The sequence below is a fragment of the Bidens hawaiensis genome, unplaced genomic scaffold (assembly GCF_021521415.1).
Source record: "Bidens hawaiensis isolate Kalapana, Puna unplaced genomic scaffold, B.hawaiensis_p1.1 tig00042453_1, whole genome shotgun sequence".
NCBI lineage: Eukaryota > Viridiplantae > Streptophyta > Magnoliopsida > Asterales > Asteraceae > Bidens > Bidens hawaiensis.
Genome location: NW_027505786.1, coordinates 2242 through 73880, shown reverse-complemented (window position 1 = coordinate 73880; position 71639 = coordinate 2242). Strand labels below are relative to the sequence as shown.

General features: G+C 34.7%; 5 protein-coding genes, 2 non-coding genes and 1 pseudogene across 9 annotated transcripts; 3 read left to right on the top strand and 5 right to left on the bottom strand.

Annotated features, from left to right (window-relative positions):
• The first annotated feature begins 462 nt into the window (after nt 1-462).
• Nucleotides 463-8570, top strand: LOC143615316 (nuclear poly(A) polymerase 4-like). Of its 2 annotated transcripts, none has more exons than XM_077088473.1 (9): nt 463-536; nt 1476-1583; nt 2360-2422; nt 2544-2705; nt 3260-3373; nt 3455-3517; nt 4486-4815; nt 6208-6372; nt 7389-8570. In XM_077088473.1, exons 2-9 carry the CDS (start codon nt 1530-1532, stop codon nt 8169-8171), a joined length of 1734 nt encoding a protein of 577 aa, XP_076944588.1. In that variant the 5' UTR covers nt 463-536; nt 1476-1529; the 3' UTR covers nt 8172-8570. The 2 variants fall into 2 exon arrangements, with proteins under 2 accessions (XP_076944588.1, XP_076944589.1); XM_077088474.1 differs by lacking the exon at nt 463-536 and having other exon boundaries at nt 1212-1583; nt 7389-8027; nt 8254-8568.
• Nucleotides 8571-13322: 4752 nt separating this feature from the next.
• On the top strand, nt 13323-19556 carry LOC143615309 (hexokinase-1-like). Its single transcript, XM_077088466.1, has 9 exons — nt 13323-13591; nt 14663-14810; nt 15373-15561; nt 16768-16842; nt 17377-17532; nt 18252-18350; nt 18413-18543; nt 19058-19139; nt 19224-19556. The coding sequence occupies exons 1-9, from the start codon at nt 13323-13325 to the stop codon at nt 19554-19556; spliced, it is 1482 nt and encodes a 493-aa protein (XP_076944581.1).
• Nucleotides 19557-35961: 16405 nt separating this feature from the next.
• Nucleotides 35962-42818, top strand: LOC143615315 (lysM domain receptor-like kinase 3). Of its 2 annotated transcripts, XM_077088471.1 has the most exons (11): nt 35962-36602; nt 36713-36790; nt 37706-38005; nt 39034-39179; nt 39263-39352; nt 39463-39568; nt 40714-40865; nt 40952-41049; nt 41149-41296; nt 41627-41734; nt 42460-42818. In XM_077088471.1, the coding sequence occupies exons 1-11, from the start codon at nt 35984-35986 to the stop codon at nt 42622-42624; spliced, it is 2010 nt and encodes a 669-aa protein (XP_076944586.1). In that variant the 5' UTR covers nt 35962-35983; the 3' UTR covers nt 42625-42818. The 2 variants fall into 2 exon arrangements, with proteins under 2 accessions (XP_076944586.1, XP_076944587.1); XM_077088472.1 differs by lacking the exon at nt 42460-42818 and having other exon boundaries at nt 41226-41296; nt 41627-41737.
• Nucleotides 42819-48388: 5570 nt separating this feature from the next.
• LOC143615314 (protein PAF1 homolog) lies at nt 48389-54817 on the bottom strand. Its single transcript, XM_077088470.1, has 12 exons — nt 53958-54817; nt 53751-53819; nt 52501-52608; nt 52188-52371; nt 51565-51638; nt 51348-51467; nt 50585-50690; nt 50282-50368; nt 49821-49889; nt 49661-49732; nt 49403-49543; nt 48389-48714 (listed from the first exon to the last, which is right to left on the bottom strand). The coding sequence occupies exons 1-12, from the start codon at nt 54803-54805 to the stop codon at nt 48556-48558; spliced, it is 2037 nt and encodes a 678-aa protein (XP_076944585.1). The 5' UTR covers nt 54806-54817; the 3' UTR covers nt 48389-48555.
• A 3120-nt stretch (nt 54818-57937) lies between these two features.
• Nucleotides 57938-58199, bottom strand: LOC143615323 (18S ribosomal RNA; annotated as a pseudogene).
• Nucleotides 58200-61923: 3724 nt separating this feature from the next.
• LOC143615320 (small nucleolar RNA snoR26) lies at nt 61924-62011 on the bottom strand. The gene has a single exon (XR_013150450.1). It is a non-coding gene; the product is annotated as a small nucleolar RNA snoR26 (small nucleolar RNA).
• Nucleotides 62012-62049: 38 nt separating this feature from the next.
• On the bottom strand, nt 62050-62150 carry LOC143615321 (small nucleolar RNA snoR27). Its single transcript, XR_013150451.1, has one exon. It is a non-coding gene; the product is annotated as a small nucleolar RNA snoR27 (small nucleolar RNA).
• Nucleotides 62151-64121: 1971 nt separating this feature from the next.
• Nucleotides 64122-67253, bottom strand: LOC143615319 (polyadenylate-binding protein 2-like). The gene is made up of 7 exons (XM_077088475.1): nt 67037-67253; nt 66000-66312; nt 65650-65897; nt 65290-65568; nt 64972-65207; nt 64795-64890; nt 64122-64369 (listed from the first exon to the last, which is right to left on the bottom strand). The coding sequence occupies exons 1-7, from the start codon at nt 67251-67253 to the stop codon at nt 64223-64225; spliced, it is 1536 nt and encodes a 511-aa protein (XP_076944590.1). The 3' UTR covers nt 64122-64222.
• Between the last annotated feature and the right edge of the window lie 4386 nt (nt 67254-71639).

Below are 71639 nucleotides of genomic sequence, written 5' to 3'. Positions count from 1 at the left end.
AAATAAAGACAAAGCCACACGCAAGTGCGAGACAGACAACGCGTTCTTCCCCCTTTTCCCAAATCAACCCACCCCCAAATCCATACACACTAATTAATTTAGGGTTTATTATTATTATTATTATTATTATATCTCATCAATTCAAATCAAACCCTAATTTTCCATCTAATTGTCGGTTTGTTCGAATCCAACAGCGACCAATTCCAGAGATTCACTTGTCAATTGCTCTCTCGATTGGTGGTTGATTTGGAATTGTTAGTAAGTAAGTAATGGTGGGTTCGGAGGCTTTACCTTCACCGAGGCAACACGGCGTTACCAAGCCCTTGTCTCTTGCCGGACCGTCCGACGCTGATTTACTCAGAACTAAGAACTTGAATAAGGCACCTAGCCTTTGTTTGATTTCAAGTTTATTTTATATTATTTTATTTTATTATTAATTTTTTTTTTTTGAAATACAGTTTTTGGTGGATGCTGGATTATTTGAAAGCCAAGAAGAAGCCGCTAAGAGGGAGAAAGTTCTTGCTCAAATTAAGCAGGTTCTTCTAATTATTGTTATTATTATTATTCATGATTTAGGATTTGCATTCAGTTATAATCTTGTTACTTGTTAAGCACACCACACGCCTTTAGGTTTTGGTAGTTGGTAGATTGTATTAAGAAAGACTCAGGGTTGTTAACAGAGACATCAAGTCTCTTGATTATCTAGAATCAATTTGTTGATTAAGTGCACCCCATAGATGTTTAAAACGACACAGCACAAACGAAGGACTTTCTCTAAATTAAGCAGATCTTTCTCGTAATGGACCATATTTTGTATTTTGGTTAATCCTCTAATCATATCATGCTAACACTCTAAAGATAATAATTAGAGTTTGATCTCATACCAGCTTCTGATTACGGGTTGCTAATGCTTGTAGTAAGCCTAGCTTCTTTTTGTATTTTGAGTTAGACATCTAGGGCAGTAGAAGCCAGTGCTATTTAAGTTTTAGAATGCTTGTATTTAATAAACATAAATACTATGAGTTGATAGTTAATCTTCTTACAAATAACATCACAGTAAGTACCATTGGGATTCACTTTAATACTTGTCAGTTAACATTTTGATAATCATCAATGAGCTCTTATTTACAAGAGTTATATTTAACACATAAATCAGTGGCATTTGTTGTACAACAGTTCACGCTAAGTATAGATCATTGAATACAGTTGGGCTAAATTTAACAACCTACACCATTAATGGGAATGATGAGATGAATCCAAGACTTTAGCTTGAGTTAATATTTTCACTGTATGGTAAATATTTACAAACTTGCCTTTTGGGCATGTTTAGTGCTGTCTAGGTTCTTGCTTTTGTATGTTTCCTTACTGGTTTCGTGGTCATTGGCTTTTCACATATGTTTTCTAATGGTTCATTCAAGGCAACACGATGACGATGTTGATATGAGTATGTTTGGCAATTTGACTTGGTGACATAGATTGTAGTTGGATGGGTGAAGGAAATTACTCGCCTACGAGGGTACTCGGATGAAATGGTGGAGGTTGCAAATGCAGTCATATTTACTTTTGGTTCTTATCGGCTTGGGGTAAGAAAGTATTTGCATGTAAAATATTAAAGTTGTGATCAAAATGAACCGCTTTATACATTTACAATTCTTCTGGTGTTTACTTGTTGCACCAAGGATACTAAATTGTTATATTTAACAACTACATTTTAAATAATTTACTTAAAAAAAGTGGTTGAGTTTTTTTTGTCAAACATCTTAACCAAACCCACTCATTCAACCAACTTTTCTCCACATACTTTTTTTCTTTTTCTATTTACATTTAATAATTAAAAGGAATGTTAAAAAAAGAATGATTTACGACAAGTGATTAAAAGGTAGCTGTTAGCAATAGGTGTAAGGGCTATTGTTAGCCTCTCCCATAAGAAAATAGCTTAAAAGGAAACGGGCTGATTGGTTGAAGGTCACAAGTGTACTTTTAGTGCATAAAACAAGTCATATTATGATAAATTATACTAATAGCAAAATAATATATCTTTTTGCTATCATAAGTAGCACAATATTTCTTTATTAAACTGTTTTGGACAGAGTATTTAATGTCAGTTAACCTGATCCGGCCTTTACCCCAATTATTGTATTGACATCATGACATGGACGGATGGACCTATTTTGATATATTATCCAACCTGTCCAATTTGAGTACTAAAATCTGATAATATATAGGACTATTTTTTTTTTTTTTTTTCTAAATTCAAGCACAATCAGTCATATCTTCATTTTTTTTCTTGTATTGCAATGTTTCAATACAAGGCTTGTTATTTATTATATATGGCTTTGTTCTCCAACTTTGATGATAGGTTAATGGTCCCGGGGCAGACATTGACACCTTATGTGTTGGGCCATCTTATGTGAATCGAGATGTGAGTCTAAAAGAGTTTTTTTTATTATTATTGAGAATTGCATTGAACTTTGATATGATCACAAAAGGCAATTGTTTCACACCCTATTCTGATTTCCTTACTTTTTGACACAATATTTCAGGAAGATTTCTTCTTTGGTTTGCATGAGATATTAGCAAAGAAAGAGGAAGTTACTGAACTTCAACCAGTTCCAAGTGCTCATGTTCCGGTTATGAAATTGAAGTTTGAGGGGATATCTATTGATCTTCTTTATGCTAGTATTTCTCCTTCAGTCGTCCCTGATGTAAGTTGCTTTAGTTATGTAAAACCAGGTTGGGATTCAATTCTAACACATTTATTTATATTCGGGTTGACTTGGGTTTGGTTTAAAAAGTGTGCCACAGGCTGTGGCGCGCCTACGTTGATACGTTGTCTGCATAGCATTTTAGCTGTACACATAGGTTTTTTAATTCTATATAGAGGTTATTTATATCTAAATTTTGGAAATGATGATAAAATCTAATATAACTGTAAAATATAGTATACAATTATCTTGTCTTGCATAGGCTTTGGGGACCTTTTCGCTTTGGTGTGCCTTGCAGTTTTTTAAAGCCAAGGATTTGGGCTGTATTTTTATTACAGATGGTTGGTCTTGATAACTTAGCTAAAAATAGAACAGATGAGAAAAGTATATTTCAAAATCTGTAACTTCTAATATTTTTTGCTCAAAATAGTTGGAGTAACATTTTAACAGTACAGTTTTCTAGGCATATTTAGACTTTAGCTATTTATACAGATTGAGTAAAAAGGAACAAAAATGGCGGTACAAATAAAAAATTGATCAATTTATTTTAACAGGATTTGGACATTTCTGATGTATCCGTGCTGTATAAGGTTGATGAGCCAACGGTTCGTAGTCTTAATGGCTGTAGGGTTGCTGACCAAATTCTTAAACATGTTCCAAATGTTGAGGTGACTGTTGATGATTGTTGTTTGTCATTGCTTCAAAGGTTTCTACTTACATTCGTTGTTTTTTTCCCTTATGAAATTTAGCATTTCCGTACAACACTTCGGTGCTTAAAGTTGTGGGCTAAAAGGCGTGGCGTTTATTCAAATGTAAGTGGTTTTGCCAACACATGTTTTTAGATTTGAACAATTGAACTGTTGAATTGTGATAGTTGTGTTGTCCTATATGCCTTAGACTTAGAGCTGGCGATTTTGACCCATTTGTTTATATAGTGGCAATTTTGACCCATTTGTTTATATAGTGGCAATTTTCATGATTAAGTCCTTCAACTTTATAAAAAGGACCATATTGTTAACAAAAGTACAGGAACTCAATCATGCAAAAGTAATGTCCTGAGATTTGTGTACCAATTCTCCAAAAGTCCATAGTTTTTTTTTCTTTTCAAAATTTGCCTGCTAAAGATGTTGGCCCATTTCATATACATAATATCTAATCATACCTAGCATGTTATTTATAAAATATAAAAAAATGTCTTTGCGGGTCGGTGTCTCTCTACACCACCTTTTTTAACTGAATCTGTTTTGACTTGTCATGCAACCTGCCTGATTCACCCACTTTGCCATCATTTTCTATGTTTAATGAGGCAATTCATTTTTTAATTGTTTCACTTTTCGTTTCTTTTAAGTGCTTATAACATTGGTCTTCTGCTCATCTATGAAAAACTTCAAAAATTGGACAATTGCGGCTTAACCCGGCTTGTTGGAATACTTAAAACTGTTGTTAATTTGAACTCGTTTCGCCCCACATCTTGCCATCTCCACTATTTTTGTTCAGGCAAATTCATTTCACGTGGACCATTATTGTCTTAATTGTTTTAGCTGACTGGTTTAATTTTTGTGGTATTTCATCCAAAGTCTAGTTATAATCTTTTATTATTTTTTTGAAACACCGTTATCTAAGTAGTATTGTCTCTATTATCATAATCAAACGCATCATGTTAAAAGAAGTTTAGAAAATATGGTAAAAATTTGTGTTTTAAGTTAACCCTACCCGTTCATCTCCTTATTTACAAGTGACCCACTGTTTTTTTACTCACATTTTGTTTTAACTGTGGCAGGTGACTGGTTTTCTTGGTGGTGTGAACTGGGCCCTACTTGTTGCACGGGTATGTCAGTTTTATCCAAATGCTGTTCCTAGTATGTTGGTTTCTCGGTTTTTTAGGGTATATACACAGTGGCGATGGCCAAATCCGGTCATGCTTTGTGCTATACAAGAGGACAAGCTTGGATGTACCGTGTGGGACCCACGTAAGAATCCCAAGGACAAAACTCATCACATGCCGATCATAACACCTGCCTACCCATGCATGAATTCCAGTTATAATGTTTCCATTAGCACACTTCGTGTTATGACCGAGCAGTTTCAATTTGGTAATCGGATATGTGAGGTAAGATGGTGTTCGTGTTGTGTATGAGGTGGCAAGATGGGTGGGTTGGTGAAGGGTAAAATAGTAAACTTTTAGTCTTGGTCAGAATGGTCCGGGTGACTCACAAACACGTTATGGTCTTTTTTCTTTTTTAGGGTTTTGTAAAAGTATTTTTCTAACATGTGTCGTAGCTCCTATTTGCAAATATTAAAAGAAACATAATTAAACGTGAATTTCTGTTTGTGGTTGGTAGTAACTGATGGTTATTTAGTTTGTATATTAATCCAATATGTTACAAATTCAAGATAGCTACTTTTCCTTCCAAGTTTTCTGCCATTTCACCTATTATATTAGTTTTTAATGTTGGCACCAATTGAATACGCACAAACGATGAACAGAAAACAGCGAATAAAACTCTGAATATGTGGAACACGACGACACTATTTTATCAGAATAATAAACTTGCAAAGACTATACATTCAATAGAATTAGGGCTGCAAACAAACCAAACGAACACGAACAAGGCCTTGTTCATGTTCGTTTGTTAAGAAAATAATGTGATCACGAACCTTCTCGAACGAGATTTAATGTTCGTGTTCGTTCATTAAGGAAATGAATGTGTTTACGAACGGTTCATGAACACAATTAAAAATGGCGGAGCCTAGAGATTGAGATTGATGTATTCATCAATGTGAATAATGAGAAAGGAAATGAAAACAATTCGAGAATATGGTTTCCTATTTTATGTTAGGGGTAATAAATTAAAGAATACAAATGTTTAGATAAAACGAATAAATGTACAAAAAACTTCTATGAAAAACATATACAAACGAGCATGAACAAACATTCATGAACACATTACCGAACGTACATGAACACAATTGAATGAACATGGGCTCTGTTCATGTTCGTTTGTTTAACCGATCGAACGAAATTTCTTGTTCATATTCATTCATTTATTAAATGAACGGACATAAACGAGCTTCCCATCGAACGGTGATGAACGGTTCGCTGACCCTTTTGGTTCGTTTACAGCCAATATAGTTTTTAAAAGATTGGGTTTTGCGATTCAAAAAGGGGTAGCGGCGCAGCTTGTTGCCCGCTTGTCTTCTGTTTCGATGTAATCCAATAAACAATTAATATGGCAATTATTGTTTTTAGATTTTTATTTACAGCCCTAAATGGTATAACCCTAGCCATCTATATATACTAAAACCTCAACTTGCTCACCAAGAGACATTAATACTAACTAGTAATTATAAGTTGTAAACTGCTTAATAAGTGATTTTCTATCCTTTCAGCTTGTTTTTGTCGGTAACCTGTTTATCCAAAAGCGGGGTTATATTGCCACCTCTACTGTTTTCTTTCCTATGGGTGGCATACAAGTGTATAATTTATATTGTCATTTTCCAGGAAATAGAACTTAATAAAGCCCAGTGGCCCATGCTTTTTGAGCCGTACATGTTCTTCGAAAGCTACAAAAACTATTTGCAAGTTGACATAATCGCTGCAGACTCGGATGATTTACGTGCTTGGAAAGGCTGGGTTGAGTCTCGTTTGAGGCAGTTGACCTTGATGGTAATGTTTGATTCTTCAAATAGTTATCCCTTGAACTATGCAGTTAATTGGGGAAAATATCGGATATTGGTCAAGGATCCATATTTGAGATATCTGTTATCGCGGTGGGATATCGGTAATTTTAGTATCATGCAGAATTTATATGTATAGCATTTTAACACTTTAACGATTCAGTATATTCTCCGACCATTAACAAATTAACCTTTTGCAACTTACAAAACACTAACAATTGTAGCAAGTAGGAGCTGATTAAGACTTATAAGTATTGACGTTAAACACTAAAAGTTGACAATTAAGACTTAAAATACTGATCGGTCAATCTCGGCGATATTATCGGTACCGACATTTTGACCGATATTCTGCTAGAAGTTCGATAACGCACCGATATTGACTGCTTAGCCCTTGCAATTGAAGATAAGAAAAAAGAAAAAAAGTCATGGCTTCTTTGGTTTCGTACTTTCATATATCATAAGCTGTACCTGTTTATAAGTATTTTATAAATTTTATAAATTAATATATTAAGCTTCTAGGTGGGTGGCTAAAATGGTTTGAGTTGAAACTGGTAAATGTTTATGCTATGGGTTAGGTTAGCTCATGTTGTGTTGACTGGTCAACATTTTTGTACCTCTTTGGAGGTGTTTTAAACAGTTAATATATTAAATACGATTACAAAGACCGTAATGTGTTCGGTTGACTGGTCACTTGGTCAGCACTTTTGTACCTCTTTGAAAGTGTTTTAAGCAGTTGACATATTTAATATGACTACAAAGACTGTCATCGAAGCAACTGGTTAAAATGGGTTAGTGTTGAAATTTGTAATTTTATTGTGGCTTGTTGGGTTTATCGGTCAAGACTTATGTACCTTTTCTGAATTAAACAAGTAAAGAATTTATTAAATATGATTATACCAGTAATATATTAGATATGGTTTTGAAGTGGGATTTGGTAGTGTGAAAGAAATATCAATATTCAATCATTCTTTTTGCTTTTTTTATTTTATTATTTTGAGTATGCAGATCGAGCGAGACACATTAGGGAAACTACAATGCCATCCTTACCCTCACGAGTATATTGATCCTTCAAAACAATGTTCACACAGTGCATTTTTTATGGGCTTACAAAGAAAACAAGGTGAAGTAATTCAAGAAAATCAACAATTCGACATTCGCGGTACCGTTGATGAATTCAGACACTCGGTTAACATGTACATGTTTTGGAAGCCCGGGATGGAGATATACGTTTCTCACGTTCGTCGAAAGCAAATCCCACAATACGTGTTTCCAGAAGGTTATAAACAGGCCCGGGTCCCCCGGGGCGGGAACCATCAGCCAGTTTGCGGGTCAGGTTCTGCTGAGAAGAAGAGTGTGAAGAGAAAGGGTGAAGGCCATGTGGAGAGAGGTAGTCCTCAAAGAAGGCAATCGGTTAGCCCAAGCCCGATAACAAGCCCGTTTATGAGCCCGCAGAGCCGTGACTCGGTTTCTTCTGAGCCTGATCATGAGCTCGCTCATGGGCTTATTGGATGTAATTCTGGGTCTAGTATAGTTATAAATGAGGAAGTCGGGGCTGAAAAGATGAGTCTTGGAAGCAATGGTCAGGAGTCAAGTGAAGAAGATTCTCAGTCGGCTGTTGATAATATGTCCGTGGATAAAATCCAGGTGTTTGAAACTGAGGTTTTGGTTTTCAAATTATTATTTTCTCAAGAACGTATTATCTTTTTCAATTATTATTGCAGCTTTTGTGACGTCAAAGAAGATGATATGGGCTTTTTTTGGTTTCTGTTATTAAGCATTTTTATTTAATTTAAATCACGCTATTTTAACTTGGTTTAATATATATATAAGAGACCTAATATGTTCTTTTGGTTGATTTTGTGTTATGAAGCCAATGGTGAACTCGGGATGCTACTAAATTTAATAGGCGCAGCTGAACTAGAGCAGAACACAATTCTGAGGCAAGTTTTGACATTGTGAAATGACATAAACGCCCCTAAGTTTCAATATGTTTGGACTTTAAAACCAAAACTTTATAGGCAACCTAAGTTTTAATTTGGTTTTGATATGTTCAGACTTCAAAACTGAAATTTTGAAATTACATAAATGACAATAATGGCCCTTACGTTGATGCCTCTCTCTGATCTGGGGTTGTAAACTGACAAATTCTCCAAAATCTACTAAACGTGATTCGAGTAGATTCGAGGGCATTTTTGTCAATTTACAGCTATATTGAAACTACTTTGTAGGCAAACTAGGTTTCCTTATGGTTTTGTTTTAATTTGTTTATACTTAAACTTGTAAAAGTTGTAAAATAACATAAGTGCCCTTAACCAAATTCTTTTGCGACATCACGATTGTAAAATGACAGTAATGCCCCTTACATTAAAGCTTTTGTCTGAATTGGCAAAAGGTTTAAAATTGGGGCCGTATTGTCATTATATACTTTTCTAGCAGTTTTTTTTTATAGGAATTGGCAAATGAAACTAAACTGATTTTGTCACCTGTATCTTGTATACTGTTCTGCTGCGGACTGTTGTATGGTTGTTTCTTTAACAGGTTAGGTGTGGCATCAACTGCTTGAGAGAAAGATTAAAGAGCATTTCTGACTTGGTAAGGTATTATTTTACCAACCATGTCTGTCTCTTGTGCTGCTTGCAAGCTTTTTAGGATATTCAACATCTCTATTTCGGTTTTTTGGTGGTGAGGTGGGGGCGTGGTTACGTGTCTTCCTCTGATGTACATGTTTTTTTTTTTCCTTTTTCCTTTTTCCTTTTTTATTTTTTTCTTTTTGTTTTTTATTTGTGATAGTAACGAGATCGGGGTGTCACTGATCTTTTAGATAAAACCGTTCGCGTTGTTCTTGATGGAGATTGGGGAGTCATGTTTTGTGGATGCCAATTTAGAGGCTTAACATTTGTAGTCTTTTGTAATGTTGGTTTGAAAGATTATAGACATTGGTTGCATTAAAAAATGACAGTTTTTTTCCTGCTGTGTGATTTTGTTTGAATGTTTGGCGGTGAAACTATAGGTGGCTAAATGAGCGGGTTGGGTAATAATGTTTGGTCAAACTAAGGTTATTTTGGTGTGGGTTGTGTTGACACGTTTTAGAAGTATCTGTTGTAAGTAAAATGTTTATAGATATTGCGACGCTCCAGTACTTTAAGTGGGCATTTGTTATGTCTGGAATAATGTTTGTCGTGTTTGTTGTGTTTGTGCAATGCTGTGATTTGTGGAGAGATCAACCATGATTTGAATAAACTAATTCATAAGTACCGGTTTAAAGTAGCACATGATCGACTAGGCAGAACTCTACGTAACTGTGATCTGAAATCGGACAAGAGTAAAATGTCATTTTCTTAGCGTGAATTAATGTGACGAGTTGTTAGGCATAGACGTGCACAAAAAAACCGGTTCCGGAACCTAACTGGTGGAACCGAACCGGAACCGGTTCCAGTTCCAACCCGGTTGGAACAATACCCGGTTTGGGTATTTTTGTACCCGAAAATCGTACCCGGTTCTCCTATTTGTATGTCAGTACCAGTTCCAACCCGGTTCCTACCCGGTTCTTAATTGGAACCGGTTCGGTTCGTACCCGGAAAAACCGGTTCCGACGGGTTTTTTTGAAGGGTCAAACAAAAGTCAAACTAGCCGTTGGAACCGGTTCCAACGGTAATATAGCCGTTGGAACCGGTTTTTTAGACACCAATTAGCTGTTGGAACCGGTTCCAACGGTAATATAGCCGTTGGAACCGGTTTTTGAGACAATAGATCCGGTTCCAACGGTAATATAGCCGTTGGAACCGGTTTTTGATGCCCAAACCTATATATAACTTGTTTCCATTAAAAACTAACTATTACAAACCTATATATAACTTGTTTCCTATATTTAAAAACTAACTATTACAAACATTATTAAAACATAAACGATACTAAACATAACAACTAAAACATAAAAAACAAAGTCCGTCGTTTTAATCCGGGAATACTTATTTTTGGGTTGTAGAGCCGGACGACTCTCCCACTTCCGTTTTTTTAGCTTCCAATCTTCTTTTCTCTCGACAATACTTATTCGTATGTTTTCGTAATGTCGAGTTGGACCCTGCTTTAAGAAACTTCGAGCAATATTTGCAATGTGCCAACTCATGTGAGTCGGTCATGAGATACAAATCGTAATGAACCCAAACATCGGGGCATCTTGTTGTTTCGATCACCATAACAACGTCATCATTGGTTGCCATTTGTTGTCGGTTTAAGGTTAATTGTGGTTTGGAGTGTGTTTTATAGTTTTGGAAGTGGTTTAACAAGTAAACAAACAAACCTCGCTATTTATAGTAAGAAAATAACCTATTTATAGTTAAAAAACCGGTTCCAACGGTCAAAAACGGCTATATAGCCGTTGGAACCGGTTCCTAACCGCTCTAATATTTAAATTTCAAAAAAAACCGGTGGAACCGGTTTTTACGTAAAAACCGGTTCCGGTTCATACCCTACCCGGTTCTTAAAAGTTCGCATATCTGGGCATCAGTTCGGGTCGGGAACCGAACCGGTTCTTGATTGGAACCGGTGCCATTTTACAACCCGGTGTGAAAAAACCGGTTTGGAACCGGTTCGGGTTTTCCATTTGAACCCGATTTGTGCACCTCTAGTTAGGCACGTTAATTAAATCTTTTGTTATTAAAGTTCAAAAGCTCCGTTGGTGGTATATGTTCAATGCATGTTTGGGTTTTTTTCTTTTGGTGGAATTAGGAATTTTTTATGTTAAAATTAAGTTCCTTTGGGATGATATGATATAAATTTTGCATATGATAAAACGAAGATTTGGGTGTAAATAGCACAAGAGGAATGAGTTTGGATAAACTATTCCCCTAGTGAGCCAATGAGCCATGGCACGGGACGTTTAATCTTTAAGGATATGCTGAATTGAAAATCGATGAGTTTAAGTAACTAACTTGTGATGACGTAAATCCCTATGGAATCGTTCTTTGCACGTTTGCAAGCCTAACACGACCTATGAAACATATTTCTTTGTCTTCTGAATCGTTCTATCTAATTTCAGCCCGTGGCATTTACGATATATTATCAATAGAATATATTTGATTTAATGAGATAATTTTTTGTATTCATTGTATAACGTAGGCTATTAGACAATAATCGAGCCAAACTTAAACGAGGTCCAAACACAACAATTTTTTAAGTAATACATTCTGTTAACACACACACACACACACATATATATCAATCAATCAATCAAACATACCCAGTATTTCCCACCACAAATAGCCTAGGCTATCATAAGTAGGGTCTGGAGAGGGTGAGATGTAGGCACACCTTACCTCTATCCCTAAAGATAGAGATGTTGCTTCCGGCGAGACCCCAAACTCAAAAGTAAATATATATATATATATATATATATATATATATATATACAATCAACTACAGTACTATGATATTAGTCTGTTTAATTCAACATTTCACTATAGGTAAACTAAAAACACAACACACGGTAGAAATTAGTAAATAATAATAAGTAGAAAATAATAATTCTAAAAGTGTAATTAATAGTAAGAACGATAGTAATACTAACAACAACCACAACACCCACCACAACAGCAATAGCAATAGCAAAAGGGATAGTAATAATAATAGCCCGTCATTCTAAAGGTCTTTAACCTTAATTCTACGTCTCCAAGAACTCCTATCCTCAACCATGTCCTCAGAGAGATGCAACTCTAGCAAATCACGCCTTATCCTCTCATCCCAAGTCAATTTGGGTCTACCTCTACCCCTCCTCCCCTCTATAATAAGGCTTTCTACTGATCTAACGGGAGCCGTTGTCTGTCTCCTTTTTACATGTCCAAACCATCTCAATTTGTCTTCCCTTATCTTATCTGATATAGTAGCCACCCCCAGTCTTTCCCGAAAAGCGTCGTTTCTTATTCGGTCTAACATTGTGTGTCCACACATCCACCTTAGCATCCTCATCTCTGCTACCTCCAACTTGCGCATGTGTGTCTTCTTGATGGCCCAACAATCTGTTCCGTATAGCATCGCAGGTCTAATCGCAACCCTATAAAATTTTCCCTTTAATTTAGTAGGGAGCCTCTTGTCGCACAATACCCCTGTGGCAGCTTTCCATTTACACCATCCTGCTTGGACACGATGGGCTACATCACTATCTATGGCCCCGTCACTTTGCACAAACGATCCCAAGTATTTGAACTTGGTTGACTACGGAACCTCCTGGCCTTCAATTGCAATTTGGACATCTTCATCATCGTTTACCCCACCAAAGTCACAGTAAAGATACTCCGTCTTTGACCGACTAATCTTCAAACCTTTACTCTCTAGAGCAGAACGCCACTCCTCTAGCCTCATATTCAGATCTTGTTTACTCTCTGCGATCAACACGATATCGTCGGCGAAAAGCATGCACCAAGGAACAGTATCCTGAATCAACTTTGACAACTCATCTAGGACTACTGCAAAAAGGAATGGGCTCAATGCTGATCCCTGGTGAAGGCCTACCTCTACTGGGAAAAAGTCCGTATCCCCAACAGGTGCACACACGCTTGTTTCAGACTTGGCATACACATCCCTAATTATCTTTATATATTTTCCACGAACACCTCTACTCTCTAGGCAATCCCAAAGGAGTTGACGTGGCACACTGTCGTACGCCTTTTCTAGGTCAATAAACACATATATATATAGTATTGATTTGAATATATGTAATGTATAAGAGGATGGAAGTAACGGTTGAATAGGGAGAACCAACAGACTGCCACGTGTCATTCACACACAGGCATATGAATCGGAATGAAATGAGCTCACCTGTTTTCTCTCCCTCAATCTAAGGCTTATCCATCAATCAATTACAATAACAACCTGATTCTCATTCTTCCTTCCAATTATTATTATTACTACTCTCATTTCCTTTCACTTTCCACCTTATTTGCCATGGGAAAAGTGAGTGTTGGAGCGGCCGTGATCGGTGGCGCTGCAGTATGCGCTGCCGCAGCCTTCATCGTGCGCTGCCGGATGCAGAATTCGAGTCCGTGTAAGAAGTCGTCTGTTCTGAAGGAACTGAAGGAGAAATGCGCCACTCCGTTGTCGAAACTGGGGCAGGTGGCGGATGCCATGACTGTTGAGATGCATGCTGGATTGGCATCTGAAGGTGGTAGCAAATTGAAGATGCTTATCACTTATGTTGATAATCTCCCCACTCGGTACTTGATTTTACGCTTAGTGTTACGTTTGATAGGCTTTTTGGTTGTGTTTTGGTGATTTAAATGATGCAGGATCATGAAATGTGTGATTGAATGCTGCTGGATTCGATAAATGTTACGTTTTTTCGATGTCGATAGATTTTTTTTTGGTGTGATTTTGCTGATATTAGGTTACATTTTGGTGATTTAAATGGTGCAGGATCATGAATTATTATGCATTGATTTGTGATAGCATTTTGGTGTGATTTTGCTGAAATCAGGTTTAGATTTGGCGATTGCGATTCAAGGATCATGAATTATGCCCTGATTTGTGATTATTTTTGGAGATTCAAATGCAGCAGGATCATGAATTATGCCTAATTTGTGATTATTGTCCATCATGTCTTGTTTCTTTGTCTTGCCAGATCTGAGATCTTTCATTTGCTTCATTATTTTCAATCATTCTTCTACTTGATGCACTAATATTATTATCCTGTTATGTGCAAGATCATCATCATCATCATCATCGTACTCAGTATATCCCACCAATGCTATGCTATGGTGGGATATACTGAGTACGATGATGATGTGCAAGATCATGAATTATGCCATAATGTTTGATTGATTATTACTCTAGATTAATCGTGCTACATTTTGTCTTTGTCAATCCCACTGTTTTTTGGTGCGATTTTTGATGACATTAGGTCACATTTTGGTGATTCAAATGACATGATCATAAATTATGTCATGATTTGTGATTGTTTTCCCAACTCGAAACCCGTCGGGGTTGACCCACACATATTTTTTTTCTCTGGTTCTGTATATAGTTAACACATTAATTATGATTAAAAAAAAAACTATTACACAGTATAGTCATCATCTAAAATTTGAATAAGATGGTTTTGCAGGTTGTATGCATTAAGAATTTTCAACCAAAATTTATCCATTTACTTGCTAGATAATCCTGATTCATTATGTTAATTGCTCAATAATCAGTGCAAAATATATCTTGCATAGTTGTATTTTCTTTCTATAATTAAGTCTATTTGGCTTTGTTTAAATTTGAATAATTTTTTTTTTCATTTTAATTAGTGAGGAGGAAGGAGTGTATTATGCATTGGATCTTGGAGGAACAAATTTTAGGGTTTTGCGGTTGCAATTGGCTGGAAAATCTGGTATCGCATATCAAGAGTGTGCCGAGGCTTCAATCCCGCCTCAATTGATGGTTGGAACTCCCGACGTAAGCTTTCCTTTTTTATTAAACCAATCGTGTTCACAAGTTGGCAGGGCACTATACAGACCCAGATATTTTACATGAAGTTGTAAATGACACAAACCTGAAAATCGTGTCACACACATGAACCACATGACACGTGTATTAGCATGTTGAGATGAAAAAGGCTCGTTTAACCCCAAAAGAAAATGTTTGTTTGCTTTTTACAAATTATTACTACGAAAATCTAAACTTACATACTAAGTTTAGTTTTTTGAAGCATTTATGTTTAAACCATGCCAATTTATTTTTAAACCAATTTTGGTATAAGTATAGCCAAATAGTTTAAGTTATTATACAAAACAAATTTTTGAAAGTAAATAATAACACAAACGGGTTAAGAGGCCAACCCTGCACCTGCTAGGCTAACACGAACACGACCCGTTTAATTAAACGTGTTGGCTGGTTCAACCCGGAACTAACCCAAACCTGCGAATATCGTGTAAGAAATTTACACCCTAGTCAAAATTGTCACATATATACTTTCCACGTAAGTGGTTTTTGATATCTGAAATTTAATTTTGTCCAGGCACTTTTTGACTTCATTGCTGGAGAACTTGCTAAATTTATTGCTAGTGAAAGTGAGAGTGACAAGTTTCGTCTTCCTCCAGGCAGACAAAGGGAATTAGGTTTCACCTTCTCATTTCCCGTCATGCAATTATCTATTGATTCGGGGACTCTTATTCGCTGGACAAAAGGCTTCTCCATTGATCAAATGGTAATTACTAATCACTTTTTGCTTATGGTGGGCCCACTGGGTTGGACAATGAATGTGTCAAAAAGGGTTTGGGCCAAAAGCATAAGTTTTTTTGGTAAAGACTGGGTCGGGTTGGGTTGGTCCAACATAGTTTTCACATTAAGTTTTTACACACAGTGTTAATTTAATAGTGTTCATATTTTTCTATCAGAGTTTTCTTTTTCGGGTTTTAGTAAAATTCTAAATACATAGCTGCTAGCTTTTTTACATTTTTTGGTTGGTTGAGTTGAGTCAAAAAGGGTTTGGGATAATATAAGTAATTAGTGGTATGGACGGGTCAGGTTGACCCAAAATACTTTATGCCTTGTTTATTAGATATCAACCTTTTTTTTTTTTTTTTTTGAAAACACCAATATTATAAAAACCCAAAAAACGGGCAACTTGCAAGATACAAGAGACTCACACCAATATATTAGATTTAGTACTATCAAATTTTCAAACTTTAGTTGTTGCAGTCCACAAAATTAACTAATCTTCTGCTTTCTTTCCCTGTATTTTCATTTTTATTTAGTAAAGTTTTCATCGCTATGCATTTCTAGTCTTTATAAAGCTCTGAAAATATTATGAGTACAAGCAAGCATTGTTTTCAATTTTTCTAAAACTTTACGCCTTTAGGATGTTGTGTCGAATCAATTAATGTAATTTTCACGCGTGCAACTAAACATATAAATTTGAAACTTGGGTTATCTAAGTGAAACATTTTAACATGATATCTAATATGTGTGTGTGTTGTATAATATAGTTTGATATATTCGAGTGTAAAAAAGATATAAACAAATGAAAGGTACATTTTTTTTTCAAATTCATCAAAACTTTTTGCAAACTAAGAATACAATATCTTTTTTTTTACTTCGTTAACAGTATAACGCGACAAACTGAAGTTTGTAGTTTTTGATATTATTACATCCCATAGATCATATTCATAGATGGCTCACCAGAATAAAAAAGCAAATCTTGTGCAAAATTTATGCGTGTGGATTAATATTCTTACATATCAATAATGTCAAATATCGTAATGAACAATTTACGACCAAATCCTTATATACGTGCATGCAACAATATCATCTAAAGTCTAATCTGATTACTTTATTTAACTGAATAAATAGACCGCCCGGAATGCGGTAGTAATAGAGTTTAACCTTTTGTTTAAAAAAAATTAATTGCTAGGTCGGTAAAGATGTCGTTGCAGAGTTGACAAAAGCAATGGACAGGCAAGGTGTTGACATGCGTGTTTCTGCGCTGGTAAGTTCATCTGTGTTACAAATTTTGCAATTTTATTAATCTTGCAAGTTTTGGAGTTGTAATTTGAATTTTTTTCAATATTCATAGTATTGTATTAGAAAAAGCTTTACTCAGTTTCCATGCAATACAAACGGTATAAAATATAAAAATACCATTTGAATAATACTCAAAATAGCAATATTGTTGAAGAAAAACAACTTTCCATTTAGCAATGTAATTAAAATTATTGTTGAATCTACGCTTGAAAAAGAACCGGACAAACACGAATGAAGCATGTTCATGTTCGTTCATTTAACTAAATGAACAAAAAAATAATTCAAGTTCATTTGTTTATTAAATAAACGAACTTCCCGTCTGATGGTTCACTGAACGTTCGGTTCGTTTACATGCCTATTTAAGTCTATATACTACATTGGCATGGAAAATTTTACAAATCATTCTTTGTCATTTGAAAAAATTAAGTGTCATGAGAAATTGATTTATTTACTTGATTATATTTAAAATAATAATTATAATGTGTGGCATTGCGTTAAGGTAAACGATACAGTTGGAACATTGGCTGGAGGGAAATATGACGACAAAGATGTTGCAGTAGCAGTAATCCTGGGTACCGGAAGCAATGCAGCTTACGTGGAACGGGCTCAAGCTATACCAAAATGGCATGGTCCGCATCCTAAGTCAGGAGAGATGGTGAGCAATAATTTTGGAGGTTAATATCAATACATAATCCTCATCATATAGTTTCATATATTTTGGATAAATAGGTAATTAACTTTTGTCTAATTTCTATTGGAGGTAAGGAACTTTTAGAATAAACAATCAATAAAACATGTTAAAACTATTGAAAAGGTGTTCAAAATGCTAATTTTTTAATCTTGGGTAACCGGCATTTTTGTTCTTCTAGTTTAAGGTAACCGGGCATTTTTATTACCAATAAACTTCAGTTTGACCTGAGCAAGTGGCCTTAAAGTAGGGTTGTTCAAAAAACTCATGGCTTGCTTATAAATGAGCCAAGCCCAAGCCAAGGTTGGTTCACTCGTTAGGCTCATTTAGCTAGCTCGTTGGTTCATTTAAGTTAAAGCCCAAATTCTAATATATATAAATTATAACCCATATTTCAATATATTATATATAAATTAAAATTTCTGTAGTTTACTAGTTTTGCATTATGTGTATGTTAAAATATTATTGTTTTTCCTTTTATATATATCAATATGCGTAAAAATAGAAAGGTTAATATTTTAAAAAGTTAAATGAGCTGGCTCGAGCTTTTTATGAGCCGAGCTCAACATCTCATCTCGTTAACATAAACAACCCAAGCCTAACCCCAACCTGGCTGTGCTCGTTTGACCCGAACTCATTTTCGATTCACATGGAATATTAATAGACACACTTCATTTGTTGTATAGGTCATCAACATGGAGTGGGGTAACTTCAAGTCATCACATCTTCCTTTAACAGAGTATGACAACACACTGGATGCTGACAGTCTGAACCCTGGGGAACAGGTAATTTTTTACGCATGCATAGTTTAATAACACTTTGAAATTAATCTTAATTTATTTGGCAGATATTTGAAAAAATGATATCTGGCATGTATCTTGGAGAAATTGTTCGTAGAATTCTATATAGGATGGCTAGTGAAGCTGCCCTTTTCGGTGACACGGTTCCCCCCAAACTAAAAACTCAATTCGTATTGAGGTATTTGCGGTTTTTCGTATTTGGTTATCATAGAGGTGGCAGTTTTGATTCATTTGCTTATGAATAGATGGAAACTCGGGTTATGCTTAATCTTTATCTTTATCTGGTAAAATGGGCAAAATAGAAAAATAGTTTGAAACGGATCAAGACCGACTCAACCTGTTTTGACATGTTAGTCTATTACCAACAGTTGCGCAAGAGGCTGTTTCCCATGGGTTCAAGCCATCAGAAACAACCTCTTGCACAAAGTGTAGGGTAAGACTGCGTACATCAGATCAGGACTCCTCGAACCCTTCGCAAATGCAGAGCTAAGTTAAGCACCGGGTACACCCTTATTTAGTCCATTGCCCAATTCCACCATCTTTGGCATCTCTACTATTAATATAAACTTAATTTTTTTTCGTTGGAAATTTATATTAAAACTCAACCATAACATATGTTAACTTTTCTTGTTGACATTATACTTTGAACTCTAAGAAGAAAATGGCCGTTGTTTGTCGTGTGTAATTCATAGGACACATATAATGTCTGCAATGCATCATGACTCGTCTGCTGATCTCAAGGTTGTTGGGGACAAACTGAAAGAGATATTAGAGGTACATTTTCTTACAAAATGACATGTTTTAACTACTCAACAACTCTATTCATCATAAGATGTTAAAGTGTCACTTAATTTGCAGATACCCAATACATCTCTCGCTACAAGAAAGACAGTGGTCGAGATATGCAATATCATCGTCACACGAGGAGCCCGCCTCGCTGCAGCAGGAATTTTGGGCATTCTGAAGAAAATCGGAAGAGATAGCCTTAGAGACGGTGAGATCCCAAAGACCGTTATCGCCATGGACGGTGGATTATATGAACACTACACTGAATACCGAAACTGCCTTGAGAGCGCATTGAACGAACTGATCGGTGATAAGCTCGCAAAGCACGTTAAACTTATACTCTCTAATGATGGATCCGGAATAGGCGCTGCTCTTCTTGCCGCGTGTAACTCCCAGTACAACTAGGGTGTATGGAACTCGAAGAAGGTAATCAGAATCTGCTTATGAGTTTATTCACATACAATGTAGTGATCGGACACTGTTGAAGTTTCATTCGGACATTTTAGGCTAGGTAAGATCTGATTTTGCGAATGGTTTGATTTATGTTGAAGATGTATGAATTCTTTTAGGACTTGAAAGTGGCGTTTTGCTACGAGTTTTGGATTCTTCCATTTTGGAGCACATTAAAATTTGAAATAGATTATTTGTGGCATTCATCTCTGTGACTGCATTGTTCAAACTTTGACTGCATTAAGAGTTTAATGCACTTTAGAAGTGTGGTGTATCAAAGGAGAACACCCCGTATTGATACCAGTCGTGACTCGAAATGGATTGGCTACAATCTATTTTACGATCTATTCCAACGAGGTCTCTTGACCTTTAACCTTTTTTTAAGGCTTTTGATCATCAAAACTTGTATGGAAATTTTCGGAATTCTGGACATTTTTGATAAAAAGTTTGGTAGGCCGTTAAATTCTTCAGCGTGTCATCATGAGTTATGATGCTTCTTGATCTCATAGGCAAACTACTACAAAGCGTACCGAGCTTTTAACTCGCTTCACATGTTGACCAATAGGTTTGTCCAAATAGCCTGTGGCTCGAAAGCTCGCTTGAAATTGTCTCGGATTGTAAGCAAGCCGAGCTTTAGCCAGGGTCGGCTAACTCGTTTGACTTGTTTAAATTAACCTAAACCTTAAACATTGTACATCCAAAGTAAAAGACATTAAATATAATAAGTCCAACTTTCCAACTTTATCCAACTCACATCAAGAACCTTTTTTTTTAAGTTTTAACAATCTAATCCAGCCAAACCTAGTAGAGCCAATTACTTTTCTTAAAACCAAGCCGCCGAGCCGAGCCAACAAACACTACTAGAAAAGCCGAAAGCGGCACTTCCAAATAAGTCATTCTATGCATCTTCTTTAGTGACTTGAATTATGAGGTGGAAGAATCAATATCACTTGGTCCACGACTTAGAACTAAATGTGCACCCTAACCACATGATATCTTCATTATGTATCGTTTTGTCTAATTATGCCAAGCCAACTCAAAATTTTCTCGTATCACTCCTCCATGGTCATGTTGTTAGGATTGGTGATGTGATGTCTTTGGCGACATGGAGAACAAGTGGCCCCATATTAACTCTAGTTTTATTTTTATTTATACCCTGTGAGCTAACAAGAAAAACCCAGGTAGTCCATAGACGTAGGCAGTGATGAATCTTGAACAAATAATCTGTATGGGCTAGACTTACTTAATACATATATTTTTTTCCAGAAAAATTGCACTATTGAGCGAAAAAGCTAGGCGGGCAGAGGCTCGGCTTGGCCGATGCTAAGAACCACCAGCGACTAAGAAGAATATCATGTAGTTTTTTAGAATAATAATGGGTTGTCATTCCGAAAAAGTGAATGAAAAAGGGTCTTATTGGTCCGTTCCACAACTCCTATGTGATCGGCCTTATTACCAGCCTGTCTACTTAGAAGTGAAAAAAATAAAGGAGTCTTATAATGTAAAATGGGAAGTGACTTTATTTTATTGTTACAACTACCACATGAGACCAGTACATTCAGTGACGGATTCAGGATTTTTTTCCAGTCGGTTTACTATTTTTAGATGTTCCAATTTCATATGACCGACCATAAAAATTTCTTGGTCGGTTCAAGTCGGACAGGGGCGACTAAACCATTTTAGAGGCCTAAAGTGAATGAAAATCCCTTGCAATTTACAATATATGTATTTTTTTATTTAAAATCCTAACACATGCGCGATTAGTTAATAGGATTTATAACTGTAGTCCTTAATCATTGAAATAAATAATTAGGCATATAGAAATTCTTAATTCAGCCAAATCCATATTATAGATTTACAAAACAATTAAAAGTTGAGTCTGAGAACATCATCTTCATCCTAATCAAAGAAGAATAAAGATTGGTGAAAACAAACAAGAAGTTAATTATAAAATAGGTAAAGAAGAACCCACCAACATATAAGACTATGTGTAGTGGAGGACCACAAAATGGGGAGATTTTCGACACTAAGTAGATGAACAATTTTTATTTTAGGGGTGTAGTGATGTTGTACCCCAACTTCGCCCAAAAAAACCACCCATTTTAATTTTTTTTATTATTATTTTCCAACATCCTATGCCCCCCACCTACATATCGGCGGGCCGGGGGTGGTGGGTGTTGTAGCCGAAATTCGTCAAAAAAACCCACTCAAAGTCGCCCACTACGTATAGCCTAAAGGAGTATATCAAAGACTGTAGGATGAAACCGAGGGAAGTAGAGAACTTAAAATATAAAAATTTGGACCTTGAGCTTGATGAAATTTATGAGTAAAGAAGATTTGGGAGTTAGAACCAAAAATAAACGGGGATTATGATTGGCCAGTTGGGAGTTTGAACCAAAAGTTAATGTTTGAGCCTTGGCATTTTGTATGTGATAGGACTGCCTTTTAAAAGCTACTGGAATGAGTTGAAAAAAGAGTTACAGAATAGATTCAAACTAGGAACATCTGATTATAAAACAAGGGCTTAACCACTAGAACACCTCTTCATTTTGCATATGAGTTCACACTATAAATATTTATGGGTTCACTTCAATTTTTTTATAGCCATTCTACTAATATTTCGAAACTCAATGGGTTCCCGTAAACCCGCACCGCTCCATGTAGATCCGCCCCTAAATACATTCGAGTTAGACTCATCAAAGTTTTCCAAAGGAAAGCTCAAACACATACGTTTTGTTATATAATTTATAGTAAAGTTAACTTTTCTAGAAAATGGCAAGATATGATGTATTTATAGATCATCCTTGACATTATTAATATGTTTTTGTTTCTTATAGAAGTTTACTTGTAGTAAAAACCCTTTAACGTTTCATTACTAGAAGTTAGGGATGAGCTCGGTATAGAAGATCCTAAAAAGCTAGTAACGGTACCGAAAATACTTAGTACAGTAACGAAGGTAAAAATTCAGGAAATTACTAGTACCAGTATCAATTCTGAAATCTCACAAAGTCGATACAGGTATCCGATACCATTTGTTCATTCCTGTTAGAAGTTAGATGATCAAGTTGCACCTTATATCGAAGGTGGTGAAATGGGCAGGCTCCAAACTAACAATTTAATGCAATTCTTTTGATTCAACCAATTTGATAATTAACTCATTCAAGCCTAACCCTTGTTTTACACGCAATGATAAAAAAATCCTGAACTCTTATGATCATTGATTTGGAAACCCAAGAACTCGATACTGTACTGATACAGGAAACAAGTGAAACCATATGCCAATTTAGGTTTATTTTGGTTCGGTACCGATCAATACCAGCACCATTGAAATTAGTGAAAAAAAAACGAAACCTAGGTGTACAATATACTAAAAACATACCTGCGTCATTTTATTTAATCATTTCCGTATGATAATATTTCGGGAAAATTTCCAAAATAGCCCTTTTTAGAGAGAATATTCCCAAAATAGCCATTTTTTCCTCAAAATTATTTAAGATTTGGACTGCTAAGACGCATTGGGAAAAGATAAAAATAATGAGGGAGCAGTCCAAATTTGGAAGGAAAGTCGGGTAGGAGACGTGATTTGGGGATATAATGAAGGTAAAGTCCAAATTTTTTTGTAATCTTGGAGTAAAAGTTCATATTTTTTCAAAAAAAAATTTTCAGAAAGCCATCTTGGGAGACTGTTTTTTTATGTTTCCTACCTTTCCCGTCCATATTTTCAAATTCTTGGAAAAAGAGATTTTGACATCTCGTCTTGAGAGACGCATTTAGGATGAATTTGTTTTTAACAGACGAGATTCTTACTTTCCTTCCTTTCACGTCCAAATTATATAATTCTTCTCCTTCTTCATGTGTCTGATCATCCGACTGTATATTTCTTCATTCTTCATATGTCCGATCATCTTTTTAGTATGTCCGATCAAATCATTAAATCCTCCGATCAACATAATTTGGAGTGGCAAGTGGGATGACGCACTTGCTGGCTTCCACTTTGGAGTAACTGCGTCAATATATTAAAAACATAAAAAACAAGTAACCGCGTCATTTTATTTAATCATTTCCCTATAATAATTAAGTCAGATAAGATCATATATATTGATCCGGATTAACTTCTGTTGTTATCGGTCCTCATTCGACCCGTATGCAAAACCCACCCGAAACATACCTGATAGACCCAACCCCACCGGACCATAATTTGTCCGGGCGAGGCCTCTGTACTATTTTTAACCTTATTCGTCCCTGGCTATTATTGGCAAACAAGATAAATATTATGCATTATGTGTACTTCTTACTGAAATTATTTGTTGCTATATTAATATCAAGCCCTTTGTGCTTGGTTTTAGGGTACCAGCCACTGTACTTACAGTTGGCTCATGGTGCACTGCACGTGCTGGTTTCAGCCGACGGTGCTTCTTGATTTATTTGGTGTCATATGAGACAGCAATAAGACTTGTATTGTATTTTTATTTTTACTAGTACTTTAAAGGAAGAAAATGAAAAATTAGTAAAGTCCAAGGGAAGAAAAAGAAATTATGAGTTGTGGTACAAATTGGATGTTGGAAGTCAGACCTCAAATTCGAACACAAAACACTCAATATTTGAACAACTTGTTGGACTCTTTTTAGTTTATTTGTAATAAACTAAGACCATACCATATATAACTCTGCACCTCTATTATACTAACTTAAACTCATTTACTACTCCAAATCTAATTCCTAATAATACTCTAACAAATAATAAAATAAAGACAGAATTACAGAACTTGTCTTTTATCTTTCACCCAAATTTCACTCGTTGTTCATGATCTTCAAAATTGATCTTTTTTGTCCTTTACGTTTTAAAATCCTTCAGCGTTTGTCCTTTTCGCCTAACCCAGTTAATTTATCTTGTTAAGTCAGGTCATATGCCTTGCACATAAGGACAAATTAGTCATTTTAACTATTAAATTAAAAAATGTTTTAATGAATAAAGAAAACAATAAAAAAAACTAAATATATATACTATTTGATTCTTTATCTCTCCTTCTTCTTCCTCCTTCTCCTCCACTACCAATCTCCGACAGCCACCACCGCTACCGTTTTCTCCGGCCACTCTAGAAGTGAAATAGATCTGAGGGTGTGTGTGGGACCTTTAATAACCGTGCCCTCATTAATCTGGACAGTTATACTCTACCAATACCAGAGTGTTCTCGCCGACTAAACGACTAACTGCTATACCACCCAAATCTGAACCAAGAGGAACGAAGCCGGCAGCAAGCATTCACACCGACGGTTTTCCAGCTATGGATAGGAGGAAGCTCATTCAGTTGTTGCTGTTCGGTGTCGTTGGTCTTCCCGTCGCCGGCATGGTGGCACCTTATTCCGACTTCTTCACTCCATCCAGGTTCACTCCGTCACCGTTATTAAAGTTCCATGGATTGATGAAATATACAAGGTTAAAATCCCACACACACCTTCAGATCTACTTCAATTCCAAAGTGGCCGGAGAAGATGGCGGCGGCCGGCGGTGGTGGCTGCCGGATCTACTTCGTCTGGGTCGCATCCGATCCCTCTACCCGACCCGATCTCTCTGCTCTTTTATCCGGATCACAGTTTGTTCTTAACAGTCCCAAACCCCGCGAGAAGGTAACTGGTTGTCAATTATTTTTAATTAATTGTTTTCTTCTTTTTTTTTTTAGAAAATTAAATAAGTAGAATTTATGTACACATTAGTTGCTTTACCTGCAAAACATATTAATGGGTATGTTTATAAAGTCATGATTTTGCGAGATATATTTTCGGGTCAATGGTGACGGTGACGGGTCGGTGGCGACGGGTCAGGTGGTGGCGATGTTAGGGTTGGTGGTGGCAGGTCCGGCGGTGGTTGTGGTAGTTGCAGTTCCGGTGGTGCTTGTTTGTGGTGGTTGATTCATGGTGATGGTCGTGGTGGATGTGTGTGGTGAAGACAGTGGCGGTGGTGGCTGCCGAGATTGGTAGTGGAGGAGGAAGAGGAGGAGGAGGAGGAAGAGGAAGAGGAGAGAGAGAATTAAATATATAATTTTAGTTTTTTTTATTTATTAAAATATTATTTTAATTTAATAAGTAAAATGACCAATTTGTCCTCACGTGCAAAGCACATGACCTAACTTAACGAGAAAATTTAACTGGGTTAGGCGAAAAGGACAAACGCTGTTGGATTTTGCAACGTAAAGAACAAAAAATATCAATTTTGAAGATTAGGAATAACGAGTGCAATTTGGATGAAAAATAAAGAACAATTTCTGTAATTCTGTCTAAAATAAACATTATACTTTATTTCTAACTCTAACAATTCTTTCAATAATAAATTAACTATGTAATTAATTCTCTAATCTTTGTCTTGTTTTATCTTTAAACGATTTACTCAATCCGCCCATTGTGCTACTCGGTTGCTCATACTTAACCAATTCATATATGAAATCAAGATTATATCTTTCATAAGAAATCTCATGGTACAAATGTAAAAGTATTAAAGTCTAATGGAAGAAAATGAAAATTATGACACATGTGATACAAATAGGTAAAGCACAAAGAAATGAATAGTAACTTTGTCTCACAAAGTATTTTAATATATAATATATGGTAATTGTTTAGGGTATGTGTTGTCTAATGAATGATGAGCACCGTCTTGTAGACGCCATATAAACAAGAAAATCGCTCCCTCGCTATACTTAATACCTAGTGAATGGCAAGTGATATTTTTTTAGAATATTAAGCAAAGCAAGACCAGTCTATTTTATTGGTTGTCTAGTTTATCAAACATGCCTCGCTCTCGTGAGAACACTCACAGATGCCTGCTCGTAACTCTCACACCCGACGTGATGCTCGAGCTGAGGTTCTGATCTTTACTAAAATCTAAGGTATTCATATAGGTTTCAAAATATAAACTATAAATTTATGTGAGATAAATATGAGAAATCGGATTCGGCCTTTGAGGAAGCTGCCCCAAGTCTCCGGCTAAAGCAAAATTGCATTTATATCGAGTATATTAGATATATAAAAAAAATAAAAAATGTAAAGTAATGGTGACTTTATGACCTCAATTACGATATGATATCTGAATAAATTAATTAACTTGGATTTTTTTTTTAAACTAATTTCTCATTAAAATTAAAACGATTACAATAAAGTGGCAGGCAAACAGGTAACAAGCTGCGTCGCAACCTCATTTTGAATAGTAAAACCAGTCCTACTAAAAACCAAGTGTTGGGCCGTAGGAGCCGAAAAAGTACCATGTACGACACGTTGAACCCTGCTTAGAAAATTTACAGCCTCCAGGGTCAGAATTCCAAATGTATCAAAAGCAAAATGGGGAAACATATGTTGATTCTTTAAACACACTTTCTCGTGTTTGGCAACTTTGCCCTATTCGGCCTTCAATGCATCCTGCCCCACAACAAACCCACGGTCTCTGAGCCCGACAAGAAAGTTAACAGGGGCCTCCTTTTTAATAGAAATCACTGCCCGTTTAAGGACATCGCACACATCCCTAACCAAATCATGTCTGTATTTAAAACCAGGTAATTCATTGCAATGCACCGCATGATCTCCAAAGGGATCCAAACAGGCCTTGCGGCAAACTGGGCAAGGCTCATCAGTCGAAAACATAAGGATCATTAGCCGGTACTTAAGGATAGCCCGGTACTCCAACCCCGACATGTGTTGGCCTAATAGGGGATGGCCGTTAGAAAATCTTGAGCCCGAGGAGCACGAAGGTATTCAAACAACGCTTTTTGATGAGGAGATAGATCAAACTTCGCTTCTAAACTCTGGACGATTCTACTAAAAAAGACACTCGTCAAAGCATAAAGTACTCGACAAAGGATATTGAAAAGACAAATACTAATCTAGAGTATATTAAAAAAAATAATTATTATAGTAAAGCAACCACCTTTATTTGCATTATTATTTTTGTTCGATAGTCGATACAATTGCATTTTGCTTTGGAAGAGGGTCAAGTTTTTTTCTTCTTCTTTTTTACCTATTTTCATAATTTATTTCATATTTATGTTTATTTGAGATGCAAGATAAAGAAAAATCTTCAAATTTTATATATGGAGACTCGAGGTCTATGTTATAAATGCTCTATAAAACATGTTCGAGTCATTTTAAGATCAAACCTACGAACACATTAAGCCAAATCAGGGCCGGCCCTATGGTGGCTATGTGGTCATTAGCCTCCGGCCCGACACCCCGCTAGGCTCGAATTTCTTTTTAAATTATATGTATTTTATGGAAAATGATATGTTTATTTAATGTTTAAACTCAATAACATAACAACTAGCTTGGTTTAGTGGCAAATGGATGTTACTTTCAATAAAAAAGGTTGTGAGTTTTAGTCTCATTTGAGACATGCTTAAGCCTATTTTTAAACAAAAGTTTTTACACAACCTAAATCATAACCAAGTAAGCCTATTTAAAAATTAAATTGTTTAAACTCAACAAAATACCCATTCTACTTAAGTCCCAAAATATTTTTTGCCTTTAGCCCAATTTTTTTTTTCAATTATCGGAGCCGGTCCTGAGCTAAATGATTGTGTTCGGTTGAGGTAACGAGTTAACAGGTTTCCCGGTTAACCTATTAATTTTAAAAAAATAATTTATACCAAAACATAAAAGATAAATGATAAATTATCATACGATCGTATAGTTTCATAGTAATTATTTTAGTCGGTAACACAACTACATTAAGATTCCTGTGTACTTAAAAGTGATTGTCGGTGAAGAGCTTGACCATTATTATATGTCAACGTCCGGTTCAACGGATCCAAAGTTACCGCCAAAACGAACGTTGATATGATGGGTTCCACTCCAATTGTCTCTTTTCATGCTTCTGTCCCCTACCCTTTTCTTGCTTTTAGTCTTGTTTTTGGAATCTTTCTATTTTCAACAATAACAAATTAATAACTATTTTATTTTATTTTATTTAATAAATTTTATAAATAATATATTTGTAGAAAATAATATACTATACTTTTTATAAGTTAGTTTGAATGTTCTTATAATGTAAATTACGTATATTTATTTTAGTGAAATAAAGTTGATTGTTACTATATCGGTTTTTAGGGTCGGGCCATGGAGCCGTGTCACGTGTGTCCTGAATTTAGCCTTTGTCAAGCTTAAGATGGAGCAGTAGGTCTAAAATAAAATAAAAGTTGTTTTCAACTCATTTGTTTATGCCTATATATGTTCTTAACGACTACGTGATAACTACATAAGAGCTCACTCATGTTGATACCACTCTTGTTAAAACCCCTTTAATTAATTTTGACTGTCTTTGTGATGTTTGCAGTTTTGAATGTGTAATGAATGATAAGACAGTGTACGTTATTTAACTCGTTACCGTTATCAATCATGAACGGTGGTAACGAAGAAATAGTGTACGATGTTTGAGAAAATTACAATATTCCAAATGAGTTGAGTAAAGATTTATGAACTATAATAACTGTTTTTATAAAATAAGTTATTATTATATAATTTTTTCACCCAAAGCAACCCTCACATGCAAACTCATCATTTCCTAGTATTTAATTATCTTTATATGCACTTAAAAATCACATGCAATTTGTATTTACATTCATATAAAATCTATCTCGACTATCACAATAAATTCCAACTTTATTTATACCAAAATTTTGAATTACTCAATTCATGCTCTTATTGTAGTATCGTGGCTTATGTACTCAATGGCCCAATATATAAAACTATCTATAAAATCTTAAGTGGAATCAAGCAAAAATCATGTTTCTTTTATCGCTCATCCGCCAAACACTCGTGAATAATATACCCTTTTATCGCTTTTCACCATCTTTGTGGTAATAATTGGATATAAATGTTTAACCTTTATAATATGGTTATTTGTTTACCATATCAACTCTACTAGCTTTTGAACCCGTGTATTACATGGGATTTGTTAAGTGATAAAATTTAATAAGATCCGCTATTTGAAATAAGACACAAAATTAAAGACAGAAATAATTGAAATATATAGCAAAAACAATAAAAAGTCTGGAATCTCAATTTTACAAAGTTGAGGAAATCTCTTTATATTTTATACACAACATCTCATGTATTATATGGTTCTAGAGATAGATAAAATAACAAATATGATAAAATAAATTTATTTAGATTTACTCTCATAGCTTAATTTTTCTCTTAATTCTCTAAGTTATAACCCTTTTGTCAAAATGGTTTTAACCTATAGCCTATGAATATCTAGGATGAATGAGAGAAGAGATTAGAGAATTAGGAAAGGAATTTATGATAGGATTGATTGTGGTTAGGAAACCTAAACATTATTATTTTTGTTTATTAGAATAGTAAGATAAGATTTAATATCAACCTATATATTTACACACAAAATCTCAAAACCAACACAATTTAACCAAAATTATCATTTTCTATCCACTTAATCTAAAATCTAATTTTTGAACCCTATTAGTTTCTTATGTATATTTATAATTTATAACACTCAGATGTAGTTTTACATGTATATATATACACGTATATAAATAAATAAAAAAGAGTTTATCTATTAACTTAATATACAAACTTGACCCACTTCAGTTTTTTATTATACATGAATCCTTTTTGAGTTTCAACTTTTCACACATATATACTTTAATATCTGCTTAAAAACAGAGGGTCAGATTATACATAATAAAAAGGACGAAATTAATTTGTACATACTAGCATTACCAAATTAACTTTTTCATTTAAAATAGACAGAATTACAAATTTTGTCATTTAAAATAAGACGAATTACGGTTCGTGTCCTTTTCTAAGTTTCCTTGCAGGCGGTGTACTTTAAACTTTTTTTTCCTACAAGTTTTGTCCTTTACGCTAACTGGGTTAGAAAAAGTCAGTTAAATCCCATCACGTGAGGCGCATGTGAGGGTAGTTTTGTCCTTTCATATATCTCTGCAACTAAACCCTTTATCAGTCTTCCCCCTCTTTTTAACCCAACCCCACCTTCAATCGATCAGGGTACGATTAGGGCTTCAATCAATTAGGGCTCGATGCGAAATTCAAATATCAGGGCTCAATTGATGATGGCTTACTGTGTTTGTGGCAAGGTAGTAGTTGTTCGAACTTCATGGACTGATAGAAATCCAGGTCGTCGGTTTTTCTCTTGTCCGGACATGGTAAGTGTGTAATTCGATTTAAGTTCCAGTCAATTGTTTATACTTCATGTTTCTCCTCTTTTCCAGACATCGGATTGCCCCTTTCTTGGATGGCGTGACCCACCAATGTGTGAACGGGCATTGGAGATTATCCCGGGCTTATTGAAGTCGAAAAACATGGTTGAACAAAGTTTAGAGAGTTATAAAGAACAAGCAAGGAAGATGAATAACAGATTGGTCATTAGTTGGATCATTTTCATTGCAATTGTAATTGCAATGAAAATGTAACTAGTTGACTGAATTTGAAGTTGTTGACTATTTGTATTTTGACTTTATTAGTTAATTTAGGACTTTATGCAGTTTAAGTATTATGTATTTTGACTTTATTTTGGATGTAATTTTGGATCCCTTTTAAGCAATGTATCATCAGTTTATTTTGGATTTAATTTGGATCTTTGGTTAGTTTATTTTGGACTTTTGGATGGATACTATACACAATCTGCACATTGTGCACCATCTACACATGATGCACAATCTGCACATTGTGCACTATCTACACATTATGCACAATCTACACATTATGTAGAATCTGCACATCATGCACAATCTGCACATCATGCACAATCTACACATCCATCTACAACATCCATAAACCATAAACCAAGAGATGAATACTGCATAATATGATCTGATCTGATCCAAGGGCAAATAAGTAAAAACTGCACAATATGCACAAAAAGATGAATGAGTCATCTGCACAAACATCCATCTGCCAAACCATTAAATTATGTAAAATCTGATCCAAGGGCAAATATGTCCAAACCCTTAAAATAAGTAACATCTGATCCATCTGCAGTTCTGCACAACCATTACCAACAACCAAGTTAAATAATGAACAACCATATTAAAAGCTACTTGTCATTTAACAACTACTAAACATTAATCAACCATATTAAAGTCAACAAATTAAAGCAACATTAGTCCAGACAACAACTTAATACATCCATACCATGAAAAACTTCAAAAAAAGTCTAACAACTTAAAAATATCCATACCATAAAGTCATAAAAACTACAAAAACAGTCAAACAGTAGGCACATTAATCAGCAAAATTTTCATGCATGATCTCTTGTTGTGACCCTTTTGACCACATGTCCCACAAGTGTTTGATCCTTTTGGCTTTGTCTTTCTCACTGCCTTCACTTTCTGACCTTCACCCTCCACAGCCTTTCCCTTGCCCTTTGCATCAACCTTTGACTTTTTCCTTGAACCACCATCTTCCCTTTCCACTGCTGACTTTTTCCTTGATTTCTTTGGCCTTCCAGTTTGCTTTTTTAATTTAGGAGCTGTGATCTGGATTGGGACTTGTGATGTGGGCCACATACTCATACCATTGATGGGATACACCTTGTAGCTATACACTGCCTTCCACCTATCCATTGTGTAAATTGGTTTGACAAATGTTTCTGGCCTGCCAACAGATCTGTCATGTGCACCCTTCACCCAAATACATGCCACCACATGTCTACAAGGTATCCCAGTTATCTCCCATCTCCTACATGCACATGTACTTGTGCTCATGTTCACTACACACTGATCACCATATGGACCTGTTACCTGATAATGATCCTCACCATTCCAATGCACAGAGTACCTATCATCCAAATATGTAAACCATTCACATCATTTACAAGACAAGTAAATATTCACATACAACTCACCTGCTTGCTTCCTTCTTCACTGACTTCATAATTTGTGTAGCATATGGTGTTAGTAACCCTGATGACCTATCAATTACCTTCAACACAGTAACAATCTTCCTCATCACATATTCTCTGATGTATTCCAGCAATGTGATAATAGGCTTGTCCCTTCCATCTACCAGCTTTGAATTGAAACATTCACACATGTTGTTGGTCAACACATCAGACATTGCTCTACCTATTATAACAAAACACAACAGATAAAAGACAAAACTTGAAAGTTATGAGAGAATAAAGGATACAAAATTAAAAACTTACCAGAGAAGTGTGACCTTGACCATGTTTCTGGTGGGATCTTAGATACCCAAATATGACACCTTTTGTTCAAGTTTTTTAGGTTGTTCATCTCTCTCTCTCATATTGTGTAGGTGATGTACATCTAGCCAGCTTCCAAAGAGCATCCCTTAAAAGCTTTCCTTTGAAGAGTGATCTTAGGTTATCTTCAATGTGCCTCACACAAAACCTATGCTCTGCAGAAGTAAACAACTTATCTACAGCCTGTATAAGACCCTTTTGCCTGTCACTCATAAAGGTAAACTTGGATCTGTTGTTTATATCCAAGTCATCACCAAGGCATTCCAAGAACCATTCCCAAGAGTTCAATGTTTCAGCTTCAACTACAGCATATGCAACAGGGTAGTATCCATTGTTTGGATCTAGAGCAACTGCTGTTAAAAGTTGACCAGGCCAAGCACTTTTAAGGAAAGCCCCATCCAGTCCCAACAGATCCCTACCTATTGCTTTGAACCCCTTTTTCAAAGACCCCAAACAGATGTATATCCTCTTGAATTGTCTTGTCTCAGATGTTGGATCTGAGCATTCTTCTAATTCAAGCTTCACTGTTGTATCTGGATTAGTCATCTTCAACTCTTCAATATAATCCCTCAATAACCCATATTGGCCTCTGAAATTTCCAATTATATGTTCCCTGGCCAACATCTTTGCCCTATAAGCTTTCATCTCAGACACACCAACTTCAAACCTCCTTTGAAACCTTTCTTTGATGGATTTAACTTTCAGCTTTGGGTCATCTTGAAGATCAGTAACCAAATGGTTTGAGAGGAACCCGGCTGTGCAAGCATAAATTTCCCTAGATTGAAGGCATTTATGTTCATTTATCAACCTTGTAATTTTCCATGAAGCTGTTCTCTTTTGGTATGACAACAACAGTACCCAAGGGCATCTAATAGCAAGTGGGTCTTTCCTTTTTCCCCTACCCCCAATACTTTTCTGGACTGGTCCCTCATCTTTATTAGCACTGCTAGATCCAACCCCCTGCATGTGGGACCCATCTTCCATATCTCCTTCACACACAGCCCTGACCCTTACCAAATCATCTTTTCTTATCCTAATTTGTCTTCTTGTTTCAACTGCATGTGCCTTGATCATATCCTTCACCTCTGCTTTTGTACCAAAAACTTGTCCCACATGGAAAAGATAATCCATGTCCCCCTCATTTCTTTGTTTCTCATTATACATCCTATCATTATCCAACATCACATCATCCATTTCTATGTCCAAAACCTCTAAACTACAATTTGCATCCTGCTGTTCAACTTCAAAATCAGTATGCAGTCTGAAATCCCTCATATCTACATCTACATAATGTGTTTCACCATCTTCATAGTTGAAGTCACTATCTGAATCACTTTCTGAATCTTCATCACCATCCCTAGTTTTCTTAACATTTTTAGATTTCTTTTTGTTCTTAGATTTCTTCACATTCTTTGGTTTCTTAACTGGACAACCCTCTAGATGTTCATCATCATCAGAACTCTCATCTCTCATTTCATAGTTAGAATCCCTACTATCATCAGTTCCACTTTCATCTGAACTTGAAGACTCATCTCCACTTTCTTCATCTGAAATTGAAGAATCTTCACTATCTTCATCCCCACCTCCATCCCCACCTCCATTGTAATCCATATCCACCTCATTTGTAGGCTGCACACATATCCACCTCCATCCCCACCTCCATCTATATCACCATTGTAATCAATCTCCATCTCATTTGTAGGTTGCACACCAAAAGCATCCTCTCCAAACATAGGGTCAAATTCTGGATCCTCATGACATATATCAATCTGGTCTTGTTGTTCAACAACACCAACATTATTCTCTTCTTGAACATTCACATTTGCATCCTGTTTGTCTTGTTCCACAACTACCTTTTGAACAACAACCTCATTTGTGCTATCTTGCCATTCCAACAACAACCTTTTCTTAACTGAGTTTGCTTTATCTAGTACGACCTCACTTGCAAGAAACTCCTCATTTGTTATCTCTTCAATGGTAAACTTTGAGGTTGAGCAGAAGTATGTGTGTACAGAGGTGAACTCATGCTCAACATACACATTCATTAACTGATTAAAAGCTCCAATATACTTAGCAAATCCCCTAACATCATCATCACTTCCCAAAGCTCTAAGCCCCCAATCCAATTCTGAACCCGGTACTACATAATGGTAGAATCTAACCTTATCTGTAGGATAGGATAATTCAAGCAAGATTCGATCAAGCTCGTGAACTGAAAACTTGTCAATATCTAGCATGTCAACAAAATGGACAACGGCTCTGTTATAAACCCGTCCAGGAAATTTAGTGAAACTGCCACCATGGTGCATCTTGATCGTGAACAAATGTGGATTATTTACTACACAAACAAGATTAAACAGCTGTTAGTTAAATAAACCCAATTATAAACCCTAAAGTTTTAACTTACCATAAAACGCATCAGCATTTGATTGTTCATCAGCTTCACGAATGTAGAATCGAGGAGGAGGAGGATCATCCATCTTACGTGTTTAAGTTTTGAGAATGATGTGCAATTTAAGGTATTAACTGTCGGGTTGTTGAGTTGAGTCGGATACGAGGGTTTTTAATCGCCGGGAATTGAATCGATTGAAAGGGAGGGGGAAGACTGATAAAGGGTTTAGTTGCAGAGATATATGAAAGGACAAAACTACCCTCACATGCGCCTCACGTGATGGGATTTAACTGACTTTTTCTAACCCAGTTAGCGTAAAGGACAAAACTTGTAGGAAAAAAAAGTTTAAAGTACACCGCCTACAAGGAAACTTAGAAAAGGACACGAACCGTAATTCGTCTTATTTTAAAGGACAAAATTTGTAATTCTGTCTTTAAAATATATTGTCGTATAGATACATTAAAAAAAAAATCCTTGTCACATGCGTCATGTGAATATTTATAATAAAAAAGATTTCATTCATATATATTTTTGTATTACTTGTGACCAACACATATCTTGGCTGCATCTCTCTTTTACTGTCACATCGCTATTTGCTTCACTTTCACTACTTCCAAACACTTCATCTTCACCTTCTCAGTTCATCAACACTGCTTACAATTTACTCTTAAATTCCTCATAAACACTAATAAATTAATCCATTCATCCTCCAATTTCATCACATTCCTTCATTAATTCACTTCAATTCATTTGCAGCAGGAGTTAAACTATGGTTTTCGTGTTTCGAAAACCGCTTCATGTCGTTCTAAATGCGTTGCTAATGATGCTACTCGTTTCGCAGCTAACTAACTCACACTCCACGCCTTTAAACTGCACCGAAACATCTCGTATGTGCACTTCATTCCTCGCATTCCCTCCATCGCGAAACGAAACCCTAGCTGTCATCATGAGCATGTTCGATGCAGCTCCACAAGACATCAGACTTGACGGTAACGGTAACGGCAACGGCAACGGCAACGGTAACGTATTCGTTAGGAAAAACTGTTCGTGCACGAATTCACAGTATTTGACCAACACGACGTATACGGCGCGTGGAAACGGTGAATCGATGTACCGGATGGCCGTGGATGCTTACGGCGGGTTAGGTTACTTGTCGAATTTCACGCGGCCGGCGCGTGTGGGGGAAGTATTGTGGTTGCAGTTGATGTGTGGATGCTCGAATGGATTGTGGAATTATTTGATGAGTTATGTGATGAAGGAAGGGGATAGTGTTGGATTGTTAGCGAGTCGGTTTGGTGTTAGTATGGATAGTATTGAGGCGGTTAATGGGATTGTGGATTCGGATAATGTGACTGTTGGAAAACTGTATTACATACCTTTGAATGATGGTAGGTGATTTAAGGAATTAAGGTTAAGTTAATTATAGTTTGATTATAGAGTTGGTTGGATTGTTTTGACTTGTTAGGTTGTTATTTAATTTAATGCCAATATGTTGTAGTTCCCGGTGAGCCGTATCCTGTTGAGAATGTCGCCCCTGCTCCGGCTCCAGCACCGCTGTTTGTTACTGATGTTGCAGGTAATGTTGTAATGAGTTGTATTGGTTTACTTGTTATGAATTTTGTTGATTTAGTTGAAATAGAAGAAATGTGCATCATCATGTTAAGCCATGAACTACAATGATTTATGCCAACTAGGATCCTTATGGTAGAATAATGTTATGCAATGTATGCACCAAAACACCAAAATGATGTGAACTATCTAAGACCAAGACACTAAAATGGTGTAACCATGTAACTTTTGGTGTTAGGTGACCTCATTCTGCCCCAAGTTTTCATAATTCATCTATGTTATTATATATGCAATATAAAAAGTAAAAATTAATTTATAAGAAAATATATTTTTGGAACGATCTCATATTGAGATCTATAAAAAGAGTATTATATTAAATATACGGGTTTTAATTTTTTCATTATTTGTTTGTAATTGTTACTAATAAGTTGAATACATATATAAGCATATATAAAATTAAAGTAATTTTATTTATATCAGTTTTATATACAAAGAGGTTAAACATGCAGATTTAAAATGTTTATTAGTAAATATTAATAGTCTAATACTCTAATGTAAAAATTTGGTGCATGTATTGTAGTTGAAATAAATTTACTGAATCTGTTCTGTTTACACCAAAATTGTGTAAATGTTTGGTGCATCTGCACATGGGAGATGGTTATGCATTTTTTGAACAAGAAAAGGTTAAAGTTCACGTCAGTGACATTTTCATCAGGAAATATTTCTGTCATTTGTCACTCAATTTTGCTCGAGTATTGAATAAGTTTGTGTCCTGGCTGAAAATGGCAATAATATATTATTAGAAAAGTGAAATGTCTTAAAGAAATTTATTGATATAGCATTTTTCTTTCCATATTAGAAAGTATAATCTTTCTTAAAGCTTATAAGAGACAAAACTAAGCAATATTGTTCTTGTATGCAGTAAATCAAGTCAATCATAAGGCTAATGTACCATACCTATGGATCATAGGAAGCTTGGGGGTTTGTTTGTCACTAATCGTAGCAGTCGTAGGTTTCTTTATCTGTTCAAGATCATCAGTTTGCTTTGATGATTCCACACGGAGTCATGCAAAAGATTCAAAAGTTGAAAAAGTTTCTCATAAATTTCGTATCTTAAGGACAACAAGCTTTTGTTTTGGCTCAAAGAGATTCAGTAGTGAATCTGATAACTGGAGAGAAAACATTGGGGAATCTAGTGGCCGTCATACGAATATTCCAAAAGGTTGAAACTTGAAAGCTCAAACTTCTTTAGACTATCTTTGCTTATTGGTAGCTTGATATAATGGTTTAATTTCCTTTTCATAACATTTAAGGGTAATTTTGTCATTAGACATGTTTTGGCCAGATTAGATATAAAAAAATTGGTATTTGGGTAGCCTAAGTAAGCCTGTAAATAAACCGAATGTTTACTGAGCAATTTGTGAACCGTTCAACGGGAAGTTCGTTTATTTAATAAACAAACGAACATGAACAAAACCTTTGTTCATTTATTTAGTTAATATATTTATTAAATATTTTTTGCCCGTTATAGTTTAGGATAGTTTTAATAACTTTTTGGGTCCACAACATTGTTATTCACGTTACTTTTAACTAGTTTTAGCTTGCTTATATTCATTCATCTCTGTTCGTTCATTTACATTCGTGAACATTCGTTTATACTATTAGCGAACAGACATAAACTAACACGAACACGTTCAAATTCTTAACGAACGGACTCGAATAAGAGAACTCCTTTTGTTTAATTGTTTGTGTTCAAACATAAATTGATTGAACACAAACATGCTCCGTTCGTGTTTGTTCGGTTCTTTTACAAGCCTGTGAATTCAACACATGGATGATTTCCACATACATTATCCCAAAAATGTATGTAGTGGAAAATTTACAAAACTGGGTACAAATTTTCTTTTTGGGGCATCAAAATTCTTTAATATATAATTTTATACTGGAGCAAGTGGGCTGTTAAAAAATCCGAAGCTGAATAGCTTTACCGAGTTTTATATATATTTTGGTTAACATAGTAAACCAGATAAAGAGTTCGTTTTTTGGTTTATGTTCAAGCAAGTGCCAAAACGCTCATGTGGGGTGTTTAAGATTGCTCATTGAAACTGCTTGTGCTTATGAATTGTGTTAGAAACACTTTGAAATAATTAGTTTTAAATTGCTTCTTGAAAACAACTTACGCCTTCCTAAAATTAGCATATAAACAAAGTATCTTATAACTATTAAAGTGATTCTTTCTTATTCTTGCAGTTATCGGGACTGATGTGCTTGACATTGAAAAGCCTGTTGTCTTTTTATATGAAGAATTATTTTCAGCTACAGAGTGTTTCTCTGAATCCAATCTTCTTGGTCATGGAACATATGGTGCTGTGTACTACGGGTTACTTCGTGATCAGGTGGGCATTATTATATCTCGCTTCATGTTCCAGATTTACCAAATTACCCTTGAGTCTCTTACCTTGTTCTTACATAACTGTAGGAAGTTGCTATCAAAAGAATGACAGAAACGAAAACTAAGGAGTTCATGGCAGAAATGAAAGTTTTGTGCAAGGTTCATCATGCAAATTTGGTAAGGCTTCAGTACTTATTAATGTTTATATCTATTATTTATGTTTTATAACTGATGATCACCTGCCTTTCTTCAAAGAATTGACTTTTTTCTGGTATTCTTGTTTTAAGGTAGAACTGATTGGTTATGCTGCTAGTGATGATGAGTTGTTCCTCATATATGAATACGCTCAAAAAGGTTCCCTTAAAAGTCACTTGCATGATCCTCAGAACAAGGGTAATTTTCTATTTTAACCTTAGATAGACAATATTATTCATCAATATGACTTGGAAATTCCTCGTTTATAATTCTTCTTATTTTCTTATTTTCTTTAGAATTTGCCGCAAGCACCGTTTCACTTTAGTTGCTTTATACACCAATTTGTTTTCTTTGTAGGCGTTAGTATTTTACTCACTCCATATACCAAAATGAGTTCTATATTTTGATTAAAACTGGTAAATAAGCTTAACTACCTACTTTAGGTCAATTCCCACTTTACACGCTGCACTTTTTTTCATTCCATTTTCGGTAATATACTTAAAACCTTTTTGGTGATGGATTGTAACATATGTTAGATATATACTCTGTTAAAAGAAACCAGGTACTCACTTCTATAAACATACTGAAATTTGGGATATAGTCCGAAGTACTATGTACAATGAATAAAAGATCTTGTTTTGCATCAATACTTTGATCAAATTTATTCTCATGAATAATGATATTAAATTTGTTGAAGTGATAAGACATGTGGAACCAGTGTGCAACCTTTTGTTCACATTAATGAACAAATAGAAGTTTCAATTTCATATCAGTAATCGTTTACTTATGAACAGCCAATATGAGTCATATTAACAATTCAAACGGATTAGATAAAATTTATTGCTAAAAAGGTAGGTAGTGAAGTTGGTTAGAAGTCTCCATGCATAGAACCTCTCGATCATTTCATTCAAAGTCCGAACTCCGAAGTACCATGTACAATGAATAAAAGATCTTGTTTTGCATCAATACTTTGTTCGAGTTTATTCTCATGAATAATGATATTAAATTTGTTGTAAGTGATAAGACATGTGGAACCAGTGTGCAACCTTTTGTTCACATTAATGAAATAAATAGAAGTTTCAATTTCATATCAGTAATCGTTTACTTATGAACAGAATATGAGCCATATTTTATCTCTAACAATTCAAACGGATTAGATAAAATTTACTGCTAAAAAGGTAGTTAGTGAAGTTGGTTAGAAGTCTTCATGCATAGAACCTCTCGATCATTTCATTCAAAGTTTTTGATAATTTGAAATAATAAAACTTCCTTTATCATATGTGACTATAAGAAATGTTAAATATTTTGAGAAAAATAATGATTACTACATGACTTCACTCTAGGTCATCCAACACTTTCTTGGATTATGAGGGTTCAAATTGCACTCGACACCGCAAGGGGATTGGAATATATACATGAACATACAAAACCTCATTATGTACATCGTGATGTCAAAACAAGCAATATCTTACTTGATGATGCTTTCAAAGCCAAGGTATTTATTCTAGCTTGCATCACCTGATGACAATAAAACATTTGATGCCTAATGCTACATTTTTATACATGTTTGAGTTATAATAGATTTCGGACTTCGGGTTGGCAAAACTTGTTGGAAGAAGTAATGATGGCGAAGCTTCAGTGACACGAGTGGTGGGAACTTATGGTTACCTAGCTCCAGAGTAAGTTTGTTTTAATAATAACCTGATCGAAATTGCTGCCTCTATATGAAATTTTTAGAGTTACGAAATTGACTTCTTACTGATTATTATTTATTACAGATACCTTAGGGATGGTTTAGTGACAGCTAAGAGTGATGTATATGCGTTTGGTGTTATTCTTTTTGAGATAATAACAGGAAAAGATGCCATAATACGAACCGAAGCTGGTGCAACAAAGAATTCTGAAAGACGGACTTTGGCATCTGTTGTAAGTCTATTTCAAAATTCTGGTCAGCAGCAATTTTTTTCATATGTGGCGTCTGCTTGGTGGTGGCCGACTATTGAATCAATCAATGCCACATCAGCAATATACACACTATCATTCGGTTAGAATGAGGTGGTTGCTAAATTCAGTAATAAATTGTAATAAAAAGCGGCAGCGCCTAACAAAAAGCTGGTTACTAAAATCAGGAAAACGTGTAATCTTCTTTTGTATTTCGTGTATTTCCCCCGCATTTATAGTAATCATCAAAGTATATATTTACGCAAAAAGTACATGAATTTCACAAAATTGTTATTCTTTGGTTGAAAATTGCAGATGGTGGCAGTTCTTAAAAATGCACCTGAGTCCATTGATACATCAAGCTTAAAAGATCATATTGATCCAAATTTAATGGATCTATATCCCCACGACTGTATTTTCAAGGTGCTACTTTGATTTATCTTTTAGCATTGTCAAATCATTTACAAATGTATTATTAGCTAGTTACACATGGCATGCAAAACCAAACAACTTGTTTGTTCTGAAAGCATGTCTGGCATTAACCCTAAACATTCGGGACAGGCATTCGGGTGTTGGACCCCGTATAATATTGGTTACAATAATTTTCATGTGCCTGGGACAATTATGGTATTTTAGGTGATACTCGCGGACTTGCCCAATTACCCAAACCTGTTTGCCCGCGTCGGTACTGAATGCATTAATATATTATATAACCTTAAAGAATTTAACAAATACTATACTGAAGTTGTTAGAAACTTCAAATTATGATTTATATCCAACATGTAAAATATAAATAAATCTTTTTAGCTAAAATAGGAAACGGGCTGAACATGTCTGAAGTTGGCAAAGTGTTTTCTTAAGGCATAAAATCCTCGTCTTTCGAAACATAGATTAGCAGTATTACTTTTGTGATGCTAACTATTGTTCAAAATTTGGGCAAAATTGTATTGTGTCACCGGGGCCTGTGTGACTCTTACAAAATGACGTGTTTTGACCCGTTCAGTTTTGGTAGGCATTGGAAGTTTCTTTTTGTATAAATCATAAATTGAATAATCTTTTCCCTCATTAAGTAAAATATATTGAGAAAAGATAGCAAATATATATACACTTCGTTAATTCTTACTTTTAATAACTTGACTGATGTGTAGATGGCCATGCTGGCAAAGCAATGTGTGGAGGATGACCCAATCTTGAGACCGGACATGAAACAAATAGTTATTTCACTTTCACACATTCTTTTATCATCTATTGAGTGGGAAGCTACTCTTGCTGGAAATAGCCAGGTATTCAGTGGTCTTGTTCAAGGTAGATAATGTTTTTCTCTTATTTAGTTATCCGGAATCCGGATTTATTATATTCCTCGAGTTTTCTCAGATTTTGCCATTATTCTGTTAAAACTGACCCTTGTGTGTATAGTTATTTAGATTGTTCACGAGTGTTAATATTATTTCCTAGGCTTTTTACATCATTTTTTTTAATAATCTGTATTTTCAGTTGCTTTTCCTTTTCTTTTGTGGCGTCAAATACGGGCTGGCCAAAACGGTTTTGGCTTGAAACTGAGTATTTCTAGTATGGTCAAAGCGGTACAAGTCGGGAGGGTAGACCCAGATACACTTTTTGTATGGTTTTTTTTTTCTCAGTTAATCTTGTTAGTTATCGTTGCTAATAGAAGATTACTATAATAACAATCTCAGTGCTTTAAAAAACATGATAGGAAGTCCGAGGTTGTATTAGTAGAACTTTAAATCTGTTTCATACGTTTGACTTTTCTTAAAAGCAGCCATTAGACTTTGACCAAAACATAAAACTACAAAAGTTGAAACAAAGTTTTAGTATACCAAAATACATGTAGCAGTCATGAATCCATCCTGCGTATCCTCGTGCTTTCTTATTGTATCTTGGGAGGCATTTTGTCAAGCAGCACATAAAATCAAAAAGTCTATGTGGTTCAGGGACATGATCACTTGTCGTGAAGTAACAAGTTGTTGATTTTTGACACCCGTTTGTGTACATTTTTTCAAATGATACCTAAGATCAGGTGCACCTTCCAACCAGCTTAATGTTGTATTGTTGTTCCCACCTTAGTAAGCTAATTGTGAACATTCAAACTTTAACTAAAAATGATCAAATGATAAATCTAGAGAATGATAAAATGGGTTGGTTTAGTTGCAAATGGTCATAAAACGAAACGAGAATTTGGGCCTTTTTTTTTTAATTTTATAGTTACAAATTAAAACAACCACGAATATGCTTGTCTTTTCAAACAACTTTAAGGTCATTTTTATCATTTAGTATGTTTTTTTTTGTATAACTTCGATTTAAATTGGAGGTCTCATTCAAGTGGGGGTCTAAAGCCCTAACTTCAGTTTATTCTCCTAAGTCTTCCCAACGGTGTAGGTTGTGATAATTGGCTGGTTTAATTAAACTGATCAAATATTATTTTACTTGCCCTGGCTAATTTTAAGCTTGCAAAGTGACCAGATATTAAGTTTGCAATCCTTACTTAAAATAGCATGTGACTGTCTATCATAGTTCATGTAAAAAATGTAGAAAAACATTTAATTCAGATCCTAAAACTAAGGATTGCGGGCCCTAAATTGTCGGTTTTGATTGTGCTACACTGCTACCTACAAGTTAGGTCATTGTCACACATTAAAAATGATCTCAATCATGAACCATCGTATTCCTACAAATTTTAAATGTTCTTCAAATTAATTTTGATAAAAGCATGACAAAAATTACTTTCAATTTTTTTGTTGATAAGATGTCAATAAATATTATATGTTAAACTTTTTTTTTTTTTTTTTTTGAAAAAGAACCTAAGTCGTTGCCATTTGACTTGCATGTTTTGGGTTTATAAATGACACGATTACGTGAGTTTAACAGTTGGATTACCTTCAAGAAAATAAAAAAATAATTTACCACAGCTCAACTATTTTGGAGGTGTAAAGAGAACTTTAAAATCACGACCTTTTCGTAAATTGTTGAAGTAAAAGATTGAGTTAAGTGTTAACTTGATACAAGCTGTACTGATAAACAAAAGTTTATATCTGGCGAACAAAAAGTGGTGCCATCATTTGTATACTAATTTGTTGGTAAAAAAAGTTACAATAAGACTGGATGTAGTGAAGAAAGTGAGGAGGTCGCCAAAGCACCAGACAGATTTTACATAGAAAACTGTTTGCAATTTAACTCTTGACTTGAATTGGTGTAGTTAATAATAATAAGAAAAGTTATAGTTTAGAAATTAAGGGGTTACTTAACAAAGACAAGATTTCTCTCCATTATTGGAGATTTGAGACACGTAAGATATAACTCTTTGCTCTACTTTCAGACCAAAATTTATTTCGTTTGGAACCACAAAATTTTGACTTTGTAGATTTTATGCAAATTTCCATGTTTGAACAAGATTTCATTTTCAGTTGTAAAACGCATAAAAGTAATCGGTTATCAGTGTCTAGTTTTGAGAGAATGACAGAAGCACAAATATAAAAACCGAAACATTTGCTTAAATATAAAGAATTTTCATTTTCCGAATACCCTTGATGGAATGATGGGTACGATCTATAATTCTATATTTTGACTTCAAATCTTGAAATGTGAAAATTGACCAAAAGAAAAACATGTTTGATCATGCTTGAATTTAGCTTCCACTAAAGCAGACAACATCAAGAATGTACTTACTCTAACCGAGTAAATAATAATAATAATAATAATAATAACAACAGATCATATTTATGTTTCATTTGCATAACGAGGCTAGTATACGTCTAGGTGGTGTAATCAATGGAAACCGAGCATGAAGAACTGCCAAGTTGTCTAACATAAGTATATCCCCCTTCTTCCAAGGTATTGCAACACACTCCTCATCAAGGATCTTAGAACAGTCACAGACAACATGCGCAGGCAATGCTTCATCATTCCCGGAAGTAACTGATTTTGACGGGCTATTATTCAACTCGTTTCAAACCAGCCACTTGCTGACACCAACATGTTGAACCAAGTTTTGCGAGGTCTTGTTTCATCGTATCTTATACCAGATATCGGTCCCTGTTTAACTTCAACAAGACCATCTTCCATCCATGTTAATGGTGAACAAGACCATCTTCCATCCATGTTAATGTTGCTCCCACCATTGCAGCCCTATGGTTATAAAAAAAATCTAAGCTGATTGTGAAAAACTAAAATATGTAACCCTAAAAGTAGAGATAGCATAATGTAGGGGCCAAATGTGTCAAATGTGATTAAAAAATAAATTGAATCAGCAATAATCTAATGTTTCAAATAAAAAATGATTTAATTAGATTTGATGTGGTTAAATTAAATAAAATGGTTTCAATGTTTGAGTGAATTGGTGACCATAAGGTTTTTCTCAAAATATTGAGTTTCCTTCTGAATTGGTGGCTTGGTGGTGGATATGATCGCGTGGTACCACTAGTGGCACGATGATACTCCAGTGGTCCATGAGTGATCCAAATTAGTCTTTCAAAAAAAAATAGAAAAAGAAAATTAAATACATTTTCATTACTTTCTACATGTTTAAATATTAAACCTTATTTTTTTTTATTTTTCGTTTTTGACCTATTAATGTATTTTAATAGGCCACTTTTAAATAAAAGGCAGAGTTCTCTATTTTGGCAAACCTACCTTCTTGAGCTATATGCTTATCAGAAGTCTGAGTATTTGGACTTCCATTCCACACTAGGCCGTGAAGACATTTCCAACCACATGTGTTTGGATGGCCCATCATAATCATATCCAAAAGCTTATTGGTGAAGTTGAAGCTCCAGCCATGATTTAGAGGGATTGATAGATCAATCAATAAGAGTAGAAAGCTTGCAAGAAAAGATGATGGGATTTGGTGACTTCCATCTCTCTTTGTCACAGACACATTTCTAACTAAAGCAAGTACCACTTAGGCACACAAATTTAGAGCTTTTAAAGAAGAATTTAACGTGTCGAATCAATAAATTTGTGTCTTTCATTTCCTTTAGTTGAAAGTATGGAATATGCTTAGTTATGGCTTCGGGTTTTAGTGTTTTATGCTCCACAACTTTTTTTTGAAAGGGCATATTTTATTTATTGAAAAAAACAAACCAACCTAGGAATGCATTAGATTAAATAAAAGTACACTACATAGGGAATAAGAATATAGATATATAAAAGATGGAATACAATAATCTTTTATCATACAATAACGCACGCAACTTTTTCCACCTTTGATTTCAAAACACACTAAACTCTAAAATCACTCTTCCTCTACCCAGCAAATGCCGCTGCCATCTCCAGCGCCACCAATCCACCACTCGCCAGCATCAACACTCCCCCGTCTCCATCACTGGTGTCGACAACAAGTGACTGGCAACTCACTGGAAAAACACAACGCCATTCCCCTTTGTTCACAGGTTTGCTTTAAGCAATTGTTTTAACAATTGATCAATTAGACTTCTAAACTGATCAAATTAATCATCAATTCATCCAAACAAATACATATGGATCTTCAGTTGAATCAATTTGATCTGAGAGTTCTAAATTGATCAAATTAATCATCAATTCATCCAAACAAACACATATGGATCTTCAGTTGAATCAATTTTTGACATGAGCGTAAATGATTTTTCCTTGAGCGTTTAGGGTTTGGAATTCAATTGAGCATTTTGTTTTTAGCTTGAGCGTTTTGTAACGGGCTTGAGCATGATTCACGTACGTTTTTGTACGATAAGGTTTATTGTACAATAACTTAACCCTAAGAATCTATACCAAGCCCAACCAAAATCCAATACTCTCCCTCTATTTCTAATCACTAAAAAGAGTGTTTTGATCTCTTAATATTTTGGTTGAGTCCAAGTTTTCGTTTTTTTTAATACCTTCCGGTTCCTACCTTTCCGAATACACCACATTGTTGTTACACTGTTAGGTTTATTTTCCTTTCCCCAACAGTAATGCTAAATATGCCTTGACCGAATTACCGCCAGACATTAAAAAACTTGCTCAATCTCCACATAGAATCTCTTCCGTTGAGACACGAGTTAGATGTTCACTATTTAAATAGACTCAAATAATCCGAGGTATTCAACTTTCAAGTTATTTAAATCAAATCCTTTACTTAATTTGAATTTCTACTTCTAATAAGAATCGAGATATTTCAAACCGATTCGGTTAGAACAACCCGAATTTGTGTTAATATTATTATATCTATATATATGAAGATAAGAAAAATGTAATTTTATATAATTTTAAGAATTTAAGTAATTACATCTTTTAAAACATATGGTACAATTCTTTTAAATATATTGTTGGCATTTAAATCAACTTCACTCAAAATTTTTAAATGGCCATAACCAAGCTGGTAAAAGCATCATTATTGTAATTAATAATTGATCATCTTTAATTAAACAATTACTAAAAGTAGAAAGCCAATGATCTCTAGTCCAAGTGGTTAGAGTAAGACACCAAATGGCTTCAATTTAACAACGGGGAGGTCTTGGGTTAAAGTCACACTTAAGACAAAAGATACAAAAGATAGGGGGCTCAAGTTTGGTCAAGAAGTTCTCACCTATTGTTGGGTTTCCTCCTGAGGGTAATGGAGATGATTACGCATGTCACTAGGTCAGTGGTCTAAATTCGTTGTTCAGTAAAAAAAGTAGAAAAAAACGAACAATTAAAGTATTCGTCGGTTGGCCCAGCCCGGCCCGGCCCGATCCATATTAAAAGTCACCGATTTCAACCAGAGACCTTTGGGTACCCAGCCCAGTCCAAATTCCACCATTTTCTAAATAGCACCTATTCATCTAACAAGACATCCAAATATCCAATGACGGAGTTCGATAAGTAACTAATCATAATAATTACTTGCTCCTTTAAAAATAAAAGGTGTCAAATGTGTTCACACCAAACCCCAGCTCAATCCGTACTTAAAATTACCAGTTTTTTAGACCCAGACATCGTGACCCGTTACCACCCAACCCATCTCCAAATTCCACCATTTTTCAAGTAGAACGATGGATTTCGATAAACAGAACACTCTAGAACGCAAAACCAAGATTTTCGATTCTTATAACAATAAAATAAACACTTGTGTACAGAAAATGTTAAAACATAAACTACACGGTTTTAACAAACCGCTAGTCATAATAAAATACTGAGAAATATGACTTACCACACACTGCTGATATTGTATCTTCTGTTTACTCGTTCCACTTTTGAACATTTTTTCTTAATTTCCATAACTACCCTTGAAGATGCTAATCAGATAAATAATCGGCTCCACTTGATTGGTCCATATCACCTTCATCCATGTCATTATGACGGCTATGATGATGATGTCGATTCTCATCATCATCCATGTCCATCCTGCCATGATGCCTAGGGTTTGAATTTCTCCCCTTAAAACCACCATAACTCTGCCACAATTTATATTGTAACAAGTTGATAAGAGAAAAAAAATAATATTGTGCATTGACACCCGTACATGCCAATTTAAGCGTATTCGGTTTTTGGGGTTGACAACCATTCGATTTTGGTTTTTTCGGTTTTTACAATGGGTTTGGTTTTGGTTCTTTCGGTTTTTACCATTTGAGCTTGGAAATTTTGGGTCAAAAAATGGCCCAAAATAATGAACCTGGGCCTGAAGCTTTGGTCCTATACTTGACTGTTAATTAATAATTAATTGAGTATTACACATTTGGACCTAGCACTTTTGAGCTACACCGTTTGTTGATTTACAGAGAAACTAGGCTAGAAACCCGTGTATATTTAGTAACTGAAAATCAAACCAAAATCAATTTTTTAAAAACCAAAAAACCAAATTGTCGGTTTTTTATTGGGTTATGTTATTTCGGTTTTATTGGTTATTCGGTTTACGGTTTAGTTATTTCGGTTTCGTTCACACCCTAATCAAAGCCAAATTTGAGACTTCAAGCTCAAATTTATTGAGAGTTTTCAAGCCAAGTCGAGCTGGATTGTTTAACTTTGAGCCCGATATCTAGCTGAAGCTGGTTAAACAACCCTAATCACCACGAAGCTTGAAGGACTATATCTTGTATAACTTTTCGCAAATAGTTAAAAAGAAATTCTAAAAAAGATAAGTACCTCTGTCTCCTTCGTATCAATTGACACACGTGGTCTTTGTCTCACTGTGATACTTGCAGGAACCGGAAAATGTTCAACCTCATCGGTTGTTTTTCCTTCTCGGGCTCGTTTTTTCCTAAGCATGAGCTTTGTTGGCAGAGGCTGATTAAATAACCAAAATTAGCAACAACATTTCTATACAAGAATTATAACAAAAAATATATGGTAATATACACTTTTAAAGTAGTGAATCAACTCATATCTTGTTTTTAATATTACCATGTAGCGAGCCTCTGATTCACCAAATACCACAAGAAAATTTGTGGGATCATCTGCATCCTCTCCCCGTACCTGATTTAAAACAAGAAATGTTCATAAACACATCGTTATGTGCACACATATAACCCTGAAATTCAAAATTTGAAAGTCGAGAACATACATCCCAGTGATATTCACGAACCCACGTGTAGGAAATATCTTCATGCTCATCATAAATATCCTTTGATAGCTGAAAAGATTTTAGTAAACCCATGCAGGCATTAGAGAGACCAAATAACAAATAACCAATAAATGATAAGACAGAAAAGTAAACTGGTCAGATACATTAATAGCTATAAAAAAAATATTATTAAAATTACAATATCCATCTGGAATAGTTTTTTTTCTTTTAACAGGTCAGATGGGCAAGTAAATTAAATAAATCAAGTTAAAATACAAGTCAAAATTCGTTTAAAGAGTATTCAATTTGCAAAAGCCTTTGGTATTGTAATAGTATAGTATACGTAATCATATTTAACAAAATATTTAAACAATTTAAAAAAAGAAAAAAAAACTTGTTAAACCCTGCGTCACACCTACTCTCACACCCAGTTATAATAATAAATTTAAGAGAAATGTTACCTCGCCAACAGAAGGAACCATGTAAGCCAAAAACTTGTCAGGTTTAGCTGGGTCGGAGCTGTTTGCCACAAAGCTTTTCATAACAGCCTGTAATGAAGAATAAAGTCAAAAAGTGAAGACAACAGTTGAACTGGTCAACTGTATTGAATTGAAGAGCTTTCAGAATATTTATGATGCCCAAAACTACATATAATGTAGAGCAAATGTGTTGCTGAACATTGACATAGGTCGCTGGAGTTTATTTTTATTTGTATGCCTACTAAACACAAATAATATTTCCCAAAACATGCACAACAATTATACCTGAGATTCATGGGCGTCTCTAACAGATTTATCCATTTTATTGTAGCTTTCTGAATCAACAGTAGGAGGGCCATCAAAGGTTGCAACAACAAACTGATCATCCCACCTGCAAATTTCATATACAAATTTTTGTTGATTATTAGTTAGCCAAATGGTGGATCAGGGTCAGTAACAAGATCAAACAAATAATTTCTTAATAAGGCTACTAGGGCGGCAAGTAGGTTGACTCGCACACAGTTTATGTCCATACACACACACACATATATAAATGACATTAAATGTAATGCTTTAAATATGATTTAACAACATATATTATTACAAGAACCATCTATACTTTAAATAAAGTGATTTATGGTGTCTATATTAAAATATACTTTGGCTGATTTTCAACATGTTTGCCTTGTGACTAAATTTTAAAATACCGGCCCTTTGAAGAAGAGTGATAAAGACTTCGAATTACTGTTATTATTATTAATACGGATAACCATTAGCAGTAAATTATATATTAAACATGTCTTAAAGCTATTAGATGGTTTAAATATTTAGATAGGTTTTACTTTAGATAAGATTTGTATATAGAGTTTTATAAAACAAGGGTATAGGGCTATAATTCATTTGATTATCATAAACTGATTTAGTATCTAGCAATTGGGAGAGCTTGCTGACCTCCCAAACATTGATTAAAACTTTTATCACAATATAAAAAGTCAGGTCTTATTAGAAAAATTGAAGGGCAAATTAATAAGAAAAGTTTAGTGAATACCGTTCAAAATCTGGGAATAATGGCAAAACCTCAACAGGTTGCAGCTTTTTGTTGGTTGCATGAACTGGACGCGATTTGCAAGCCTCAAATGACGCCTTAATGTCCTTGATTTTCTTTTCCCTGATTAAAGTAAAATCGTTAGAAGTAAAATATAATGAAAAGGGGGGGCCTGCAATTTTTGTATAAAGAAGAAAATGAATATTATGTTATTATATACCTACTATTGAGGTTGTCCAATAAGGAGTTCCCACGTTTTTCTCGTAGATCTTTTGCTTGTTTTTCAGTCAAAGACTGCAAATTGCATTGAAGTATGACCAGATCAAATAAGCAAACTCATATTTGCAGTTTAAACAAGCTACTTTATTAACAATAATAATCTCTACAGTTTTTTGTAACAGCGATTTGAAGATTTATGCATTTGAGTGCATTTAAAATAACTTCCAACCTTTTTGACCCACTCAACCCATTTCCTTTTTTGCTAATGTATCCTTTAACCCTTTTTACAATTTTGAGATTAGAGAAAGTAAGAATACTATATTCTTAAGACCACCCGAACACTCAACTTTCAAATTAAGGCCACCTATATATTGAAACAAGCCAAAAGAAAGCATGCTGTATGAAAGAAATGCCGTTACAGAAGTGAAACCAAAAAAAAAAAAAAACTTTGATGAGGAGATCTATTCAAGGTTAAAACTAAAGTCTTTTCATTGTTTTGGCCGAACTTGGTATATATAAAATCAAATTGATAGTTTGGCCTCATAGATAATCACTGGATAAGTAAAAATAACCCAAGTTGACCCATTTGTAAACAAGACTTTTAAGACATGCTCATTAGGTTACCTGTCTTGTAGCATCTGTGCTAAGAGGAGATATATATTGTGTTTTGACCAACCAAGACATCCCTTTATCTGTAGGGCGTTCCTTTCTTTTTAGCCCGTCTTTTTTAATTGGAGTCGAACAAACATCCTCTTGCAACAGTAACTGGTCTTCCGGATCAATATGGTGTATTTCATTCTTGGGAGCACTAATTTAGAAAGGTGAAAATATGAATATAAGATTTATTAGAAAAAGAACAACAGACCATATAAAACCCCATCTATTTAATAAATAACAGGAACAACGGTCAATGGTCAATGATGGAGTGAACTATTACTTGTATACACTGAGATCGAGTAGGTCAAGTGGTATCCCAAGGTCTGGCTCAACATGCAACTGAGGCTTATGAACCTTTTCCAGTAAAGTGATCGCGTATTTAGCAGCTCTGCAAAAATCATTTGTAAAAACTGTTACAAGTGAAACTAAGCATGGGTTTATCATTTACCCGAAAAGTACATAAAGAGCAATGTAGTGAATTACATATATGACCTAGTGAGTTTTCAATATATATGTTACAAGTGAAACTAAGCATGGGTTTATCATTTACCTGAAAAGTACATAAAGAGCAATGTAGTGAATTACATATATGACCTGGTGAGTTTTCAATATATATGTTACAAGTGAAACTAAGCATGGGTTTATCATTTACCCGAAAACTACATAAAGAGCAATTTAGAGAAAACATATATGACCTAGTGAGTTTTCAATATATAAATCAAACATTGTAGAGCTTTTTCTGTTGCGATATCAGTAAGTGATTTTCCAAGATAAGAAAATAATACTTAACAAAATTGATTTTACTAGTGTAGCAGTAACTAATAAGTTAATACTGCGGCATGAGTTGATCATTTATAATTTATAATCAAATACTGTAGTAAAAAGTGAATTAGTAATCATCTTCAAAATCGTATGCATGGATTATGATATTTCCACCTAAAGTCAAAGTATATTTGATAATGCCTTTATTACCAAACTTACATGGTAAGAAAAGAAAATACGTTCAAGTATATTTTGATAATGCCTCTATTGCACACACTGACATGGTAAGAGAAGAAAATATATAGTAGAAACATTTGCAAATCAATGTTACAGCAAATCTGCAATGAACTTGGTCATTTAAAGTATATAATCAAATAATGAACCTGGTCATTATATGTTCTAATCAACTATTGTAGTTAAAAAGTGAATTAGCAATCAAATTCAAAATCTTATGTATTGATTATGATATTTCCAATTTCCACGGATATATTTTAATGGCGCCTCTATTCCACACACACTGATGTGGGTAAGAGAAGAAAATAACATGGTGAAAATGTTTATAAATCAATGTTACAAAAAATCTACAATGAACTTGGTCATTATATATATGATCAAATATTGAAGATGAATTGAACTTATAGAGACCCATGAAGGATCATAATAGGTAAAACTATTGTAGTTATGGCTTTGCACACATATGTGAAGTATTATGTTAAAAGCTAAAACACTTAACAATGAAAAAAAAATATCAAAAGTAAGAATGCATACCTGTCTTTATCTCTCCTTATAGACAGAAGTTTTGGTTGAGCTGTTGAATCTGGTAACTCATCGCGAAATCTTCAAAGAGCACAATTGTGAAAAGAACATTCAGAATCATACGAATATAATAGACCCAAGAAACTGTTAAATAATAAAAGGTGGTATAGAGCACACAATTAGGATAAAAATAATAACTTGGTAACATGACATACTCACTTCAGCTTGCAGAGAAAAGTAGTTGGCTTCTTCAACCGATTTTCTATCCTTTCACCACTCAAGAATGATGTAGCCCTCCTATCACCCATATGGGACCCAGTAACTGAACCATGTGGCTTGCTCCCTGAAGACATAATTTGAGTCTTTTGGAGAATTTTACTTTGAGATTCCTTCAACTGATGCCTATTTTTCTCTTCTTGCTTTTGCTTCTCCATCTCTTTCCTTTTCCGCAACCTCCTTTCTTCTTCAGTCTCAACTCTGCCCGGAGGGCCATTAGACTTTCTTGCAGGCACAGGAGGTAAATTAGACAGCTTGGAATGCTGCCTAGACGGACCCGCATGATGCCATTTAGAACTTTCTGCATCAGCAGAAGGCCTTTTATGCCCATCTTGTCTGCTTTCCTTGGTTTGACTACTTGCAGGGGCAGATGAAGGCGGTGGAGGAGGTGATGCCGGTGGCGGTGGTGGAGGCGGCGGGACCGAAGAACTTGGTGGAGAGGAAGGCGGAGGCGGCAGTGGAGGCGGTTGTACAGGCTGAGTATGTAACTGGGAAAACTGAGAAGACGGGAAGTACATTTGTCCCGGTGGTGCAGGCTGGGAAGGCGGTGGCGGTGGAGGATACGCAGACTCGGGAGGTGGTGGCGGAGGTGGATACGACGTAAACTGCTGTTGTTGATTCGGTGGAATCGGGTAACCACCTTGCGGAAACCCCTGGTTCGGATATCCCCAATTCTGAGCATACTGATTTCCTCTCGGCTGCGGCAGAGGAGCAAGAGGTGGAGGTGGAAGTGAATTATGATTCGGCATCGGAGGCTGTGGCGGTGGTGGGAACGGCCTGTACGACGCCATGCCCTACGGAATATTGACAGATATCACTTCTGTTCGACTAAACCCTAGAAAACCAGTTGTATTATAATCAATTGATCCAATTACAACTCACAGTTTTAATAATATTCAATCTCCTGGATGTATTCTACGCAAAAGATATACAATAATTACTCCTAATTGGCACCAAACAAAAAACCCCCAATTTCAAAACCCTAGAACTCCAAATCACCTCAAAACGATCGTTTTTTCCAAATTCACCGGATCAAACATGAAAAGAATCGGTCAAAACAACGAATTGATGAAACGAACTCGTAATAATAATAAAAACGGAGCTGATGGAATCAACCTGTAGCGGTAATTATCTGTTTCGGACTCTCGGGAGGTGATTCGAGAGGTGAATGATGAGATATAGATGCGTTGGATTGACGAATGTTTATAGATATATTATATATAGAGTGTGTGTGTGTGTGTGTTTTGAAAGTGGCCGGAAAGTGATCGGAGAGAACGACGGTGTGACGGTGTCAGGGCGAATGAGAGTGGAGGCGTTCAATTTATGAATCTAATCTTGAAGAGTTTGATTATTATATATGTAGAAAAACATGATTAACACAAGTGTTTTATTATTATGTGGGCATATAACCGAACTAAGATAAGACTTTGTTGGGGCACGTGCCTTGCGACGAGTAAAAGTATAAAAAGGGATGTATGTGTTTTTGACGATTTGGTTTTAAATATGACGAGTAAGAATTTGAATAAAGCGAAATTTAGATAACATATTTGGATTCGTGTTTCTAAGTTTCTAGTATTTGAAGGTGATCATTTGAAACGAATAATCTATTTTTGAATTAATTGTGAAACTATGGATTTTCTATGAACGTTGAACCGAACTGTATTTGTGGAATTTTATAAAACATTATATTTGAAAAGTTACAAGGGGAAAACGGGACTGTGTTGAAAAATAAGTAATAAAAAAATTAATATATTTCACCTGTTCGGTTTTGAATAAAAATTTTATCGAAATATGGATTAAAATAAGAATGTAGCAACTATATACACAAGATTTTTAAAATATTATATTATATTATATTAGTAAATCAATATAAAAAATGAATTGTGAGGTGAGTTTGATAGCATATATATTTCTGATTTGATTGCCTTTACAATACTATTCGCAGCTCGCTTATTAATAAAACTTATATCAAGACGCGGATAAAGTTAAACATTAATGATGATGATGATTACAACTAAAGCTTAGATAGCTTGTCCTCAATGTTTATACACGATGTTTTATGCATTGTAAACTGCTATTCATGCCACGCCGTTTCATGTATATGGTAATTTCAAAGGATGATAGTGGCAATAATATTTTGTATTGGTTTAAATCAATAAAGAATATAAAAGTATAAGGAGTAAAATAATAAACTAAAAGGTGGCTTTAAAAAGTCAACCTGATTTTATTTATATATGGGTAACTCGTTCTCATTTTATTTTCCGCGGCAATATTTGTAATGTGACATTCCAGAAGTCTTTGTGGTGAACCATGATTAAATGGGTGAGGTGCACATCGATTTACATACAAAGTCACAAAGATAGCAATGCTAACCCACATGTTTCTCGCACGCATTATTGCATACAAAGTGATTTTAAAACCTCACAATTCACTAATTTGTGTCAATGACTCAATAGTGTTAATTATGAATTGTGATGGAGAATCATTATAGTGTGAAAATAAAACATGTATATTTATGGAAGATGCTTCGACGGGAGCATAAATGTCCTATATGATTGGACACAAATTGAGGACTCATAGTCCACACTCATTAATCCGGTGATCCCATAGGTCGAATGGTTCACATATTCCTCCTACAACCCAAAGGGAAAGGGTTTAGATCCCTTCTCCTCTTTGTTACCATGTTATGTATTCTAGGTAAAGGTGTAAAAAAAAAAAGGTTTTCTGAACTAGAACTAATTATTAATCAAAACCGGTTTATGTTTTTAACCAATATAACATAACCGGTTTCAACCTTATACAACCCGACCGTTCGTAACCGTTTCATATATCTTTACTCCCCAACCGGTTTCTACCCGGTTAATCAAAAACCGCCCTTTCATTACGCTTAAAAACATGCTAACTGGTTTAGATCGTTATAATTTTTTTATTAGCCATTTATAATAATTCGCTATTCTTAACAATAGGTCCTGGAGACTTTTTGGTTCATCATGTTATTGCTCTGGGTTTACATACAACTACGTTGATCTTAGTAAAAGATGTTTAAATGCACGTGGTTCCAAGTTAATGCCTTATAAAAAGGCTATGGTTATCCACACACCTTTGACCTATCTACACACCATTTAATGTGGGGTTTCATACGATCGTATAGCCTCTATACGATCATATGTAGGGTGTATGGATAACCAAAGGGTGTACGAATATCACATCCCTATAAAAAGGATTTTGGTTATAGTTTTCCATGCGATGACCCAGAACGAGGTGGTACTTGTGATATTTCGGCTTGGGACGCTCCGCCTTTTTTTTGTTGACAGAAAAATAAGAAGATGGCTCCATGTGCTCTGAGTCATTATGTTGATTCAGATTCACGAACACTACCAAAGTTTTTCAAGGAGGATTATTCTTTTTTCTGGAGTTGAAACTATCAAGTGTAAAAAGTTAAGTTCTTACAAATAACTACTCAATACCCAAGTAGGCTTATAAACTAGATCGTGATCTGATCAATTGCTTTTTGGGTAGTCTCATACGTTAGAATTGGTGTTTATCCTCAAAATTTTTAGAGACCTTTTATAAACACGCAATGGATTTACTTGTTACTAATACAACCCAGTCTTTGTTCTTCTTTAGTCCCCTTTTTTTACTCCGATAGTATCATAGATTGCGCCAATATAAAGGAAATTTTATACTGTACTATAAAATTTCCTATTATTCTTTATTACTGGACGACTAACCAATTCCTTAAAAGATAAAAAAAGATTTAAACAAAAAACGCTTATACAACTATGAATAACAAAGATTTATAAATCTCAAATCTACTTACATTTGAGGTAATATTCTAATCATTTAATGAATTATTAGAAACTCACTTATCAGATTCACATTTTACCTTATCCTTAGTTTATAGTCTTAAACTCATAATGGCGAGAAATAGATTATCCATCGTTTACGACTAGGACTAATGGGGTATCTAATCCATTTCGCTCTGCTAGCTTTCGTCTCTCAGTGTCAGTGTCGACCTAGCGGAGTGTTTTCGCCATTGGTGTTCTTTCTGATCTCTATGCACTTCACCGCTCCACCGGAAATTCCCTCTGCCCCTACCGTACTCCAGCTTGGTAGTTTTCACCGCTTGTCCAGAGTTGAGCCCTGGGATTTGAAGCAAGAAAACTTCGTTAGCGCAATGGCCTTCGCTCCTTTGCCATGTGCCTTTAGTCTGCTTTGAATGATCATTTATTTAACTCTTCGAAGGTGGGCGAAGTACTTCAAGGGATTAGATGGAAGGAACCTCTGCCAAGAATGGAATGCAGGGATTTGGGGCACCTCTTTATTTAGCTTTCAAGAGTTTCTAACCGTTTAAAATTGGTTTTAAAACCATTTTACTCCCCCTCCCCTCTCCTAAAAAAAACTCACCCACCACCACCTAGTGTAAATAGATATCGGGTGTATTCTTTAATCACACAACTTCTCAATCTCTCAAACTGACAAAAAAACACTAATTAATTATCCACTCTGTAAGTCGTTCGAATGATATCCTCAAGTGTTCAAAGCACGCTGGTATTGGTGCATCATCAAGTGAGCCAACAGTGGTAAGGATTTTATACGAGAAAGAAATAACAAAAGGAGAGGCATTACCACTAGAGGTGACAATATGAATGAGTTGGTTTGGATACGGCGATGGGTCAGAATGAGTTGAGGTCATGACGGGAATTGGTCATGATGAGTTTTTCTTTTAAATGTTAGGATGGGTATGGGGTCAAGATGGGTAAATTTAACCCAATTTGAGTCAAGTAAAGGTTAAAATACAAAGGGTTTTTAAACTTCCTAAAAAATAAATAATAATAAAAAAATAACTCAAGATATAAATCAAAATAAAAAAAAAGTAAAATAACTAAAATGTTTCCCATCGTGCTCGTTCATTAAAAAAAACGGTCTGGTCTTGGTTCAGGTTCGGTCTTTTGGGTTCTTTTTTGGTTTTGACCGGTTTCGGTATTTGTTCGGTTTCGATGTGTTCGGTTTCTGTTCCGTTTTGATTTCTCAGTTCTTGTTCGGTTTCGTGGGTTTTGTTTTGAAATAAAATAGGACGAACCTTGTTTTAGTCCATTTCCCATAAACAAACACATCCTAACCCATAGCCAAAAGTCAATATCATTTCCCAATCCATCTTGACCTCCTTGAAAATGATGTTTCTTGGTTCGGTTAGTAACCGTTATGTAAAAAAACCCCGTTTTGTGCACATGTTCTATATACTAGGTCGGTTTCACTGACGGGCCAGATACACCCTAAAGCCCAATTCCTTTCTAGAAACCCACAAATAATTCTTTTGAACTCAAAGAAATTGATGTTTGAGTCACCTGTAAAGAAACATATAGGGTAGAGGTAAGGCTGTCTACATAGCTTTGCTATTGGTGGGATATACTGAGTACGATGATGATGATGATGATGTACTTTTCTTGCTATCGTAATTCCCATCAAAATCACTCTCTTTAAAACCATCCTAAGCACGATTGACATCACCTTTTTTTTTGTCCTTCCAAAAACAATCTTGCCAAGACTGATAGAACCCTTAACATATCACAAAACTCTTTTAACTGCCATGAGAAAAGTGTCTCTTGGATACGTTATAGATACGTTAAGTTGCAAACTAATTACTAGTAGAGAGACTTAGAGAAGCATATGCTTTCTCTTCACCTTCCTCTAGTCCTCCTTATATAAGTTGGCTTGAGATACAGTTAGGTTGCTCAAACAATTACATTCTGTCATCTGAAATTTGCTTAGAACATCTAAAACATATTTCTTTTGACACACAAAATATCCACTCTTTGATGTATCTCAACACCTCAATGGTATTGCATTCAACCTTAATCATTTTGCACTCTTGCTTCATAGATCTTTAAAAATTTCAAATAAGTCATGATCATTTCAATGGAAATTAAATTTTTTTCTCATAACGATAATATAGCAATGTGTGCATATTTCTTGGTAACACAAGGTATGTTCTTGGTTATATTTGATAAAACCCTTTAGAGCATCAAATGTTTTAAAGATGTTTTAAGAAGTGCGAGGGTGATATGAATGAGCGAGATTGTGATGTGAGTGAGAGAGGGGAGGATTGGTTCTTCTAAAAAAACAACCAAAATCAAGTTTTTGAGTGTGACTAAAAGAGAAGTGAGAGAAATTATGTTTTTAAGAGATTGTGAGTAAGGTATGAGAGAGAATGAGGAAGACTATTTCGACAAGTGCCACCTTATCACACAAACACTTTGTAGCATCTATAATAAAGAGGCACAAAAACATCAAAAAGCATGAAACTCCTGCCACATTATAAAACCAACATTATTCAAAAACATCAAAAACTCGCTCGCTAAAAATTTTAAAAAGTAAAACATCCAAAAACATTGTCACATCGTCACAACCTTTTATATCATTTTTTTTCCTCAACATCTAACCCCCTCACTTGGCCCCATTACCTGTAAAAAGCAATGTTTTTTCTTATTCTTCTGAAAGAGCTCATTTAAAAGATAGATGCTAAAAATGACACACACAGATAAAAATGGATGAGATGGATAAACCCTCAAAAACACCCCACAAAAATTGTCTTATTGTATTGTAGATGCCCTTACACAAAGTATTTTCTATTGTGTTGTGCTATGTTATTGGTATGTGCCTTAATCCATATAATGTTTTCTTGAGTTTATATGTTATACACTTTTCTCTAGATCGAAGGTATAAGTTTCCTTGCGACTTCCTCTTCCGCTCATAAGTATTCTTGTTGCCCCACGCATTAAGTTTCTTTGATAATGATATGAAAGCACTTTTTTACATCAAGTTGGGAGACAAATCTATAGCATTTATGCGGCTATAGCGAAAGCGAAAATAATTTTGATTTTATCCCATCTCGCAACCAATACTTACACCTCATAATCAATTCCATACTTTTGTGCATCTTTTTACACCCTGGTTGCTGCGGTGTGCGTATATGTGTGGGCACTCAGGTGCACAAAAGTGTAATTGCATTAATTTTGATATTATTTTACAAATTTCATAAAAATAACGTTAAAAGTAACAGAAGGTTAATCGAGCATCATGTGACGTCGTTAATGACCAAAAGACCAAGATACATTACTAATCAAACAAAGGTACATGCAACAATGTGGATTATTAAGGTTTGATGCAAAACTACTATCAAAACTAAGGTCTTATCAAAAAGAGCCTCTCAATTTCTGCAAAGTAAAAGTAAGGTTGTCTACATCTTGCCCTTCTAAGACCTTATTATAAATTTGCTAATGATGAAATTTATTAATTACAATGGCAACTTTTTGTGACAAGTCTTGCTTTTCACTTATCAATATCCCCTCTCTCGTTATTATTGGTATTGTATATCATTTAACTCGTGTAGACTTAGTCATCACTCGTCACACCTCTTGGTAGGTTCATAGATTCTTGTGTTTTGAGTAGAGGTGCACATTCCGGTTAACAGTTAATCGATAACCAGTTAATTTTCGAACTGGTTAATTATTTGATAAGAAATAACCAATTAGACTAGTTAATTGGATTAGGTACTAACCGGTTTGAAATAAGAAACCCCAACCCAGTATAACCAGTTTTAGGTATAACTAAAAAGGTTAATCAGGAAAAACCCGTTTCATATGAAATAATAAAAAGAAAATCAGTTAACCGGTTTGTAACTGGTTCAGAAATCAATATAAACCAGTTAGTGGTGGACCAGTTAGGTTTCCAATTAGAAACCAATTACCTTAGTCTTGAGTGTTGGATCACAGAAACTCCCTTGTCTACTTTGATAACATTAAAGTGTTGTGTAACTTAAGAACTGATGTAAAACATATGAAAATAAATGTTTTGAAAATCTGAAAAATGCAGCTAGCTAATAAATGCGAAAGAGAAAGAATTAGAAGAGCTCAGAGATACTTTCCCCATGGTTCTCTTCATTATGAATCATAGTGCAAGGATAACGAAGTTAAGTATATCATCATCGATGCTCTCATTTCATTCGTCCTTCAAACAATTTCAATAAACTAAAATAGCAATCTCAGGAAGCATAAATTATCTTCAGTTCCTCTTAAAGAGGAATGAACAGATAGATAACGCAGTAATATATATATAAACCATCATCGATTCAACAAACGTGTATGAAAAACAATTGGATCTCAGGAAGATTATTATATTATCATCGATCCGAACTTTATACTGAAATTAACTAAAAAGTTGAAAAAATATGATAAATTTGTCAAAACGACATGGATGATATTAAGCAGAAAATGAATATTTGAGATTATGAAACAAGAGACTGCATACTTATAGCGGCAACGCCAGCATATGATGATGAACCCTAATTCTACACCACAAAATGGGCCGGTCTGGGCCGCAAAACGTTTATTTGGGTTTTTGATCAGATGGGTTTTGTCATTTGTATTAATCAAATCAAGTGCCTTTGTTGTTTAATTTAATAAATAAACAAAAAAAACTTGATAAATGTAAAATGTTAAACATTATCTAACGGGAACAGGTTAGGGTTGTTCACGAGTCTGGAACCGAGGGCCTACTCAAACTTGGATCATCTACCTATATTATTAAATTAACAAAATACTTTCATATGTAATTAACTAGAAATGTTTATGCTTTACCAGCTCAACTAAAATGAATTTATAATAACCTTCTATTTTTCTTAACTGATAAAGATTCACAAAATTTCATTTTTATTTCTAATACAAATACATATTATTTTTACTAATCAATATATTTTAGAAAATTATTTATATCTTATGAATTCATAAGGTATGTTGTTATACATATTATTCAGTTTAATTTTTTTGTTATATTTTTTTAACTACCCGTGTATCACACGGGTTATATCCTAGTGTAAAATATGAGAGGCTCAACTCGAATTTACAAAACCAAGCGAAATACTAATGCTTGAGCTTAGATTGGTCTATAATTGACTCATTGAGTAGTTTGGTTTGACTCGGTTTCAAATTAAAACATATATAAAAAAAACTTTGTGTAACAAGATATAAATATGAATGAGAATTGAGGACAGGAATTTGGATTCTTCAAGGTCCGAGATCAAACAAGAATTGCGAAATCGTGAATGGTTTTCGGAATTTTATTTTTACCAATAAAGAATTGATTTGATTATGGAACCAGGGTTTTAGATTTTTAGAACTCTAACAATTAATTGTGTGTATATATAGATTAAAAAATAATTCGGTTGAGCGTAGCTTTGCTCACACTCAAGTCGTTTACAAACTGAACCGGGTCGCTTGGCTCATTTTGTGCTCGGCTCATTTATGTAAATGAACCAAATCGAACAAGCATAATATGAGCGAGCAATGACCAATTTGGACAATCCTACTCATGCTCAATCTCAGTGACTCGTTTTGGGCTTCTAATGAGCCAATTTTAAGTAGTTTACAAGCGACTCAGCTCATTCACGCCCTGCTTGGATGCTTAGGATTCTTTGTTTGGACTACCTAATCGATTTATGGTAGTTAAGCACAAATAACTACATAATAATAACTTTTTCTCCTATTATATACGTGTTCAATACAAAACTAAATTATAAAGTGCGAGAACAACATAAACACATATCTACTGGCTAATGCATGAGGGCAAACCCGGTGCACAAGGTTGTTTCCACGACTCAAACCCACGGCCTACATGTCACATCACATGAGAACAACCTTACCATTGGTTTAAGCCAAGGTTCCTACTACATGAAAAATAATTAAAAGTAACATTACAAGAGAGAGAAATAACTAATTTGTGTCACATTTGAAGTAATGCAAATAGAATCATTTATACAATTTTCTCAGTTCTTTATCCAAAAGTGATTATGTATTGAAAATCCGATTTTTAGAGCATATGCTACACTTTCATTTGTACTTTCATCTAATTCCATGCAACATTGTTAAAGTGCCAGAAAAAAAAGAATAAGTATGTTGTTGCATACTCATCAAAATCTTCAAACATCAAACAACAAAAGCATACAAGAACTGAACATTTATTATTTCCCATTAAGACAACAGGCCAAATTTTGACCCATTCTCTTTTATGGTCTATACATTTTGAGTTTTCATTACAAGTTGTATGTCACACACATTTTCAAAGACTTTACACTAACATGGAAGAATCTTTACACAAACAAACTATTCTTCACCACTGTACTTGTATCCATGGCTGCCGTTAGTTGTCAATCAGTAGCTCCAATTCCCTTGTAATCCAAACACACCTTCATTTGCTCCAACTTCATTCTTAAGTTTCAAACATGCCCTTCTTGACCCCTGTTCTTTTGGCTTTTTCATTCCCCACAACACTCTAGAACTCTTAAAGCCACTTAGATTCTGCAACGACACAATAACGATAACGGGTAAAATTGGGTTCAGTTGAAACGGACCTTTTTAGTACACGTGTTAAACCAAGTTTCACAAATCAAGCTATGCATTACTTATATATTTCTTAGTGTATGCTGAAAGTCTAAAAACGGGCAGGTATATGTTAAAAAGTTATATAAGCAAATGTATCAATTCAGATTACAAAAAATAATCTAAATCCTTAAGCAAAGATTTTGATACTTGTATAGTTGTATACATTTGGAACGGACTCTGATCAACTTTCAACATGTTGGCCAGGCCAAAATTGGTTCTTTTTGTCCATTTTGCAAAACTTGAATAAACAACTTAATAATCAAGATTAAAAAACTACAATAGTACAGCAACTCATAACCTAAATTTTTTACATAGCATAATTATGGCAGTTATGTACACACCTGGTAAGCCTCCTTGGCTAATGAACCTTCTGAGAAATAAGCTTTCAAGCTCTTAAATGGCTTCTGATCCTTGTAATATCCTGAGTTAACCTGTTCCTTATCACATTAGAAGTGTATTTCAGTCGTAAAAACTTAAAAAACAGCTAACAGAAACAAGCAATTTACAGTTTTGCATACCTGATGACTCCATTGTTTAAAATTTGGGAAAATTTGCATACTTCTATAAATGTTTGGCTGCCAGAATGGACCATAGATGGATGTTTTACCATATGACTGCATACCATAATACGGACTGAAATACGGGTTGTGACCAATAATCTTTGCTGATGTGATACGAGCTTGTAATTTCTGTGCACATTCTTCTTTACTCATTGCAACACTTACATTCATGTGCTTTCCATGATAAAGTTTCCCTACATGAATTTAATGAAGCCAAAATCAAGTTTATGCCAGAAATGAAAAAAGATTTAGATTGAAGAATACATTAATAATCACCATTAAGGGAATCACAAGCTTTCTTTGCTTCATCTGCATTAGAGAAACCCACAAATCCAAACCCCTTGCTAATTCCAGTTTCATAACGAACAACTTTGGTTAAAACCACTTTCCCAAATTCACCAAAAGTGTCTTCAAGAATCTTTTCATTTACAGACGTAGCAAGATTCTTGACAAAAAGATTTGACAAGTTTATTTTGTCATTTTTATGAGAAAGTTTCAAGAACCTTTCTCTTTCCGCTTTCTTCATAGCCTTTCCAACAAACCACTCCTTAGAACCTGTTTACATACACAAATTCAATCACTCAAAACCCTATAAACTTATGAACAAGTTATGAACTTAGGATATGCTGTGTATACCGATCACTGCACCATTTAGACCTTCAATGGCCTTCTTTGCACTATGTGGTGACTCAAAGTTGACAAACCCGAAACGTTTTGATCCTCCATTAGCATCCTTCATGATCACAGCACTTGTAACATTCCCATATTCAGAAAACTTCTCTTTCAACAGATTCTCAGTAATATCCAAATCAAGATTCTTCACATACACGTTTGTGAATTCGGGCTCCTTCCTCTCACTTTTCTTCATAAACTTGGCCACATATCAAAACAAAAAACCAAGTTTAAAGTAAAATGTTACTAAACCATAAATCACAAATTTATGAACACATTGATAATATGTGAGGTTGAATAATTAAGAAACCTACATGATTTTATCATCAAGAGTAGTTCCATTTAGAGCTTTGAGTGCATTATTAGCGGACTCTTCTGAATCAAACTGAATGAATCCAAAACCCTTACTCTTTCCATTAACATCTTTAGCAATCTTACACGAAAGAGTCTTCCCGAATTCCCCAAAAACCTCTTCTAATTTCATATCAGTAACTAACAGATCCAGATTCTTCACAAACAAATTCGCGATTCCAGTCCTTCTTGTAATCGGGTCTCGTTGACACCACATGATTCTCATCGGTTTTCCCCTCAATTCAGTATGATTCAAAGTCGACATTGCCACATCGGCTGTTCAAATTAGGTCAAACTTTAAGTCAAAATCATAAATTCACAAAAGAAATTGATTCCATCAAACAATTAACTAAAGATTCCTAATTACCCAAATCATAATTTCACTTTAAATTGATTCAATCAAACAATTAACGAAAAAAGCCCTAATCATTCAAATCATAATTTCAATTTAAATTGATTCAATCAAGCAGATAAATAATAAAAAAAAAAAATCCTAAATCAGTGAAATCATAACTTCACAGATGAAATTGATTCAATTAAACAATCAAGGAATAAAACCTAATTACCCAAATCATAAATTCACATAAAACCAAACCAGCAACTAAAGAAACCCTAAATCCGTCAAATCATAATTTCATTCGCAGATGAAATTGATTCAATCAAACAAAATTAACAAAAGAAACCTACTTACCCAAATCATAATTTCACTTGATATTGATTCAATCAAACAAACGACTAAAAAAGCCCTAATTCAGTCAAATTCAGTAAAATCATAACTTCATGGACAAAATTGATTCAATAAAATCAGTAAAATATTATTATATCAAACAAATAACGAAAAACCCTAATCAATTAGAGCAATAATCAAATAGATTCAATCAAAGAAACAACAAAAGAAACCCTAAATCAGTCAAATCATAACTTCACTGATGAATTGACTGAATTAAACAAACAATGAAGAAACATAATGAATAAAATCAATAATAGATTAATTGATTACCGTGAGAAGGAAGTAAGAAATTGACGTAAGCATAGCAGAAGGATTTAAAGGAGAGACGGTCTCTGCAAACACGAACAGCTCGCACCGGTCCGATCATCGAGAAGACTAGAAGGAGATCGTTCTCAGTCGTGTGCGGGTCAAGGTCGCCGATGTACAGGGCGGACCGGTGGATTGACAGAGCCGGTGGTGGTAATGAAGTTGCAATCTTCATTGACATGATTGATTGATGGATGGATGGAAGCAAATTGTGAGAGGATTATTATTATTGAAGCTCAGTGGGTGTATCAATGGCGGATGAAGATTGTTATGTAGAGTGCGTTTGTATAGTGAGCGAGTTTGTTAAGTCTGTTATGTTAACCGTTTTCGTTTAAGCAAACTGATTTCCCGCCTTTTCTATACCAAATCACTATATTTCTTTATGTTGTTATTATTATTATTATTACTAGAGAAACATTTTCTAAATAATAAATTATAAAGTAATTTGGTTGATGGCAACAAAATAATACCTTAAGGGTGCGTTCGGTTCGTAGAATTTGTTTTGAAGGAACTGAAATTGATATTCGAATTGGATTTGAAATTGGAACTGGAATGGAATGTTTGAAAAATCTATAATGTGTTCGCTTGGTAAGTTGCTTAATAGAATTGGAATTCTCCACATCTCCTCTTAAGTCTCAACTCACCGACCCGCCCTAACAGCGCCCCCCCCCCCCCACACACACAAGTTAAAGCAATAATATCTTTTTCTGGGATGGGGGATTGGGGTACGCCCCTCCACCAAAATTTTTTTCCTCTTGCTTAAAAGTAAAAGAAAAAAAATCTAGTGAACTTTTAAAAGTATAAGGTACAATGTGCAATACTTAAATAAACAAGCTTTGTTTAGATTGTCATGTTTAACTAAATAAGTTGTGCTTGGTTAACCTATTCAACTCATTAAATTAAAAGAGACGACCGACCAACCCGATTACAACTCATTTAGCACATCTATTACAACTCCAAGTAATGTAATTCTAAAAACTACAATTAGAATTGGGGCTAAAAATTAAAAGACATGTGTTGGATTTCCTTTTAACTACAACCGTCTTCTTCCTTTCCGTTTTCAATCTCACAAGTGACAGTTTCGGCGGTTACTTTTCTTCATTTATAACCGCAATAGTGGTATATACACATCACTTAAGTTTTTATTATTTTTTTAATTAAAGTATTAAACAGTGATATAAATGTTTCAATAAATATATAACTAAAATGAACCAGAGAATCCAGAGAGAATTTGTGTAGAATATTATTGATGATCAAGTAGTTCATACTAATCATAATGTACATATATATACATGTAAAATATAAAACTAACCATCAAATGCATTTATGTGGGGTATTGTATATCTGGTTTACAACACTCGCCATCAGATATACATTATTATACACTATCAACATTATACTACCGGATAATGTTGGCTCAGTTCTTCTGGACCGATATTAACTAATACTGCTGGATTAGTTATGTTGACTCATTAAAACCTTACTAAGAAAACCAGTGGGACAAAACTTAGTGTAAGGAAAAAGAGTACAACATGTGTATTTCTCCCCCTCAATTGAACATAATATCTAAGTCTTTAAAAATCAATCTTCTTTCGTTGCTGCTTGACTTGATTTTAATGTAGTCATCTCCAATAAGAACTATGCAAGTTGTATTGTCTTCATATATAGTCTTTAGGTCTTTGATTTAGTCTAAACCTCACGAATCTTATTGTGTTGGATCATTTATCTTCATGATTGAAAGCGTTTCTGAATTATAGTCAATCTCAGTGCAAGTATGGTGGATATCCTTCATAAACATAACATGGGCTTTGTATTTTCTTTATGGAACAAATCCATGTCTCGAGTCATTTAAAGGATATTAACTTATCATTTAATACACTTAATGATGTCGTCTCGTTTAAAAACCTTGCTAGGAAAACCCGGTGGGACAAAACCATAGCTAAGGAGAAAAAAACATGCATCGTGTATTGTACATAACAAACAACATGCTTCAGGATGATGTTAAATCGGTACTTCGGGACCTATAAGATAAGCTAATGCTACTGTATTAGTTATGCTGCCTCATTAAAAACCTTACTAAGAAAACCACATGGGACAAAACTTAGTGAAAGGAAAAAGAGTGCAACGTGGTAGAATATAATCAAATTTCACTAGCACATATATTAATACTGCAGTATTCAATCTCGTAATATTTACAAGATGCATTGAGGCATTGATCTCATTTAACTATGGTACTTCTGGACCAAGTACATCTTCGCCCTCTTCTTGGGGACGGTAAAGATTTATATGTGCATCTAGAGATCAAACAATCTTAAGTGTGCATAGTGAACCAACTTTATCCGTTATTAAAATATGTTAACATCTTCTGGATGTAATTTGATTAACAAACAAATATGCAATTACACATATACTTGAACAGCTGGTCGAGGATTAATTTAATTGCATCAAGTTATTGCATATCAAAATTTTCTCTTAAATAGTTCGATAGAGTCTCTTGATGATGTAGGACATCATCACTGTAAACTGCGATTATATGAACTTTTAAGAATGAAATTATGATAAATGCATATGACTCATTTGACCAAACTCATACCCTTTATTAAGATGTCTATAGAGTTGTTCGTACCACATACGACTAGTTTTATTGAGACCGTATAAAAATCTTAGATTCATATCTCGAGGTATTGTTTTTAATGCTTCATGCATTTTTATCCATACAGGGATATTCATGTATATGTAATGTTCAATTGTCACGTACAAATATACAGTGATAACTTACATAACTTTTATCTGAAGTCCTTCTGAAATTGCGAGGCTAATTAAAACATCTAATGGTTATCGCATCCGCTAAAGGGGAATACGTTTCCTCATAATCAACTTCTGGGATTTGGGAAAACAACCATTGTGTTACAACTCGTGTCATACATCGCAAATCTCATTCTTTTCATTCCCTTTTATTTTAAGGACACCCATTTATAACTTACTGGTTTGACGTCTACGGGTGTTCGAACTATATGTTCGAAAACGCTTTGCTTGTCATACAATTCTTGTTTAGCCTTAAAGGCATCTTGCCATTTTGGCAGCATCTCTGTGTATATACCCTTACAGTGTTTTAGATTCGTAATCTTTCTCATCGATTACATATGTAGCTATAGCATATGCAAGTATTCATTAGCACGCGTTTCATGTTGGTTCCATATTGTACCTTTGTACATAATTTGTAGAATCTCATATCGATTTAGTACCGGTGTTTCTTCTGGAACTTTATAGATTATATTAGTCTCTTCTAGGAAACTTACCTCTTCCAGGGTTTTATTATTTCTTTGTAGAAATATATTAGTCTCTTCTGGGACATTTACCCAAACATGATATTATATTAATAACATCTTATATGGTTTTATAAGTAACCTCTTCTAGGGTTACACCAACTGCATTACGTTGCTCATTTGATTTTCGTGGGTTTTATCTTTGGAACCAATTTGTCTTTCACGTGATCTTTGTATTGTAATCTTATTTTGATTACTTTAATTCGAGCAAACGAATTTGATACTGGTGATGTGACATTGTCACTCTATATGTGTTTTATGAATTGCATCTAGTAACTCTTTAGTTACTTTTTATAAATGTATGACATATTTGACTTCAGATTTATATTGACCTTTTCCGGGATCTCAAATTGATATTTGTGATGCATTTCATATGATTTCATATATTACCAGGCTTTTCATTCTTATCTCCCCCTAAGACTGGGAATGCTATCATATTTAACTGACAACTAGCATACGGAGATGCTATAAATATTTCTCCAGTCGATCTTATAAGTGATTCCATTGTGATACAATTTGGTGGCGGTATATAGATCGCACAACCAAATACCTTTATGTGGAACATATTAGATTCTCTTCTTGAGATTAGTTATGATGGGGAATATTTGCTATCAACAGTTGGGTATTGTTTGATTAGTGCGGCTATGCCCTAAAAGTTACCACATTCGCTTCAGGAAATGACCAGCACTGCTTGATAAGTTTGTATGATATCTAAGTGGAAACTTTTTGAAGGGCGACCAACTTCTGGTGGTCAAAATTATCTTTGATTTACTTATTTAACGAGGTGTCGAGGATGACAAACTTATGTCTAGAAAATTCACACATCTATTTTAATTATGAAAGCTTCATATAAAAGGAGCTTTTGTGTTTGTCTGTATATTTTTGTAAATAAGCTTCATATATATATTTGTGTAAATGCTTGTCTATATATATACTATTAGCAGTTGGATATGCTTGTCTTAAATCTATATATATTTGTATAGATTCTACATTTCAAGACAACTTCCGGCCTCAGATTGTTGTTGTGGATTGATGACTAGTAGTCACGAACCACGATAGTTTACCATTTTCTGCTAAAATTCAAATCTCTATATAATTCATACTAAAACTTGCTAGAAAAACTACCAAAGTTTTAACATGCAAGTGCACTACAGAGGAACTTAAGTTGCTTTATATATTGAAATTAATTTTTTTTTTCGAAAAAAGGCAACAATTAAAAACTAATTTGATTTGAAAAATCG

What these genes read in the sequence shown, in the direction of transcription:
- LOC143615309 (XM_077088466.1), top strand. Translation starts at nt 13,323, where the DNA reads ATGGGAAAAGTGAGTGTTGGAGCGGCCGTGATCGGTGGCGCTGCAGTA. An exon ending in GCTTCTCCATTGATCAAATG is followed by an intron (nt 15,562 to 16,767) that starts GTAATTACTAAT and finishes ATTAATTGCTAG; the next exon opens with GTCGGTAAAGATGTCGTTGC. An exon ending in ACATGCGTGTTTCTGCGCTG is followed by an intron (nt 16,843 to 17,376) that starts GTAAGTTCATCT and finishes CATTGCGTTAAG; the next exon opens with GTAAACGATACAGTTGGAAC.
- LOC143615316 (XM_077088473.1), top strand. Translation starts at nt 1,530, where the DNA reads ATGGTGGAGGTTGCAAATGCAGTCATATTTACTTTTGGTTCTTATCGG. An exon ending in GGCGTGGCGTTTATTCAAAT is followed by an intron (nt 3,518 to 4,485) that starts GTAAGTGGTTTT and finishes TAACTGTGGCAG; the next exon opens with GTGACTGGTTTTCTTGGTGG. An exon ending in TTGGTAATCGGATATGTGAG is followed by an intron (nt 4,816 to 6,207) that starts GTAAGATGGTGT and finishes GTCATTTTCCAG; the next exon opens with GAAATAGAACTTAATAAAGC.
- LOC143615319 (XM_077088475.1), bottom strand. Translation starts at nt 67,253, where the DNA reads ATGTCAATGAAGATTGCAACTTCATTACCACCACCGGCTCTGTCAATC. An exon ending in TCTAAATGGTGCAGTGATCG is followed by an intron (nt 65,569 to 65,649) that starts GTATACACAGCA and finishes GTATGTAAACAG; the next exon opens with GTTCTAAGGAGTGGTTTGTT. An exon ending in TTAAACAATGGAGTCATCAG is followed by an intron (nt 64,891 to 64,971) that starts GTATGCAAAACT and finishes TAATGTGATAAG; the next exon opens with GAACAGGTTAACTCAGGATA.
- LOC143615315 (XM_077088471.1), top strand. Translation starts at nt 35,984, where the DNA reads ATGGTTTTCGTGTTTCGAAAACCGCTTCATGTCGTTCTAAATGCGTTG. An exon ending in GTTTGTTACTGATGTTGCAG is followed by an intron (nt 36,791 to 37,705) that starts GTAATGTTGTAA and finishes TCTTGTATGCAG; the next exon opens with TAAATCAAGTCAATCATAAG. An exon ending in ACGGGTTACTTCGTGATCAG is followed by an intron (nt 39,180 to 39,262) that starts GTGGGCATTATT and finishes ACATAACTGTAG; the next exon opens with GAAGTTGCTATCAAAAGAAT.
- LOC143615314 (XM_077088470.1), bottom strand. Translation starts at nt 54,805, where the DNA reads ATGGCGTCGTACAGGCCGTTCCCACCACCGCCACAGCCTCCGATGCCG. An exon ending in ACTTTTCTCTGCAAGCTGAA is followed by an intron (nt 53,820 to 53,957) that starts GTGAGTATGTCA and finishes TGCTCTTTGAAG; the next exon opens with ATTTCGCGATGAGTTACCAG. An exon ending in TTGATACGAAGGAGACAGAG is followed by an intron (nt 48,715 to 49,402) that starts GTACTTATCTTT and finishes AAATTGTGGCAG; the next exon opens with AGTTATGGTGGTTTTAAGGG.